The sequence below is a fragment of the Carcharodon carcharias genome, chromosome 23 (assembly GCF_017639515.1).
Source record: "Carcharodon carcharias isolate sCarCar2 chromosome 23, sCarCar2.pri, whole genome shotgun sequence".
Taxonomy (NCBI): domain Eukaryota; kingdom Metazoa; phylum Chordata; class Chondrichthyes; order Lamniformes; family Lamnidae; genus Carcharodon; species Carcharodon carcharias.
The window spans coordinates 37,871,864-37,943,952 of NC_054489.1; the positions used below are offsets into that span (position 1 = coordinate 37,871,864).

Here is a 72,089-nt window from a genome sequence, read left to right on the forward strand (position 1 = left end):
TGTGGCCCATCATCAACGAGCTCAGACGATCGCAAACTGGTTTCATGACGTCACAAAACCTATTTTTGGCCTATTTGCATTATTATCCTCTCATGCCTCCAAGCACGCCTGACACCAGCAGGCATGGGCAATTGCACCCCCTGCCACTATGACATTGGTCCCTGGTAGTTCTTTCCTGTGCAAATGAGTAGAGTTACCCTTTCTCATTTTTGTCTCACCCACAATACACTGTAGAATGTGGGTGAATATGACCGAGCACATTTTGGGATGTAATGGGACGTGCGTGAGGGACTTGGTAAGTTGTGCATAAAATTTGCGTGTGAGTTAATTGCAGTGGAGATGGATTGTGCTTGGCCAGCCTCACTCTCTCAGTCTTGTGCATCTGGATTGGCAAGTCAAGGTGACTGGAGATGTGGTTGACTGCAGTGGATGGTCTGTAGTATCTTCTGCACCAGTGCTGATGAATTTTACAGCTGTCCACATAGATGTGCTGCAATAGTTTCAGTACCAGTAAGGGAATACCATTTCCTCTGCTACATTCATTAAGGCAGCTTTTTTTATGCACTTACAAAAGGATGATTGGAGATAGGTGTTCTCCTTCACATGTGGACACTAGCCTGCTAGCTACCCTCACCTGGCTTGATCTGCAAACTGTTGCAGTTACAGGGATGTGGCTGTTGCCATGCACAAGTACTTTTGTGGAGCCACAGGTGAGAGCTGGATGCGTGTTGAGGATCAGGTGCAGTTATTCATCCAACTATGAATTAGGATGTGACTGACTCCTAGAGAAGGGACTATCTCTGACACAAACTCCACACAACCCTTCAAAGAAATATAGGCAGGTTAAGTGAGTCGGCACCAAGGTGGCAGGTTACATATAATGTGGGCAGATGTGATGTTATTCACTTTGGCAGTAAGAATGGAAAGGCAGAATGCTTTTAAAAGGAATGAAACTTGTAAGTGTTGCTGTTCAGAGAGACATAGCTGTACTCATCCAAGAAACACAAAAGGTTAGCATGCAAGTACAATTAGAAAGGCAAACATCATGTTTACCTTTATTGCAAGGGGATTGTAGTACAAGAATAAGAAAGTCATGATACAATTGTACAGGGCTTTGTTCAGAACACAGCTGGAGTAGTGTGTGCAGTTTTAGTCTCCATATTTAAGAATGGATATATTTGCCTTGGAGGCAACACAGCAAATGTTCTCTAGGTTGGTTGCTGGGATGAGAAGGTTGTCTTACGATGAAAGGCTCAATAATTTGGGCCTATACTTTCTGCATTTTAGAAGAATGATAGGTGCGTTCATTGAAACATACAAGATTCTGAAGGGGCTTGGCAGGGTAAACATTGAGGTTGTTTCCTTCACCTGAGGAATCTAGAGTATGGGGGCACAGTCTCAGGGTAAGTGGCTGATCAATTAAGGCTGAGATGAAGAAAAATTCTTTCTCTCAAAGGGTTGTGAATCTTTTGAATCTCTACCCTAGAAAGTTGCAGGTGCTGCATCACTGAGTACACTTGAGGCTGAAACAGACAGATGTTTTTCTCTAATGGAATCAAGCTATATGGGAAGTGGGTGGGAAAGTGGAGTTGAGGCAGAATATCAGCCACAATTGTATTAAATGGGGAGCCAGGCTCGATGGACCACGTGTCTACTCCTGTCCTTACTTCTTACATTCAGCTCTGATGCTCACCTGCCATTCTCCCAATGAATGAATTGATCAGTGTAAATATTACTCATCGCCCATCCATGCATAAAATCTGCACACTATAAAGGTCATGTTAATCTTTGACATTTAAACTATTGGCGTAAGGCAGCCAGAAACATGATTTTATTAGGAAATAATTAATTTTAATTTCTCTCTGCATCCTGTCTCCTAAAGAAAGTGACAATAACAATCACTTCATTCATTATTTGTATATTTTATATTATTATGTTATGACGTGTCAGGTGATGTGTGCCAGGCAGACCAAATCCACAAGGGAAACTTGGCCATGCTACCACAACACTTTAGCAATTTGTATTTATTACGAGAAGATGTGTGCATGGAATTCAGAAGTAATGAGCCCACTAACACCTTTAGAGATTTTAAAAATGAAATTAAAACATGTATTAACAAAAGAAAAGATTTCAAACACATACATAAGATTACAGTTACTTAATACTATAACAAATCCCAAAATCCGTAATTAACTTGACTTCCAATTACATATCCCTTTAAGACAACAGTCCAAAATAGATTGCAAGCCAGCAAGTTTACCACAGCACACACTCGAGTGGAATTCCAAAGGCTTTCCTCTACCCTTGGTTACTGGACAGAGCAGACTTCTGCTAAAGTGGCTGGTGGCTTGCTTCCCCAAGGCTGTTTTACATGGTCCTTTACATCTTACATGGTCTCACAACGTTACCTTCCTTCCTTATTTATATATGTTTCTCTCTCTTTAATCTGAAAATTCCATTGTTCTATATGCCTTTGGAAATGTACTTTTCTCATAATATAAAAATCTTTCATGTTGCCAATATGGGTCAGTACCTTTTGTTAAAAATGAACATAATAACCTTGCACTATTTATCTTGTTAGTTGTAAACATCCTACCATCCCTTTGAAACCCAAACAACTCTTTCACTTATCTAAAAATGAAAATTTCCTTCATACCCTACATGCTCAGACCTCGTCCATGTTTACACATTAGCATTTCAAATGACTTTTATCCCTAACTTCTTTTGATAATTTCAAGCTTGCAGTCTATCTGACTCTAATTCAACTTAATCATGTGGACAGAATTGTACGAGCCCACACCCATAAACCCATTTTACAATAAACCACGATAAATAATAAAAAAAGTTAGCTTCACGACACCTCCATGCTTATGAAAAATTATCCGTCATAATTTTAAAAGACATCTTCATTTTCTCAACCCATCTTACTTTATTTACTATACTTACCTATATACACAAACTCTTACTTCACCAGGTGTATGCATTAACATAACAATATATACAAATCATTTTTATCAACAGAGGTCATTGCAGTCCAGTGTCCTCTTTTAAATGTCCAGTTTCCTTTGAGTTTTAAACTCTCAACAATGCATCTGCATTTAGATTTTCCCATCCAGCCACACATAACCTGCAAATTAAAAGTTTGCAGTAATGGAAACAAAGCAGCAGGTTAGCATGTAGGGGGGGGGGGGGGTGGATTCAACTTCATGGAAAATTATGTGAAAACTGAAAAGAAAGGAGAGCCCAGGAGAGGCTATTAAATTCCCCAGAACACAAAATAGGACAGAGTGTTGGGAAAGGGCTAGGAATCTACTTCAAGCACATCAGATAAAGGGACATCAATGAGAAAGGGGATGGGAAATACAGGACTGAAGGTGTTGTATCTGAATGCACACAGTATACGAAATAAGATAAATGAGCTTGTGGTGCAGTTTGAAATTGGCAGGAACGATGTGGTGGGCATCATGGAGACATGGCTGCAAGGGGATCTGGACTGGGAGCTAAATATCCAAGGATATAAATCTTATCGAAAAGATAGGCAGGTTGGCAGAGGGGGTGGGGTTGCTTTGTTAGTAAGAAATTAAATTAAATCGATAGCAAGAAATGACATAGGGTCAGATGATGTAGAACCTGTGTGGTAGAGTTGAGGAACCGCAATGGTAAAAAAACCATAATGCGAGTTATGTACAGGCCTTCGCACAGTAGTCAGGATGTGGGGCACAAGATACACCAGGAAATAGAAAAGGCATGTAAGAAAGGCAAGGTTACAGTGATCATGGGGGATTTCAATATGCAGGTAGACTGGGAAAATCAAGTTGGTAGTGGATCCCAAGAAAAGGAATTTGTGGAATGTCTATGAGATGGCTTTTTGGAGCAGCTTGTGGTGGAGCCCACTAGGGAACAGGCAATTCTAGATTTAATGATGTGTAATGAGGCAGATTTGATAAGGTAGCTTAAGCTGAAGGATCCCTTAAGAGGAAGTGACCATAATATGATAGAATTTACCCTGCAGTTTGAGAGGAAAAAGCTGGAAGCTGATGTAACAGTATTACAGTTGAATAAAGGCAACTACAGAGGCATGAGGGTGGAGCTGGCCAGAATTGGCTAGGAGATGAGTCTAGCAGGAAAGACAGTGGAACAGCAATGGCAGGAATATCTGGGAGTAATTTGGGAGATACAGCAAAAATTCTTCCCTAGGAAGAAGAAGCATACTAAAGGGAGGACGAGGCAACCATGGCTGACAAGGGAAGTCAGGGACAGCATAAAAGCTAAAGAGAAAGCATACAATGCAGCGAAGAGCAGTGGGAAACCAGGAGATTGGGAAGCCTACAAAGACCAACAGAGGACAACTAAAAAAGAAATAAGGAGGGAGAAGATTAAATATGAGGGTAAACTAGCCAGTAATATAAAAGAAGATTGCAAAAGTTTTTTTTAGATATATAAAGGGTAAGAGAGAGGCAAAAGTGGACTTTGGGCCACTGGAAAATGACGCTGGAGAAGTAGTAGTGGGGAACAAAGAAATGGGGGAGGAACTGAATAGGTATTTTGCATCAGTCTTCACGGTGGAAGACACGAGTAACATCCCCAAAGTTCAAGAGAGTCGGGGGGCAGAGGTGAGTATGGTGGCCATTACCAAGGAGAAGGTGCTAGGAAAACTGAAAGGTCTGAAGGTGGATAAATCACCTGGACCAGATGGATTACACCCCAGAGTTCTGAAGGAGATAGCTGAAGAGATAGTGGAGGCGTTAGTGGTGATCTTTCAGGAATCACTGGAGTCAGGGAGGGTCCCAGAGGACCGGAAAATCGTTAATGTAACCCCCCTGTTTAAGAAGGGAGTGAGGCAAACAACGGGAAATTACAGTCTGATTAGCCTGACCTCAGTCATTGGTAAGATTTTAGAGTCCATTATTAAGGATGATATTTCAGAATACTTGGAAGTGCATGGTAAAACCAGGCAAAGTCAGCATGGTTTCATCAAGGGGAGGTCATGCCTGACAAATCTGTCAGAATTCTTTGAGGAGGTAACAAGTAGGTTAAACAAAGGAGAGCCAATGGATGTTATCTACTTAGACTTCCAGAAGGCCTTTGACAAGGTGCTGCACAGGAGGCTGCTCAGTAAGATAAGAGCCCACGGTGTTAGAGGCAAGGTACTAGCATGGATAGAAGATTGGCTGTCTGGCGGGAGGCAGAGCGTGGGGATAAGGGGGTCCTTCTCAGGATGGCGGCCGGTGACTAGTGGAGTTCTGCAGGGGTTAGTGTTCGGACCACAACTTTTCACTTTATACATTAATGATCGAGATGAAGGAACTGAGGGCATCCTGGCTAAGTTTGCAGATGATACAAAGATAAGTGGAAGGACAGGTAGTATTAAGGAGGAGGGGACGTTGCAGAAGGATTTGGACAGGTTGGGAGAATGGGCAGAGAAGTGGCAGATGGAATACAACGTGGGGAAGTGTGAGGTCATGCACTTTGGTAGGAAGAATAGAGGCATAGACTATTTTCTAAATGGGGAGAGAATTCAGAATCTGGAGTGCAAAGGGACTTGGGAGTCCTAGTCCAGGATTATCTTAAGGTTAACTTGCAGGTTGACGCGGTAGTTAGGAAGTCAAATGCAATGTTGGCATTTATTTCAAGAGGACTAGAATATAAAAGCAGGAATGTGCTGCTGAAGCTTTATAAGGCTCTGGTCAGACCACATTTAGAATATTGTGAGCAATTCTGAGCCCCGTATCTCAGAAAGGATGTGCTGACCCTGGAGAGGGTCCAGAGGAGGTTCATGAGAATGATCCCAGGAATGAAAGGCTTAACATAAGAGGAACGTTTGTAGAATCTGGATCTATACTCGATGGAGGTTAGAAGGATGAGGGGGGATCTGATTGAAATTTGCAGAATACTGAAAGGCCTATATAGAGTGGACATGGGGAAGATGTTTCCATTAGTAGGAGAGACTAGGACCCGAGGGCACAGCCTCAGAGTAAAGGGAAGACCTTTTAGAACAGAGATGAGGAGAAACTTCTTTAGCCAGGGAGCAGTGAATCTATGGAATTCATTGCCACAGAAGGCTGTGGAGGCCAGGTCATTGAGTGTATTTAAGACCGAGACAGGTAGGTTCTTGATTGGTAAGGCGATCAAAGGTTACAGGGAGTAGGCAGGAGAATGGAGTTGAAAAGCTTATCAGCCATGATTGAATGGCAGAGCAGACTCGATGGGCCGAATGGTCTAATTTCTGCTCCTATGTCTTATGGTCATAATAAACTCCATTTGAACAGCCTGGCACTTGGGTCTCAAAATTTGACCAGAAATTTTAAAGGATTGTAGTCTGTATAAACAACTGTTTCTCAAGGATTGCTTGCAACATAAACCTTGAAATGTTGCAACGCTAACATCAGACCTAGAGTCTCCTTTTTGATGGTTGAATACCTTCTCTGATGTACATTTAGCTTTCATGAAAAATACCCTATCGGTTTTTCAATTCCGATTTCATCTTTCTGTAACAATACAGCACCAATACCCACATCACTTGTGTCAACTGCCAACTTAAACTGCCAGCATAATTAGGTACTGCCAAAACTGGTGTCAGTGTCAATACAGTTTTTAAACTGTCAAATGAATTCTGACATTCCTGTGTCCATTGAAACTTCTTGTTCTTGTTTAATGGTTCAGTTAAAGGAGCAACCACACTGCTAAAATTTGGGACAAATTTCTGGTAAAATCGACTCATGCCCAGAAATCTCAAAACCTCTCATTTTGTTGTAGGCATGAGAAATTAATGTTGGCTTTTAATTTCACTTCTCTCAGATCCACCTTACCATGTCCAGTGCATTGGCCTAGATATGCAACTTGCGCTTTTGTAAATTCACCACCAAAAGTTCACCACCAAATTAGTTTCTTGCAGTTGTTAGGAAATAGAGATAGTCTAAGTAAGTTATATTTGTATTCCTTGAGTGTTAGGAATGAGTTTTAGCTTTAATGTTTATGTTTAATTTGTATTTCTGTATCTGTATGTAAATAAAGTTCAAATTGAGTTTTAGTTTCACTTTAAAAAGGTGCCTGCAATTCTAATGAGATTTTTTATGACTGTAAGCTAAGGTAAACAAACAAGGGTGGAAGAATTAGGCTGTTGCCAGCAACAAGTGTCCAGAGAGGCAGTTCCCTCTCACTGACACACAGAAAAGCTTGAAAAAGCAGTTTGTTTTGGAAGCTGTTGGAATTCAGCTGGTTTGGAAGACAGCTGCCAAAAGGAAACCACCTAGAAGGGGCAGATAGCCAGCTCCAAGCTAAAATTGGTTGAAAGTGGCTGCCAGGAGAGACTGGAGCAAAGGCGACAGATAGCCAGTCCCAAGCTAAAGAAAAGATCCCAAAATCCAGGTGAGACAGAAACAAGAGAAAGTTCCAAACAGACTTTCTAGTCAAAGAAAGGAAAAGATCCTGTTAAGTGAAGTTGAAAGTGAGGGGCAGAGAAAGGCTCCAAGCTTCAAGTTTAAAGCTTCAAGATGCAGAAAGCAGATTTAAAGCAAGAACAGCTTGCAAGAGGCAAGAAAGTTCAAAGATACAACTGAAGATCTGTAACTCTTTGCAATGGGCATGTGACGCATTAGTGTACTGTTAACACTGAGTCAGTGAGAGAGAGTGCATTGAAGACAGCTTGAATGCATATGGCATCCCAGGGGAGAGGAACATCAGAAGAGGTGTTCAAAACTCTGGAGGTGAACCCTTGTGGAAGGCATATAAGAGAAAACATTGGTTTGGGGGAAGATTCCAAGGTGAATTCTTGGAGAATGGAGATTGAAACCGCTTGTGTGAAAGACGGAGTGCAGTGAGACCAGTTGGCTCACAGTGTGACAAGTGTCTAGTGGGGGGAGGGGGGAGTTGAGGAGATATCCTTAGCATCTGTTTGAGGTGGCATCTGCCACTTGGTTTCAGAACGTGGTGTACCTGACCACAGGTTGCCATAGGTTTACATGGACTGTGTATTTATTGTGAAGATTAATGTATAAGATAGCTTTTGTAATTTGTGTAACAAATCTGTATATATCTGTAAAGCTATAATTGTGGGTGAAGGAGTATTGTAATATAATTCATCTTTTCTTGTTGAATAAATGTTTTATTATTTTGTTAAAAGTTCATTAGCTGACTCTGGTGACTCTGTTCAGTAGCTACTCTCCACATATCTAAACAAACAAAGAAAAGTTAGGATCTATCAAGTTGGATTCCACACTGGGATCAGGCTTGTCCATTGGTAGACTCAGCTGGGATCATAATACAGTTGATCAAATAGTACACATGTACCTCATGCGTAGCTAAATTTGTCCTTCCTAGCTTATTCCCAAAAATAGCTTTGTGTGACTGCAATAGCTTTTTCAAACCACTTTGACATTTGCCTGGAAGGTAACTCAATATTACATTTAAATTTTTAAGTACCCCTCATTATCCAATTTGATTAGAAGAAAATCAATTTCAGAATCCTTTATTTCTATCTCTTTCTCTTTATCTGCCCCCCACTAATACCTCCTTTTGGTCATCTTCCCTGTCAAAATACTTTTCAAGCATATTTACATGACACACCCTCTGCTTATTTCTTCTATCTGGAGTTTTTATCAAATAATTTACTTCACTCAGTTTCTTTTCAATCCTGTAAGGTCCACTAAACCTTGCCTTTAATGGTCCACCCAATATTGGTAATAAAACTAACACATATTCTCCAGCAAAAAAACTATGAGATTTGGCTCCCTAATCTGTCTTTACCTTCATCATCTGCTATGATATCTTTAAATGCTCCTTAGCTAACTCACATGCCCTGTTCAATCTTTCTCTGAAGCGTGTCACATAATCCAGGAGAGTGGTTTTCGAATTCTGATCCACTCTCTTGAGTCAACATAAGTGGTCCCCTTACCTCATGACCATAGACTAATTCAAAACAACTAAATTCTGTCGATTCATTAGGAGCATCTCTAGTATCAACTAACAAGAATGTAATACCCCTATCTAAATCTTGCAGATAGCCTTGACTATAAAACCTCATCATGGTTTTTAAAGTTTGATGCCATCTTTCCAAAGAACCTTGTGATTCAGGATGATAGGCTGTTGACTTAAGCTGTTTGACCTCCAAGCTGTTCATTACTCCCTTAAACATCTGTGGCATGAAATTTGAACCCTGATCCGATCGTATTTCTTTTGGCAAGCCATATCTGGTAAAGAATTTAGTCAATTCTTCCGCAATTCTCTTTGTTGTAATATTTCACAAAGGTATCACTTCCGGAAACCTTGTAGACGGATCCAATATTGTCAGCAAGTACTAATTTCTACTTTTAGTCTTAGAGACTAAAAACAGGACCCTAGTAAATTCAAATGCTTGAATCGGAATTAAAGGTGCCGGTTTAATCATTGCTTGAGGTTTTCCTTTCACCTGACATGTGTGACATGTTCTACAGAATTTGACTACATCTCTATGCAATCCAGGCCTATAGAAATGTTTTTGCATTTTTGCCTGAGTCTTCTTAATTCCTAAATGTCCCCCTATTGGAATTTCATGAGGTACTCTCAATATCTAATTTCTGTACCCATATGGTATAACCAACTGATGCACTTCCATCCATTTTTCATTTGCCAAAACATGAGATGGCCTCCACTTCCGCATTAACACCTTCTGGAATACATTCTGCCTTTGTTTCTGAGTAAGCTGTTGATATAACTGCTTTATTAATGGATCCTTCTACTGTAATTCTACCAATTTAACTGAAATAAACACTTCAGCTTCATTCTCCTCCATTCTCTCTCCCTGAGCGATCTTATCAAAGATAGTATCAGCATGACAATTAAGTTTGTCATTTTTCTTTTTCTCACTAGTAACACCAACTTTCAATTGCTGCTGCAAAAGATGACTGGTATATATACCAACATGATAGCAATGAAAAATAAAAACACATCAGTGTAACATCTTTATACAGACAAGATTCCCCATCCACATATTATTGCTTGCTTAAAAATTTGTCAAACATTGATTCGCTACTACTGACTGAAATCAGTGGTTTCTCGGAAGAACTATTTAACTGAAAATAAGATACCAAAAAGAGCCTATGCTAGTCTGAACCTATTGAAGGGGTCTTTTCATTTGTAAAATAAAGACACATTTACATTGCAACTTTGGTGTCTCTAAACTCAATTTGGTCTCTGCCTCTAAATATACCCAATTTTAGTCTTGGTTCAAAGCAAGATCCTTCGGCATGCAGTGTAAGGTTGAATAAATGCAGTGAAAATATCAGCTATAGCTGGAATTGTTGGCCAGAGTTCAGCCGTTAAAACTACATGAAAGCTGGATGCTCATGTAAGGCCAGGATTTGCTTGCTGTCGCTAGTAGTCAGGAGGCCTTTGCTATATACTACAGATTAGGCCTAACCTGATTTGCATGGAAGTGCAGTAACAGCAGAACTCTGCTTTCAGACTTTGATACATGCACAGATCCCATTCTTTCCATTACTAGTCTTTTTAGGTGATTTAGTGGGATCATTTTTTTTCTTAACATATGAATATTGTTTGAACATATAAGTTTTAAAAGTCCTAGAGGTGGAGGTGGAGAGTTGTCTCAAAATAGACACTTCCGAAATGTGCTTTTGTATTAGGTTATAAGAAACTCAGATCAAGATGAGATAGGCTCTTTGTCTGTAAAGTTCTCATGGGTCATACAGCGACCCAACACTCAATTGTACTGTAACTTCTGGTGTTGGCATAAGTTCCAGTACAAATATACATTGAGAATATTTTCATTCTAATATCAGTTCAGAAAATATATGATAAATTTCAAAACAATTTTGATGATAAATGTGCATTTTTGAATCCTTTCCAGACTCAAATATTGTTTTTATCCAAGTTCAAAAGTCTGGAGAGGAAATTACCTCTGTGCACTGAACGTGAGAATGACAACACACAGAGTGGATGCCAAGTGTGGTGCAGTCCTACCAATGCTAGTATGCTTTACTTAATTCCACTCTTTTTCTATTTTAGCGCAGGTGTTATCACTTAACGCTTGGGTTGAAAGAGGGCAAAGAGGAAAATGGTACCAGAAGTTGACTTTCTCTTGAAGGAGTTGATGCAGACAGTCATAAAGAAAAACAGGCTAATAGATTTGACATAGAATAGCTGTGAGAGATAGAGAAGCACTACTTGTCCAAAACTCCATTAAATATTTGCTTTTTAAAATCCTTACGGAGAGGGGGCACTGAGAGGTAACAAGGGTACCGCTTGTACATCTATTTCTGACTGTTATGTACCTTGTGTGGGTGATTAGAAATGTCAAAGTGGCAAGATGTTACTGAAGCTTCATAAACACAACGCCAGCTCAGCTCAGTGGCGATGTCTTATTCATTCCTCACCCTGTGAAATGTATACCACTGACATGTTTACTGATCAGCGTGTGCATTTTTTTTTCCTGGGGTCAAGATGAAACACAGTTGAAACACTGGTCATGTCAAAACACTTAATAAAAACATGCTGCTTCATGTTTTTTTTTCCCCCCGTCACCAGTTCAGGTTCCCGGAACCAAAGTGCAATATTATCACTTATTTAGTGAATGGTAGAGGACATTGTCCTGAGCACACAAACAAATCAGGGGTTGTGTTTCTAATAACATGTTTGGGAAGCAAATAATCCTGTTTTCCATATAAAAAAAACACAGCATGCATTACATTCAAAACATTCTGTTTTTTTCCTTTAAATATCAATTTATGCATGGATTTCAAACTGCTATATATATAATTGTTGAGTTGAAGGCAACATTACAATCCTGTGAACTAACTACCTTGCCTATAGTTTCCTGCATATTGTTCCTTATTTACAGTGGCATTGACATGATGGCTTCAGGTAGTATCTCCTGGTTTATCTTGATGGGGTGTCTGCTTGATTTGTATTTAAATATTTCTATCTGAAAGTGTCTGTTCAATTTTTTTCATCTTCCACATGTTTCTTTTTTATTAACCTTGCCAAGCTTCAGTTTTGTGTGTTGAGTTTCGACCTTTGTTCCCATGCCAGTCATTCCAAACTCTCTGGTTTTTGTTTGAAGATACATCTTCCTTTGAACTAACAGAAATCACATCATTCAATGATAGATTTGTGGACCCATTAATATCTAGAACATTGCTGGAAATTATCCGCAAACTGTTCACTGTTTTAGGCTTACAAGATTGATGTTGTATTTTATTCAATAACTCGCTCCATGCCAAAATGGAAAAACTTTAAAGCCCTGTGAAGTTCACACTCAGTGGAATCCTTGTCCTTCCCTCCTGAGAGTCAGATACAAACCTCTTCCTTCTTGATTTTTGTTGATTTCCCTGGACAATAATCTTAAGTATTGGGTATTCTTTGTCTTGCATCTTCCCATTCCTTTGACTTTGAATAAATTTTTTGTCCTCTTTCCCCATTTTTTTTAACGAGATATATTTTCAGTTTACTTAGGACTGTTCTTTGCTCCCCCCACGCTAGGTTTGTCACTGTGTTCCGTTGTCTTGGCCCTGGTGTGGGTTTCCATGCTGTGCCCCAGAGATCTGGAAGCGTACCCTTTGCTGCCTCTGTCTGATCTTTTCGCCAAGGCTGTGCACAGGGCACAGCACCTGCATCTCGTCGCCGCAGAAACCTGCAAGGATTTCGTACGTAGCGAACTCTAAACGCAAGTTTTATGGAAGATAATAAGCTTGAGCAATTGGTTTGTTGTAGAACCCAAGGAGCAACATGCGTTTAATTTGTATGTGCGTGTTTTTCTCTTCTTCAGGAACGAAAATATATCCCTGAAGAGCAGCGCCATTCTCACAAGAGTTCACCTTCTGCTTTCTGCCAGTCTGAAACCATCCCAGCACCCACTGGCAAGGAGGATGCCCAGCAACGATCGGTAATTAAAAAACACACAGGCACACACAAAAAACATCGAAACCTAAATTCAGCTTTGGACACTAAAGATTGGATATTTGTTAATGGCTTTTGTCACTAAAACAAAGATATAGAGTAAAAGCCTCTGACACAAACCATATCAACTAACTAAATATCTCTAATCGAAGTTTTGTCCTTTCTGGTCAAATTCGTTTCATTAAGATCTAGTTTTCTCTCGCATTAACCCCTGGCCCATCACCGAACGAACAAAAGTTTGTATTACTGACCTTAGCTATATTTATGACTCTTCTGGCTGGTGACGGAGCCCAACTCGGACCCACAGATGATGATTCTAACTGTAACTTCACACATTTAAAGCCATTACTTAATCAGCCCGAAAACAGATCCAGATGGTGACCGAGTTATCAGGAATGAATATTTAGATGGTTCACTGACTTGTTGCATGTTTGAAGTTAGAAAAAGGACCTGTACTATAATTGGAAGTGATTGGAACAAAAAGTTATATTTCGCATTCTCTCATAGGATAGGGAGCTGCTACTGTACTCGCTGCTGCTCATTCAGTCCTGGCTCAATCCCGTTCAGAACAGTAGGGCTTTCAGGACCTCGGACAGGGTCTATGACAAATTGCGTGACCTGGAAGAAGGCATCTATGCTCTGATGAAGGTAAGCATTCACAATACAACTAGCGCTACTATATTCGTAACACGTGTTAAAATTTCGCAACAAGGAGGAAAGTCGACACAACAGACGAAATGTTGACGTGTTCTGTTCAGGCCTTGTTTCAAGCATGGATTCTTCTTACGTTCGTTTAAGTACGTTTTACCAGTTTTAAAATTGCTAGAAAGCATTGTTTTGTCTAGTGATTCATTTGCTAAAGAGAAAACATCACACTGATGATTGGGGAAACGGTCCAGAGCATTTTCGGGGTTTTGGCCCTCATGTGTATATGAATTTAGAAGCAACATGTATTAAGTACCTCACTAATCTGCCGGAATACGTTTTCAGGATGTAACTATTAGTTGAATGGAGTCAAACCTAGATACTCTATGCAGATATCTGATATAGTCCCACATATAAAACTTACAAAAAAGGTTAACAAATAACGCATCTGATGAAAACTGATCAAACAGCAGAACGAAACATTTGATAATAAAGGTGGCTTGGAGCAGTGTCGAGTGGAGTTATTCACACTAGATGAATGATACTGAGGAGGCCAGTTTGACTAATGTAAACGTTGCTGCTGACTTTAAACTACACCTGCATAAAAATAACGACAGCACTTCGAAATTAATTCATTGTAAGTGATGCATTTTGCCATGTAGTAAAGATGGAAAAGGCTGGTAAACACACAAAAGTTGTTACTTTCTTTGGCCAGGCGATGAACATAAAAGGGATTAATAGAATTCAAAGAGTTATGGATCAATTATTTTGATGGGAAAATTAGTGGCAGATGGATTTTAACCCTTCAGTTGTTATCAATAAGAATGCCTAGTCTGTCAAGCCTATCAACAAAATGCCCGATTAGGTGGTCGGTGCGCTCAATACATAATTTGTTTGATCAATTGTTTTAATGACGTAATGTTCAACTGCAATGCAACCAATTCAATAATTGGCAAACCAACCTTTAGATGAAAGCAAAATTCTGCGGATGCTGGAAATCTGAAATAAAAACAGAAAATGCTGGAAAATCTCAGCAGGTCTGGCTACATTACCTTTTCCTGTACAATGTGACTTCTTCGGAGCCTTTAGATTCTGTTGGTAAAAGGAGACTGAAATTCGGCCAAATGGGTCGTTAGGGTGTGGAACAAGGTAAGCACAGCATTTAAACATACAAAGTAACGAATAATATCATTAAAAATAACGTAAATTAAGGTCAAAAGAGAGAGACTGAAGAAAAATAAAGCAGTAAAAGAAAATAAAGGACACGTTGAAGAATCTTTCTTTAGTAAATCAAATGGAATTGATGTAATCCATAAGCAAAGCTGTGCAAGCAACATACTCAATGAACTGGATAACTTCTTTTTTCCCTCCCTATGATAAACCTGGTTCAGAAGTAGAGCTAGTTTCCAAGGCTACCCATGCTCAAAGGATACCCATGAATTTATTGGCCTCATCAAGCTATTTACTTATTCATAATTGCATTACCTGTTGTATAACATTACAGGTAGACAAGAAGATATCAAATGTCAGAACGTTGAGGTAACTTCATAAACCATAATTACAAAATGTAAGCTTTCATTTGAATTCCCAGGATTCTTGTATTCTTTACCAAATTTCCATGTGCTACTCTCATAACATACACAAGTAAGGTTTATGTGGTGGTTTTGGTTGATTTTTGGGATTTATTTTCCAAAAATGGGTAGGATGACAGAAAAAATGGTAGCCTCCATCAATTAATCAATTGGCTTTAGTTTAATAATATGGCACAGGATGAATTGAAGAAACATTGTACCATATGATGTAAACAGTTTGTTTTTGTTTGACTTCATGTTACACAGGCAGAGTCAATATATACCTACACCGAATCTATTCTATATGTTTAATGAATTCCTGGAAAATGCTCCCTTTATAAAGTTGCTTTAAAACTAAATTGCTCTATTATTTCGCAGACTCTGGAAGATGGAGGCTCTTCACAAGGTTTTGCCTGGCTGAAATTTTCCTATGACAGGTTCGATGGAAACTTAAGTGAGGAAGCTTTGATGAAAAACTATGGTCTCCTGGCTTGTTTTAAGAAGGATATGCACAAAGTTGAAACCTACCTGAAAGTTATGAATTGCAAACGTTTTGCAGAGAGTAACTGTACTGTGTAGTGTAAGGTTATAGACAAAATGAGCGAGGAAAACTCGATAAAGACACTCAAAATGTTACACAGAATCTGTCTTAAAGTTGATTATTTTCAAAAAAACAATATGTCTATGTAGTTATATGTGTTATAATAATGTTGGATCTCTGAAATTTAGTTGTAGAAGTACAGGAATTGTGGGAAATATTTTTCTGTAGGTGTATGTTTTTCTGCAATTGTGATCAATATCCAAAATTTCTTAGTAAAACTTAACAAATATTTATCTTGCATTTTGCAATAAATTATTGCATTGAATTGCCAACAAGTCTCTGATTGTTTATTTAAAACTTTTTGGAAAATATTCCTTTCATCAAGAATGGGACACTTTTCATTTTGGGCATGGAGAATCAGCTTCAAACACTTGCAATTAGAAGCAGATTAAAGCATCTTCCTCTACATTGATCCGTAACATGTAAAAAAAGCATCAAGTCTAAGTGTGGCTTTAAACTTACTACCACTGCAAACCTTAATGTATTGTATTAAGAGTTTAATCATCTTTGCTAAACTGTGTCCTTTTTGTACAGACCCATTTCAAAAATCCATGTTTGCTGGGTCCTCAAATCCAAAAAGACAATGGCCGGAATTTTCCACCTCCATTTGCATTGGGTCTCATGGCGGGCATGGGTGGACAATATGGTGAGAAGGCCATAAATCAGTTTTGCGCCATTGTGAAACCAGCTTGTGATCTTCTGCTTCATCGGTCAATGGTGGCCTGCGTTTCCTGCACTGGGTGTCCAGAACATCAATTTAATACATTTGCAGATAATTATAAGCTCTGCTTGCCGGAATCATACCCCCACACTTGATCATCCGGGCACGTTGGCGTGATTGCATGCCAATGTGTTTCACAACTGTACATAAGCGATGTGCACCTGGCGAGCTGCGTGTCACTTAGAATTTCGAGGCTTGTTTGCCTACCTTGCTTCGGGCAGCACTTGCGGTCATTAGTGCCAGCCTTCGCAGGCAGTACCACATCATTTTGTGGGGGGCTCATGGGCAGGTGTCTACCTCCCAGGCCAGCTGTAAGGTGGGGATGGCTTTTCAATGGCTGCAAAGTTAGGGCTTGCTTGGGGAAGGGGGGGAAGTGGCCTCAGACAAGGGAAGAGGTGGCAGGGTGAGGAATGTACTGGGGAAGGGCTTATCCCAGGGTGTGTGTGGAGACACATGTTGATCTGTGCAACTGGCCTCAAAATGGTGAGGACTGAGGAGGCAGTCTCCAGAGGAGATGAGGCCAGATATTCATGTGAGGCCTTGTGTGAGAGGGTGAGTGGTGATGTTCCTTGAGCTGGCAGCGAGTGAGATGCCAGTGAATGTGTGATGGGCTTGTGAGTGTGTGAGTTTAAAGTGATGAGATGGTTGCCTTACCCTGGTGGCACGGATGAGATCATTCATCCATTTTCTGCACTGGATGGCCAACCTCTAGTGTGCAGCATTGGCACTGACCACCTCTGCCACTGCCTCCTAAGCCAGACTGGTGAGACTGATGGGCCTCCTGCGGCCAGAGCGAGGGTAGAGGACATCATGTTGACCTCTACAGTGTCCAGAAAGTGTCCCAGGGATGTAACACTGAATCAGGGGACTGCACTCTTCTTAGCCTTTGGGGCCATGTCTTTACCGGTGCCCACCTGGGCTGCAAGCATTGAGAAGTGTGCGCGCAGTTGCAGTTTAACTATGGCTCCCTGCATAAAGAAGCAGCGAGGCAACGGCATGGCAGTCAAATTGGAGCCCCCCAGCAGCGTTGTGTTTCATGCAGCTGCATAATTAATGAGGTAGGAATGGGACGATATGGCGCGAAAAGCCACCATTGCGGCCGGTGGCTAAAATGTCCTTTTCCCCAACTGCTATTGCACTTAGTGCAGATGTGGGATGATTCTGCTCAATGATAGTTTCTTTCAAATCTAATTAGCATCCCTGAGCAAACTCTAATATTAGCAATGTGCTAACCAATTTAATGTGGACTGAATTATCAAAGTGGTATTGTGAAACGTCTTGAAAGCTGAACAAACGTCCATTGTGAAGGATGAAGCATCAACACCGGCATGGACTGGTTGGGCCAAATGGCCTGTTCCTGTGCATTCCTATGTAACTTTTCAGATCAGTGATCTGAATGCATCAGGCATTTTATGGTACCCGATAGCAAACATACTGTTCACAGAACAGGGTCACTTCCAGTTTGTCCTGCTTGCCTCCTGTCAGTTCACGTTGAACGCCCTGCCTGAGAGAGTGGCGGAGGCAGGTACAGTGGAAGCATTCGAAATTGGGCTGCTACCTGAAAAGGAAGAATGTGCAGCGTTAATGGGAGAAGCACTAGGTGAACTGCTCATCCGGAGAACCGGTGCAGACACGATGGGCCGAATGGACTGCTTCTGCGCTGTAAGAATTCTGTAATAAGGCGTGAGTGATTAAAAACCCCCTTTTTGGCACCAATCATGACCCACTATCTGCACTCCGGCTGAAGGAGGCAGCACTCCAGCCGCTCCAGTCTGAACAGCCTATCAGGAGGCATAACAATCAGAGGGCGGGGCCTATCCTGGGGCCCAATCCAGGATCCGGGAATCCAGCCTTCACCATGGAAACCCGGCTGAGTGACAGGTGGCAGCGCTCGTTGCCCAGGCGGCTGAGCTCGGAGTCGATGGCGGCTGGGGCCTGGGAGCCGCTTGAGGCGGACGTTGTGGATTTCAAAATACCGACCGAAAATAATAAAACCCTGTTTGTTTGTAATATTCTCCCCAGAGAATCCGAGGCAGAAATTTATGTGAGTGCCGGGGCGGGGAAGAATTAACTTTTGGGGGTGGGGAACAGACTCTGCTGGGAGGGAAGGGGGGGGGAACAGACTGTTGGGAGGGAAGGGGTGGGGGGGGGACAGACTCTGCTGGGAGGGGAGGGGGAACAGACCCTGCTGGGAGGGGAGGGGGAACAGACCCTGCTGGGAGGGGAGGGGGAACAGACCCTGCTGGGAGGGGAGGGGGGGAACAGACTGTTGGGAGGGAAGGGGGGGAACAGACTGTTGGGAGGGAAGGGGGGGAACAGACCCTGCTGGGAGGGGAAGGGGAATAGACCCTGCTGGGAGGGGAGGGGGAACAGATCCTGCTGGGAGGGGAGGGGGAACAGACCCTGCTGGGAGGGGAGGGGGAACAGACTCTGCTGGGAGGGAAGGGGGGGAACAGACTGTTGGGAGGGAAGGGGGGGAACAGACCCTGCTGGGAGGGGAAGGGGAATAGACCCTGCTGGGAGGGGAGGGGGAACAGATCCTGCTGGGAGGGGAGGGGGAACAGACTGCTGGGAGGGAAGGGGGGAACAGACCCTGCTGGGAGGGGAAGGGGAATAGACCCTGCTGGGAGGGGAGGGGGAACAGATCCTGCTGGGAGGGGAGGGGGAACAGACTGCTGGGAGGGAAGGGGGGAACAGACTGTTGGGAGGGAAGGGGGGGAACAGACTCTGATGGGAGGGGAAGGGGAACAGACCCTGCTGGGAGGGGAGGGGTGGGGGTGGGGGGACATACCCTGCTGGGAGGGGGTGGGGTAATAGACCCTGCTGGGAGGGGAAGGAAGGAAGGAGGGAACAGACCTTTCTGGGAGGGAAGGTGGGGGGACAGACCCTGCTGAAAGGGAAGGTGGGGGTGCGGAACAAACCTGCCTCGGGAGCGTAACAGACCCTGCTTGCGAGAAGGGGGTGGTGGGGAACAGACCCTGCTTGAGGTGAGGGGAGGCAGGGAACAGACCCTGCTTGAGGAGGGGAACAGACCCTGCTTGCAGAGGGAGGGGGAGGAAAAACAGACCGTGATTGGGAGAGGTGGAGAGAAACAGACCCTGCTTTGGGGTGGGGGTGAGGAACAGCCCCTGGGAAGGAGAGGGAAATGGGGAGCTGTCTAATAATTACAGTTGGTCTTTTCTGTGTCCCTAGGATTGTATTTTCAACGTTTTTTCCGAGTTTGGACTACTCTATTCTGTGAGGGTATGCAGGAATGCTGCTCTAGTTGAACCAGGTTATTACGCCATTGTCAAATTTTATTCAGCTTTGAATGCTAGCAAAGCCCAGAATGCTGCAAATAAGCAGTGTTTATTCCAAAGGATTCCTTTGAAGGTGAGGAATAATTTGAAATTTATAATGTCAATTATTGGATTTTATAAGAATTACATCTTTGTTAACTTTGAACACAGATCTCAAAATCCATCAACCCCGGGATTCCACATTACTCTTCTTTGCCAGACTCCCATTAAGTCTGATTCCATTATTTCATTTAGTTATTTGTTTTTAGTTTAACATCATTCCACGCGGCCTGTTTGAAACCCAATGGCTTTTCAGTGGCTGGTCTGAAATTAACCGGCAATTACGCCATTGTCAAATTTTATTCAGCTTTGAATGCTAGCAAGGCCCAGAATGCTACAAGTAAGCAGTGAAGCAAGACATTCTCATTAATTCATATTTTAAATATTAGAGCCATAAATACATGGCAATTCATTAGTCCAGTGATGTGTGTAATGAAGTGTAAAATTCCAATATGTTCTGATTTACTGTTTTTACAAGTTTTATTTATGTTTTTATTTTTTTCTGTGGAACCAAATCCCATATGTTACAGTGCTGCACACTCAGATTGATTTGTTAATGGAACATGGGAATAAGCCATTTAGCCTATGAAACCAGTTCTGGCATTCAGTGATTAGATCATGGTTAATCTGTATCTCAGTGCTATTTAGCTGCCTTTGCTCCATATCCCTTCATACCCGCACTGAATCAAAAACTATCAGTTTTGAAATTTTCAACTGATCTAGCCTCAACAGATTTTTTGAGAGAATGAGTTTCAGAATTCTATTACCCTTTGTGAAGGAGTGCTTTCTCACATCACTCCTGAAAGACCAACTTTTGGATTTGGTTCCACATTTTAAAAAAAGTATAAACAAAACTAGTGAAAACACTAGATCAGGACATATTGGAATTTTAGAATTCACTACACACAACACTGGACCCGTGAACTACCATGTATTTACGGTCTTTAGTTTTAAGTTGTCTTGTTCTGGATTCTCCCATCAGAAGAAATAATTTTACTTTATCTACCTTATCAAATCCTTTCATTTTCTTAAAACATTTCAATTAGATCACCATTTAATCTTCTATACTCAAGAGAACACAAGCCTAATCCAACTGACCTGTCCCCCATACTTGAACTCTTTTAGCTCCAGTATCATTCTGGTGAATCTGCGCTGCGCTGCACTGCTTCCAAGGTCAATATATCGGCCTGTAATGTCCGTGCTCCCCAGTGTCGGATTGTGTGGGGGTGCCCCAAAGATGTGCTGGGGAACCCACTTCGGAAGTTCACAGATAAGGTTTGCATGGCAATTGCCCAGAAGTGCAAACTTCCCCTGGGCAATTGCCCTGCACTGGAAGTCATTGGAAAATACGATTTAAATCGCAAACTTCAGATAGTTCCAACTGGGTTACACCAATAGTTACCCAGAAAAAGTTATAAGGATTAAAACCGCTTCTAACTTCTAGGTAATTACTGTATAGATCCAGACTGATACCCCCACCCCACACCCCCAAGGGTCTCCCACCACCTCACCCCAGTGGAAATCCCCCCCAACTGCATGGGACTTCTCCCCTGCCTCCCGGCAGGCCACTCCGAGGAAGTTCAGGCCCATCCTTTCTGAATTACAGTGCCCAGAATGAATGCAGTACTCTGGTTAGTGTCTAACTAGAGTTTCTTATAACTTTAGAATAACTTCCAATCCTTTGATTTTTCTGGCCTCTTGAGATAAAGGCCAACAGCTTTTATAGTTTTTAATCTGCCTCAATAGCATTGTGATTTATGTACATGGACCTTTACCTATGCTCTCCACAGTTTCTTAACTTCTTACCATTCAGAAATACTCTGATCTATCTTAGGTGCAAAGTGGATGACTTCATACTTCTCTGCATTGAGCCTCATCTGTCATGTTTAATTTATCAATATTCCAATCGATTAATTATGTGAAAGGAGCAAAGAAACTATGGAAAATTCCCATTATTCAGTGTTGTCCCCACCTCCAATTTATTGTTATTCTGCAGCTGATGGTAAGCTTTTCCAATGCAGCATGGTTGCTGATTGACTCAGTCATTATGACTGCGACTGCTTTCAATTGGCATTTTATGGTATGGCTTGTTAGGGAAGAGAACATGATTTCATTCTGGAGCTAAAGTTTTTTTTGTCTCTGATCAGCTCTTTTTAATAATTTATTTAATATAGAATTGAGTACTCAATACAAAGTACAGTATTCTCTATTTCCTCCTTTAAATAAGCAAGGCAATATCATTATTACATAAACAATGAAAGCATCACATTTTTACTAATTGAATTATGTAATGTTTCTGTCTTTTAAGGATACCTTTGGCATATTTGTATATCTGTAATTAATATATTAAAATGGAATAAGGACAGAGTTGGCTGGAGTGGACTGGGAAAGCAGTTCAGCGGAAAAGACAGTTGGTGAACAATGGCAGACGTTTAAGAAAATAGTTCATGACTCTCAACAAAGATATATCCCAGTGAGGAAGAAGGATTCAAGGAGGGGATAATTTGACCATGGTTAACCATAGAAGTTAAGGACAGTATCAAATTGAAAGAAAAAACATACTATGTGGGGCAAAGATTAGTGGTAAGCGAGAGGATTGGAAAAGTTTTAAAAGCTAATAAAAGATGACCAAAAATAATAAAGAAGGAGAAAATAAACTTTGAGGGTAAACTAGCAAGTAATATAAAAATGGACAGTAAGAGCTGCTTTAAATATATGAAAAGGAAGAGAATGAGGCTGGGGAAATAATAATGGGGAACCAGGAAATGGCAGAGGAGTTGAATAAATGCTTTGCTTCGGTCTTCACGGTAGAAGATACTAAATAATCAAGGGGCAAAAGGCGGGGAGGAAATAAATACAATAACTATCAGTAGAGAAAAAGTACTAGGGAAACTAATGGATTTAAAGGCCGTTAAGTCCCCTGGACCTGATGGGTTGCGCCCTAGGATATTAATGGAAGTAGCTACAGAGATAGTAGATGCACTGGTAGTAATCTTTGAAGAGTACTTAGATTCTGGAAAAGTCCCAGAGGATTGGAGAACACCAATGTAACACATTTATTTCAAAAAGGGAGGGAGACAAATAACGGGTCAGTTAGGCCAGTTAGCTTAACATCTGACATTGGGAAAATGTTGGAATCTATCAAGCAGAGTGAGCATGGCTTCATTGAAGGGGAAATCATGCCTAACAAATTTATTAGAATTCTTTGAGGAGGTAACAAGCAGGATAGATAAAGGGGAACCAGTAGATGTAATATATTTGGATTTCCAAAAGGCATTCGATATGGTACCGCACATAAGGCTACTTAAGAAGACGAGAGCCCATTGGCGATGGGGATAGTATATTAGCATGGATAGAGGATTGGCTAAGTAATAGAAAACAGAGAGTTGGGATAAGGGGGTCATTTTTGGGATGGCAACCTGTACCTAGTGGAGTGCCACAGGGATCAGTGCCAGGGCCTCAATTATTTGCAATATATATATTAATGACTTAAATGAGGGAAGTGAATGTGAATCGCCAAGTTTGCAGATAACACAAAAATAGGTGGGAAGGCAAGTGTTGAGGATGACACAAGGATTCTACAGAGGGATTAAGTGAGTGGGCAAAAGCTTGGCAGATGGAATATAATGTGGGAAAATGTGAGGTAATGCACTTTGACAGGAGGAATAGAGGAGCTGAATATTATTTAAATGGAGAAAGACAGCAGAGGTGCAGCACAGGGATTTGGGAGTCCTTGTGCATGAATCCCAAAAAGCTAATATACAAGTTCAACAGGTAATAGGGAAGGCAAATGGAATGTTGGTCTTTATTTCAAAGGGAATGGAGTATAAAATAGGGAAGTCTTGCTAAAACTTTACAAGGCACTTGTTAGACAGCATCGAGAATACTGTGAACAATTTTGGTCCCCTTATCTAAGGAAAGATATACTGGCATTGGGGGCAGTCCAGAGAAGGTTCACTAGGTTGATCTTGGGTATGGAGGGATTTTCTTATGAGGATAGGTTGAGTAAGGGGCTTGTATTCATTGGAGTTTAGAAGAATGAGAAAAACATATAAGATTCTTAGGGGGCTTGACAGGGTAGATGCAGAGGGGTTGTTTTCCCTTGAGGGCATAATCTCAGAGTAAGGGGGTGCCCATTTAACACAGATGAGGAAGAATTTCTTCTCCCAGAGGGTAGTCAATTTGTGAAATTCTTTACTGCAGTTGGACTGTAGAGGCTGGGTCGTTAAGTATACTCAAGGCTGAGATAGACAGATTTTTGATCAGTAAGGGAATCAAGGGTTATGGGGAAAAGGCAGGAAAGTGGAGTTGAGGGTTATCAGATCAGCCATGATCTCATTGAATGGCAGAGCAGACTTGATGGGCTGAATGGCCTACTTCTCCTACATCTTATGACCTTATGGCCTAACAATCTATTTGGACAAACTATCAATTTTTTCCATGATGAGTTCCTACATGAATGTTAATTACTCTCTTCCTCCTTGTAGAGACACTACAGTTTCATCTGTGGCAGAAGGGTATCATTACATGGTGAAAGTTTACATAGGTATTTGAATATATTGTATAAGTTTAGATAATGGAAACATAAAGGTGAGGGTAGAATATACAATTTTAAAATTTGGACTGAATTGTATGTGGTCCAATTATTCCTCTTTCACCTGAAGGTCAACGTTTGGTTTTGATTCCCATGTGCACCAATTTCCTCTGTAAAGCAAGCACTTTCTGGACACGTTGCCCTTATTTTCTCTCTTTTTTAGTAATACTTTTTATGTGAACATTTATTAGTAAAACTTGATGTCAGCCTGTGGCTGTCATTTTTTTTAAAAGCTGACCTTGTTGGTGTACAGATATCAAGTGGTGCTGTTCAGCCTACACAGCCACGTTTCCCATCACATCTATTTTTACTTTTACACAAACTTAGTATATATTCTAAAACATCCCACTCTTGACTCCGCAATCTGGGACTACTTTGGATGTCTCTATCCAGTGACACTACTATTCACTGCAAGAATGTCGTCCCTGTCAATCTTGCCTGGAGACAATCTTGCTGTCAGTGACTGGGATTTATTTTATGCATATAATTTGTATATAACTATCATCCAGTCACTTCAGTTTGCTGGGGAAATCACCCACTTTTACTGGGAGAAGTTGCTGCAGTTTCAGTCATAAGTTCTGTTTCCTGTATACTCCTTTTAAAAAAATACATTCCATAATAAATTGTTTTATTGTTGCCGAGTAAATAAGTCTGTTTGTTGAAAATACGTTGTTTGCTGTTAGTCCTGCCCCACATCCAACCCATTATCTGACACGGTGGTCAGTCTTTAGACCCCATTTGCCCATCTGAAATTCTGGTTCACTTGAGGTACCAATCTTGTAACAATATTTTATTGTCAGAATTTCTTATTCAAATGTGATGCATCTTCGCAAATTATTTATGTACACATAGAGATGAATTGTAATTTACAGTTTGTTTATTTTTTTATCTAGGTTCAAACGTGCACGAAGTCTATGAAAGTACGCCAAGAGAATCAACATCCTTTAAACAGCATCAAATGCCAGGAATTGGCTAATTACTACCTTGGTTTTAATGGATGGTGTAGTCGCATAATTGCAGTAAGCAGAAAATAGGAATTCTAAACAACGCAGCATAGTAGGCCCGTTTGCATTTAAAGCAATTCTGACTTGATATGTAGATGGAAAACAAGCGCACTCCAGATCTTTACTCATGGGAGAATTAAAACCACAGATTGGGAAAAGCTCAGTTTAATAGATGAGTTAATAATTGGGATCTAACTATGGCAGTCCACTTATATGCTATGTAGTAAAATTCCATTGTAATGGAAAAGCAGAATATTATTTAAATGGAGAGAGCCTGCTAGGAAGGCCCACGTTACAGCTATGCAGTCATCTGCTAAAGAGAAAACCAAACCAGTTACTAGTGTTTGTAAAACTGACACAGATTTATGAATAAGTTTTTAAGATCATGTTCTGGTATTAGAATTTACTTCATCCTGTGTTACATGTACTAGTTGCATTAAACACTGAAATGCTGAGGTCACTTCAGCAATTTGATACAAGTGGATTGCTTCACGGTAAGAGAAAATAAACAAAGGGAAAACTAATGTTTTGACCCATTTGAAGTCTAATAATTCCTCCTGTTTGAAGTGGCCAAGAAACATTTTCATTCACTACAGATCATGAAAAGTGCTAGAATTACATGATTCCCTGTCACAAGAAATTTTCAGACCGTTTTGTTTTCAGCCACTCTCATTCCTACTTCTTAAAACCTTTCACTTTCACCCTGCACCTGCATAAAAATTGCTATCTTCTGATTTCCTCACACGTCAACCACATCCACCCATGTCCCAGAACTAGAGATGACATTGAAATCTTATGTTGATCATCATGACTGTCTCACCTTTTGTTTGTCCGGGATCAAATGGGCTCATTTGTACTTCCCCTTATATAAACAACAATCTCCCTGACTCAAACCCAAGGCTGGGTGAATATTCCAAATATGATTTATGCTCCACTGTTCTCTTATTTACATTACCAATTCCTCCTCCAATGTAAAGTCATCCTGGAGAAAGACACAATTCTCTTTTCCATGGCTGACTGTTTCCTTGGGTCATCTGCCATTGTGCATCCTCCCTGGTCAATTTAGACAACTTTGAAGAGCTCCTGTATGTCTTTGTGTCCAAAATTGTAGACATTTGCTTGGCTGCCTGTTCCTCATGCTCCTTCCAGCTCCTCCCATCTTAACATCCATTAGCTTTTATTCCACAGTTTCAGATCCATCTGCTTTCCTCAAACCCTCTATTCTCTCCATTTATCAACCCTACGACAACCTATCCTGCCTATCTAAAATCCTGGATTGCATTGTGTGCCTCCTGTTTACTCTTCTGTTATTCAACACCTTCTATCCAATTCAGTCTACTGTCCTACCCAGAGCAGCAACTCTCCTGAACAAAGTCCCCATGACATCCTTTCGTAACTGATTGTGGCTCTTTTTTTATCCTCCTCTACTTCTCCACCGTACTTGATTGTACTGAATGCTTTTTCATCCTTAAAATTTTTCTCCATAGTCCATCCTGTGTCATTGACTCCTGTTTTAGCACTACTTTGCCTTGAATGGCATTTCATGTTTTGCTAGCTTAGTTATCTTTGGTATGCTGTGGGAGCTCTTGTCTTGAGGCTCCTTCTGTTTCAGTATTTTCATTCTGTTGTATTCTGACATTCAGAGTTTGGTTTCCAAATGTGTACTGATGATGTTCAATTCCACCCCTTTATTTCCTCCTAAAAGACCGTGTGGGTGTTCTAACCTTATTCATCTGCTTCATCAATAGTAAAACTTGATTTGTCATTTTTTCCAGTTTGGATTGCGCATAGACCACAGCCATCCTTTTCAGCTACCAGTACCACCTCCAGTTGAACCCTGTTATAGAAACTTTGCATTTTGCTCATCTCTGAGCTCATTCCTCTCGTACCAAACCATATCTTCCATCAGTCAATAGGATTGCTTTCTTTCGTGCTTGAAATGCCTGTCTCTGCTCCTTAAAACCACGTTCACACTTTTTTTTATCTTCTCAAGGCTGGATATCTCTTGCTGTTCTTCCTATCTCCATTCTTTATAAACTAGAAGCCATCTAGTACTGTGGCTTATGTCCTCACATGGACTGTGCTGGACACCCATTTACTGATTCTTGCTCAGCTTCACTGGCTATGACCTACAGCATCAACTCCAAGCTCTCATCCTTACTTTAAATCTCTCTGTGCCTTGCTTCTCCTTATTTTCACAATCTCCTCCAGCTATATTTCCATTGTTCTTTCTGCTGCAACACCAGGTTAGTTCCTGACTGCCTCCACCATCAATAGCTGTTGCTTCAGTCACTGTGCTTTCCTTTCTGGAACTTGCTTTTTTGGGTTCATTTGCTCCTCTGTCCCCATCCATTCCTTAATAAGCCTCTTAGAGACATTTTTGGCCTAAACCCCTCACCTTCTCCGCTCAGTGCTAAATCATTATTCATTAACATAAAGCACTTAGGCATCTTTCCATATATGTGAAGTGCTTTATATACACATAGGCTGTCATCTTGCAGTACTTTAGTTTGCTTATCATATAGGTACCAATTGCATGAATGGTAATGTGTCTGCAGATTAGACTGAAACTGCCCACATCAGCTGATGCCTAAGAATGAGGAACTATTTATCACGCTGCAGCTGCAAGTGTTGGAAGTAAACAAGATCTGAATGAAGGTTTTTGAGTACAAGATAGAAAAAGGGACTTTCACACTTGTACCCCTTATGGGAGCACTCAGCAGTTATTTTACCTTGATCATCAGCACAGTACTAAAGTTGCAACATTAATGGAAGAAAATGGTCCTGGTTAGTGCCTTTGGGACAGGCTTTACCATAGCCTCTATTTTTGCCAGTAGAGATGCTGTAAATAACAATGTAAGCCATTGTAGTTTTGATCCAGCTGGCTCAAACGGTCCCAAATTGTTTATAGTCTGTGCATTCACTCATTGCTTGAACATACAAATTACGAGCAGGAGTAGGTCACTCGGCCCCTCAAGCCTGCTCTGCCATTCAATAAGATCATGGCTGACCTGAATGTAACGTGAACCCCACTTTCCTGCCTACTCCTGATAACCTGTCAGCCCTTTGCTAATCAAGAATCTATCTAGCTCTGCCTTAAAAATATTCAAAGACTCTGCTTCCACTGCCATTTGAGGAAGAGAGTTCCAAAGACACTGTACCCTCTGAGAGAAAAAAAATTCTCCTCATCTCTGTCTTAAATGAGCGACCCCTTATTTTTAAACAGTGACCCCTAGTTCTAGATTCTCCCACAAAGGGAAACATCCTTCCCACACCCATTCTGTCAAGACCCGTCAGGTTTCAATTAAGTAGCCTTTTACTCTTTTAAATAGCAGTGGATACAAGCCTAACCTGTTCAGCCTTTCCTCATAAGACAACCCACCCTTTCCTGGTATTAGTCTAGCAAAGCTTCTCTGAACTGTTTCTAACGCATTTACAGCTTTCTTTAAATAAGGAGACCATTACTGTACACAATACTCCAGATATAGTCTCACCAATACCCTGTACAACTGAAGAATAACTTTTCTACTTTTGTAATCAATTCCCCTCACAATAAATGGTAACATTATATTAGTTTTCCTAATTACCTACTGTATCTGCATATTAACCTTTTGTGATTCATGCACTAGGACACTGATCCCTCTGAATCTCAGAACTCTGCAATCTCTCACCATTTAGATTATAAGCTTTTTTTATTCTTCTTGCCAAAATGAACTATTTCACATTATACTCCATTTGCCTGATCTTTACCCACTCACTTAACCTATCTATGTCACTTTGTAGCCTCCTTATGTCCTCTTCACAATTTACTTTCCTACCTTAGTGTCATCAACAAATTTAGCAACCATTCCTTCGGTCCCTTCATCCAAGTCATTTATATAAATTGTAAAAAGTTGAGGCCCCAACACTGATCCCTGTGGCACACCACTTGTCAACCAGAAAAAGACCCATTTATGCCAACTCTCTGCTTCCTGTTAGCTAGCTAATCTTCTGTCCATGCCAATATGTTACCGCCATACCATGAGCTTTTATTTTCGGCAATAACCTTTGATGTGGCACTTTATCAAATGCCTTCTGGAAATCTAAATACAGTACATCTACCAGTTCCCCTATATCCACAGCACATGTGACTCCTTCAAAGAACTTCAGTAAATTAGTTGAACATGATTTCCCTTTTACAAAACCATGTTGACTCTGCCTGATTGCCTTGAATTTTTCTAAGTGCCCTGCCATAACATCTTTAATAATAGCAAATAACATTTTCGCTATGACAGATGTTAGGCTAACTGGTTTCCTGCTTTCTGCCTCCCTCCCTTTTTGAATAAAGGAGTTACATTTGCTATTTTCCAATCTAATATAACCTTCATGAATCTAGGCAATTTTGGAAAATTAAAATCAATGCATCAACTATCTCAATAGCCACTTCTTTCAAGACCTTAAGGTGAAGTTCTTCCAGACCTGGGGATTTGTAAGCCTGCAGCCCCAACAATTTGCTTAATACCACTTGAATGGTGATTGTAATTTTTCCGAGTTCCTCTCTCCCTTCCATTTCCTGATTTACAGCTATTTCTGGGATGTTACCTGTGTCCTCTATAGGGAAGACCAAAGCAAAATATCTATTTAATTCATTTGCCATCTCCCTACTTTCCATTATCATTGATAGAGTCCTCATGTTGTAAGATGAACATTTGATGCTTTTATTTATGAATGTTATAGTGATATAGTGGCAGGCCATTTGATCCCTTGAGCCTGCTACACCATTCAATAAGATCATGGCTGATATTTGACCTTAAAATCCACCTTGCTGCCCAATCCCCATATATCTTGATTTCCCCTAGAGTTCAAAAATCTATCTCAGTCTTGAGTATATTCAATGACTGAGCATCCATACCTCTCTGGGTTTAGAGTATTCCAAAGATTCACAACCCTATGAGTGATAAGATTCCTCCTCATCTTAGGCTTAAAAAAGAATGACCCCTGATCCTGAGACTATGCCCATAGTTCTAGAATCCCCAACCAGGGAAACAACTTCTCAGCACCCACCCTGTAAAACCCCCTCAGAATCTTGAATATTTCAATGAGATTACTTCTCATTCTTCTGAATTTCAGAGTATAGGGCTCAGTTACTCAGCCTATTGTATTAGGACTACCCTTTCATCCCAGGAACCAGTCTAGTAATTGTACTACCTCCAAGGCAAATGTATCCTTCTTAAATAAGGAATCCCAAACTATATACATTACTCCTGGTGTGGTCTCACTAAAGCCCTCTGCAATTGTGGCAATACTTCCTTACTCTTGTATTCCTTGTAATAAAGGCCGACATGCCATTTGCCTTCCTAATTGCTTGTTATACCTACATTTTTATTTTCTGTGTTTCTTGTACTGGGACACCTAAATCTCTCTGAACATCAATATTTACAAGTTTCACACATTTTAAAACAATTCTGCTCTTTTTATTCTTCCCACAAAGGTGAATAACCTCATCTTTATACTTAATCTGTCGCTTTATTGCCCACTTGCTTAACCTGTTGCAGCCTCATTGCACCTTATTGTCCGACCTAGATTTGTATTATCGGCCTTGTATTATTGGCAAACTTAGGTACATTACTCTCAGCATCTTCATCTATGTCGTTAACATTGATTGTAAATAGCTGAGGCCCTAGCACTGATCCTTGCGGCACCCAACTAGTTACAACCTGCCAACTTGAAAATGTCCCATTTATTCCCACTTCCTGTCTGTTAAGCAATCCTCTATCCATGCTAAAATATTACTCCCAACCTCATGAGCCCTTATCTTATGTGATAACCTTTTACGCAGCACCTTATCAAATGCTTTTGGAAATCCAAATATACTACATCCACTGGCTCTGCTTTATATATCCTTTTGGTTACATCCTCAAAAGAATTCCCGGTAAAATTTCTGTTTCATAAAACCATGTGATTCTGCCTAATCTTATTTTGATTTTTTTTAGTGCCTTGTTAACACTTTAATAATTTCAGTATTTTCCAGATAATTGATGTCTGGCCTGTAATTCCATGTTTTTTCTCTTCGTCCTTTCTTTACTAGTATTATAACATTTGCTGACTTCCAGTCCATTGGAAGCATTCCAGAATATAGGAATTTTGGAAGATCACGACCAATGCATCCAACATCTCTGTAGCCTTTTAGAACCCTAGGATGTTGACCATCAGGTCCAGGGGATTTGTTGATTTTTTTTTGGCCCCATTAATTTCTTGAGTAGTTTTCCTCTACTGGCTTTAATAACTTTTAAGTTCCTCACTTTCATTTGACCTTTGATTTCCCCATTATTTTTGGCATACATTTTGGATCTTCTTTTGTGAAGATGAGTACAAAATATTTGGTTAACGTTACTGCCATTTCCTTATTCCCCATTCTAGTTTCTACTCTCTCAGCCTCTAAGGCACCAGGACTTTTGTTATCCTCTTCTGTTTTACTTACTTGGAGAAGCCCTTGAAATCTATTTTTATATTTCTTGCTAGTTTACTCTCATACTAGCCTTTCCCTTTTAAATCAATTTTTGGTCCTCCTGTGCTTGTTTCTAAAATGTTCCCAATCCTCAGGCTCACTACTATACTTTGCAACATTATAAACTTGTCCTTTTAATTTATGAATCACTTTTCCCATGGAGTATTTCTTTCTCAATTGAATATATTTTTGTTGAGAATTCTGAATTTTTAAAAAATGTTTGCTACTGCCTATCGGTGTCTATATACTCTATATAATCTATTTTGTCAATCAAAGTTAGCCTTATACATATATGGAGTACAGTTTTGGTCTCGTTTAAGAAAGGATATAAATGCATTAGAAGCAGTTCAGAGATGGCTCACTTGGCTAATACCTGGGATTGGGGGGGCAGGGGGTGTTATCTTATGAGGAAAGATTGGTCAGGCTGGATCTGTATCCATTGGAGTTTAGAAGAATGAGAGGTGATCTTATTGAAGCATATAAAACCAGGTGGATGCTGTTACGTTTCCCCTCATGGGAGACACTAAAAATAGGGACACAGTTTAAAAATAAGGGGTCTCCCATTTAATGTGGAGATGAGAAATTGTTTCTCGAGGTCATCAGCCTTTGGAACTCTCTTCCCTGGAGATCGGTGGAGGCAGGGTCATTGAATGTTTTTAAGGCAGAGATAGATTTTTAACCTTTGAGTCCTTTGTTAGTCGTCAGGGGTAGACAGGAGTGTGGAGTTGGAGCCACAATCAGATCAGCCATGATGTTATTGAATGGTGGAGCAGGCTCAAGGGACCAAACAGCCTACCCCTGCTCCTAATTCTATTGTTCGTAAGCACCAATTCCTGTGTAAATTGTAGTATTTGCTGAGGGGGGTCTGTCTGTGTTGTGGTTCTCGATTCACTGTCTTACTTGCAGCCCTGTTTTTACAGCTCCAGAATATTTCTGATGCAGGTGGAAGTGAAGAAAATACACAGGAACTAGTACAGCTGGAGAGAAAGAGCATAAAATATATTTGCATTATGGAAGTTAAATTCATAAATTACGGCATGTGTTGCAGAGGTATTGGGGTTTCTGAAGAATTTGACCAAGATACAACAGGTAAGAAATAAATTGAAGCTTCGAATTGCTACATGGTGTCTTAACATTGCTCAAGATGCTTTCAGATTAATTGCAGTTTCAAAGATATTACAAACCGCAAATTAATATGTAAGCACCTGGAAAGATTTTATTGCACTAAAGGCGCTATATAAATGTCTTTTTATGGTGTTGGTTATGAGAGTAATATTGGTCAATACAGCAAGAAAACTTTATGACGTTCTTTGGTACCATTAAATATGTAATATCCATCTATAATAACAACAACTTATGCAATACAGCCCTCCCTCAATACCCTACTAGAGTGTCTGTCTTAAATTTGTGCTTTGGAATAGAATCTGAACTCAATCTCCTGTCTGGGAGAAATGAATGTTACTAACTGAGGAAAATTGGAACTTCTGTTCATATTCAGAAAAAACACAAACTGTTTGCAACTAACCATTGAACACAAATCCTTTATAACATATAGGCACTTAATATAACCATTACAGTATGAAAATAAAGTACATAACCATTATGGGCTCAATCATAAGCAGTCACTTCTTCACACTGCTAAAATATTTAGAAATCAGTTGATATTTACAAGTGATAATGTATAATGAATATTTCTCTTTTTAAATCCGTACTGGAATTTTAAATAGAATAGCAAGCTTTTTTCTACTGCAAGAATATATAAAAATGGCCTCTAAATCCAAATTATATGTCCTAGGGGCCAACTGAAGTTCAACTCACTGTCATGGGTTCTGGTCAAGATTCTGTATTTTGAAACAAAAAAAAAACAGAAAAGATAGGTGGAGGCAAAGGAGAGATTGCCAGCGATGTCATGGACAAAGGGATGTTAATGATAGTGGTATTGGTTAAATGAGGTGCTGATGGTGGCATTAAGGTCAGAAAGCAGAATGTGATAATAGCAGGACAAGGGTAAGTACTCTGGAAAGGACAACATGAAAAAGTGACAGCCCTTGTGGGGGTGGGGTGGAGGGAGGGGACGGTGGTGGGAAAAAAGATTGAGAATAGGATAAAAGATGGGAATAAAACAATGAATAAAAATACGTGGATAAAAAATAGAAATTAAAATATGAAAATGAATATTGAAGAAAAGGGATAAAAAGAGGGTGAGGATGGAGGAGAGTGTTCATGCCCTGAAGTTGTTGAACTCAATGTTAAATCTGGAAGTCCCCGTTTCCGGACTTAACATTGAGTTCAACAACTTCAGACTATGAATTCTCTCCTCCATCCTCAACACCATTTTATCCCCTTTTCAATATTTATTTTCATATTTTAATTTTCTATACACTTATTTTTATTCCCCACCACTGTCCCCTCCCCAACCCCAGCCCCCATAAGGGCTATCTGTCACTTGTTCATGTTTTTCTTTCCAGAGTGTTTACCTTTGTCCTGCTATTATCACATTCTGCTTTCTGACCTTAATGCCACCATCAGCACCTCATTTAGCCAATACCACTATCGTTAACACCCCTTTGTCCATGACATCGCTGGCAATCTTTCCTTTGCCTCCACCTATCACTGGCCTTCTATCCAGCTCCACCCCCCCCACCCACCCCATTTTAAACAGTATATATTTCATTACATTTTTATTTCTCTTTAGCTCTGAAGAAGAATCATAAGGACTCGAAACGTTAACTCTGTATTTTTTTCTCTCTGCAGATGCTGTTAGACCTGCTGAGCTTTTGCAGCATTTTTGTAACCTTCTCTGATGTTCAATTCCATACCAGTAAACATAAACAAAACATTACAGAACAGAAGATCACTCGTGACCAGTCCCTCTTGTGCTCATGGTGCCTTAAACTTATGTTTACGAGTGCTATGTCCTGATGCCTTGCTCTCACTTGCAGCGGCATTGCAAGCAGCCTGCTGACTGTGGTGTCTTGTTGCCCTTGATGACTTTGGCTGTCGTCCTCTGGCCAGTGGAGCCTCTGCCGGCCCTCCCTGGGAGGGAGTTACTAGTGCCATGGCTGGCATCTCCCCAGTCATCACAGCCTCATCAGGTGCCATGGTCACTGGCAGAGGGGCGGAAAAGCTGCTGCCTTCATCCAGAGCGCCCTGAGAGGAGCCCGCGGAAATGACAAGCAACTCTTGCGCCAACGTGAGGTCACTCTGGACCTCCCTGCTCGCCATTGATGGACGGGTATCTAGCTGGGATACTGGGTGCCTCGTCCATCTCCCACACTGGCACTGACCATCTGAGGTCATTGTCTGTGTGAGGGCTTGCAGGCCTGAGCACAACCCCAGGAACACCCGATTCTGTTCCCGGAGCTGCCTCTCCATGAGAGACACCACTCTCTCAATGGAAGAGGCAGTGTGCTCAGCCATGAGGGTCAACACAGTGCTTATGCTCTGCATGGACTCTTCCACAACAAAAACCACAGCAAGCATACCCTCATGGATCTCTCCCACACATCCCACTAGACACCCCAGCATCTGCCGCCTAACAGACGACTCCAGAGGCTCATCTTCTGCCTTTGACCCAGCATCATCCTGGTCTCCAGCAGTCCTTCAACTGCCAGTGCCCTGGGCACTCTCTGCCTCCGCCTGCACCTCAAGCGAGTGTGAAGTGCCCTCACCTCTGTGCACCGATATTCTAGCCAAACATCAACCCCCACCAAGGTGCTGGTATCTGCACTGGTGCCTGGTTCAGAGAGCAGGTGTGATGTAGGTGCATCTGAAGCCTGGCGGTCCTCTGGCATCAGGAGTGGCTCTTTGGGGTCCTGCGAGTGAGTGCCTGCTGGTGAATCTAAGGGAGAACAACGAAATGTCATTAGTATAAGTCATCGCACTGTCACTGTGCATGCCAGGCACCCTGGTGAGACAATGGAGATCTGCATCATGGTACCAATGCCTTTTAGTGATCAATGGGGACTCCAGTTTTGAGGCTCCCATTGATGAAGGGACTGCACAAGAATGTTTGCACCATCCGAAACTCTCACCTCTATGCACTGCACTTGTACCTTCGTCTGACACCCCAGCCTCTCCACAACCGGCTGACCGAGGTGCGTGGAGCCTGTCCAGCTCCAAGGCGTCCTGCTCAAATCTTGTAAGGATTAGGAGGTTTGGGGGGCCTCCATCTGTCTGTGTTGTTACGGGTCGTCTTCTCCTGAAAGGACAGAGGAGCATGGATTAGTCCACTCTCTACCTGCAGCGCCATTGCAGCCTGTCCAACCCCACTTGAGGAACACCTTGAAGGTTGTGCCGCAAGGCATTAAGACCAATCAGCCAGGGCTCCCTCCACCCCTTCGCCAGCTTCGGCATCATTGATAGTTGACACTCAGACCCTAACACCTCTGAGCTCCTTGGGGGAACGGCCAGCCCTTAACACTTGTTCACACTGATCCATGCCAACACGGTACCTACCCTTCCTGGAGCACAGCAGGCCGTTGAACGTTTTGTGGCACTGCACCCATGTGCGCTGCTGACCTGGGCTGCTACATCTTCCCAAACTTTCTTCGTCAGGTGTGGTGGCTTCCTTCTCCCATTGCTGGGGATGAAAGGTGACCCTCCTGGCAGACACCCCCTCCAGGAGGACCATGAGGCACTCGTCCGAAAACCAGGGGGGCTGAGTGCCCATCCAGCCTGCCCTCCCACCTGATGTCTCCAGCCACTTCGGTCTTCAGCACACAGAAGATATGTTCTTCCCTGGCAGCCTTCAATGAGTTGCCTGTGCCCTTTTTAAACTGCCCACAGGGTCACCATTGGACCCAGCGCCTGACAGGCCCCCACCCCAGCCCGGCCCTTCCCAACCATTGGGAAGACGTGTTTCATGCTGGGTGGGCCTTACTTGGCCAGCCAGTGTGAAATCGCGGGCGGGAGCCCCTTTCCCGACTGCTCCTGGACTCGCCGATCACGCGCACCCGCCAAGGATAAAACCCAGGCCCCAGTTCTACTGCTGACCCCCAAAGCTTGACATTGAGTGTGCTTTCTGCCTGCCTTTTTCTTCCTCCACTCCCTGCTTCTGTTACTGCCCTAATACTCCAATCTGTTCAATCTCTCTCTCTCAGCTTGTCTCCCTTATTAACATAGTCTTATGATAAAGAGGAGATTTTTAATTGCAAGTATCTCTGAGGGCAATAACATGAGTTGTGAGCACCACATCTAGCCAAAACCCTGGATATTGACATAATCAGAGGATTAAGCTGGAAAGCCTCAGAAATATAATGCCATAAGATACAGTGGGGAGAATGGTAAAGCAGGAAATACAAGAGGAAAGGTTAAATGGTAAAGCTGAGTGAATGAATGAAGAGCACAAGAACAGGTTCAAATTATCTAAAATAAAGGCAAAGGCAAGAAAAGAGGAAACATTAGTGTAGAGTTGCCCCTAGAATTAGAAGGAGGCAAAAATAGATGGTATGGAACGATTTCAGGTCTGATGCTTTGGGGTATGCAAAGACCATTTCGGGTACGGACATTCATTTAAAAATAAGGTGTATTGATTTCAGCATCTTAATTCATCAATACAGAAATTAAATGTATGTTTAAATATTTAATCTACCTGTTTAATTTTAGCTGTGGCCAGGATGCAGGGAAATATGAATATGGCTTTATCAGTGAAATTTTTTTGGGATGCAAGTTAATTGTTTAGTTATGCAGAAAGACAGTTGACACATCAGAAATAATGCTATAGATGCTAATGACCAACACTAGAACACTGAAAGATAAAAAGGCATGAGCTGTATTAAAATAGTCGATCTTGCATGATTTGGTTGATTTGTGGCAGAGGAGTTGCTATTTTGGTAACATGATTCATTTCCACTTCCATTTTTCTTGCAGTTAATCAGCTGTTGACTGTATCCTGCCCCCTGCTTTAAGCAAATGCATCACTGATGTTGCAGATGAATAATAGACAGATATAAAAACTACAATATTCTGTGAAGTGTTTCAAGAAACATCACTGAACAGTGCCACAGAAATTTAAAACTAGTTTATTCTGATCAATGCGGAGGTCATCAATAAGTCTCTGGAGTTCTCCTTTGTGTTGTAAACAAAACTCTGCTGCCTGTATCCTAACTTTCACCCAGTCCTCTTCACTTATCATCCTTGTGCTTGCTAACGGATATTTGCTCCTGGTTCAGCGTTGCTTTGATTTTAACATTCTCATCCTTATTTTCAAATCCTTTCATGGCCGTTCCCCTACAAGCCATTGAGATCTCTGTGCTCCTTCATTTCTGATCTCTCAAGCATCTGTGCAGTCAACTGCCTCGACCCCAGGCTCTGAAATTCCCTCCCTTAACTTCTATGCCTCTCGATCCAGCTGCTTAAAACCTACTTCTTTGAACAACCTTATGATCACTTGCCCTAATATCTTGTGAGACTGTATCAAAATCCTGTGAAGCACCTCAGGATAATTTATTACATTAAAGATGCTATATAAATGCAAATTGTTACATTTTGCTTTAAGTTCTTTTACTAATTTGGGAGGACCCAAGTAGGTTTAGCAGTGTAAGTACATCTGTGAGGCTTGGAATTGAGGCCAAGGATCGGCGGTTAACAGAAGCTCCTAAACTACAATGACAAGTGCTGACCTGCCTACAGAACAGAAGCCCTGTGCACTCTCAGTCTGCCTGCATGTGACTGTACAAAGTAGTATGAATGCAGTGGAAAATGATACCATTCTTTGGAGCATCCTTCACACACACACACACACACACACACACACACACAATATGAGTAAAGTCTTAGTTGATTTTGGGGAAACCAGGAACTTCCAATATACATGCGTGTGAAAACAAGGATTTGATTGCCAGTGGCAATCTTGTTGATAGTCTCTGATACTATCTCTGTTGGGACCACCAATAAAATTACTTGAAGTGAATATGTTACCTTTGATGCTCACCCTGTATCTGGAAAGCTGTAAAGGGAGGGAATGGGGATTGTGAAATGATTCCTCCAATATGCCAGATAATTGACGTTCCATTGTATAACGGATTCAACTTGTCATATTCAAAGATCAATGAGGGGACAACAGAAAGCTTAATCACACTGTTAGTTTTTTAAACCGGATGACTAAATTGGATAATGTTGCACAATTTGAAGCGCTCTGTCATAACCGCTTGTGCTGTTGCTTTTTCTGATTCTTCTAAATTAAGGTGCAGCTTGCCTAGACTGTAATTCAACTTCAGGCTAATATAGACATATGGCTCAGCAGTTGCAATCTTGCCTCAGAGTCAGAGGATCATGGATACAGCCCCATTGCAGAGTTTTAACACACAATCCTCACTGCCACTAAGTGCAGTGCTGAGGGATTGTTACAATGTTAGGTGTGCCTGCCATCTTTTGGATGAGACCACAGCTTCATCAGTCTGTTCAAATGGGTGTTAAAGATCACATGGTACTTTTCTAAAAGAGTGGGTTTTTTTCCTTAACTGATACCTTATGGGGAGTTTTTCCTTAACTGATACCTTATAAGCAGACTAAAGAGTTACTTGTTTAATTTGCTGTCTATTGGGTCTTACATTTTTTTTCCCAAATAAGTGATTACACTTCAAAAGTAATTAATTGGCTATGCAATGCTTTGAGATGTCAGATCATGAAAAGTATTATTTAACTGAGTTCTTTCAAATGTGCAGCAGAATATTGTTGATAAAATATTTCTGATCAACTGAACACTCAATGAAAATCTCTTATTTTGTTGTAGATCCACTGAATTTTGCCTTGAAACTTGGAAGAGCTCAAAAGGCTGCAACACAGAAAGCTTTATCGGATGCATTCCAGAAGATCCTTCTTGTCGTCCTGGGTAAAGTTGTAATTCCCAAATTTTTAACTTTTCAGGAGTAGCAATATAGAACAGATTTTATTCAAAATGACTGAGTACGCTTGAACAGGAGAAATACTGAATGATATAAATTCTAGCAACTCTGAGGGAAGATTTACTTTGAAACAGCTATTTTGTAAGAGCAAGAATAAAAAAAATAGCTATTCAAGTGCTGCATTTTAAGACCATAAGATGTAAGAGCAGAAGTAGGCCATTCAGCCCATTGAGTCTGCTCTGCCATTTAATGAGATCATGGCTGATCTGATAATCCTCAACTCCACTTTCCTGCCTTTTCCCCATAACCTTTGATTCCCTTACTGATTAAAAATCTATCTCAGCCTTGAATATACTTAATGACTCAGCCTCTATAGCCCTCTACAGTAAAGAGTTCCAGAGATTGACTAGCTTTTGAGAGAAGAAATTCTCCCTCATCTCTGTCTTAAATGGGTGACCCCTTACTCTGAGATTATGCCCTTTGGTCCTAGACTCTCCCACAAGGGGAAACAACCTTTCAACATCTACCCTGCTAAGCCCCCTAAGAATCTTATATGTTTCAATAAAGTCACCTCTCATTCTTCTAAACTCCAATGAGTATAGCCCAACCTACTAAACCTCTCCTCATGAGAAAATCCCTCCATACTCGGGATCAACCTAGTGAACCTTCTCTAGACTTCCTCCATTGCCAGTATATCTTTCCTTAGATAAGGGGACCAAAATTGTTCACAGTATTTTAGGTGTGGTCTAACTTGTGCCTTGTATAGTTTTAGCAAGACTTCCCTATTTTTATACTCCATTCCCTTTGAAATAAAGGCCAACATTCCATTTGCCTTCCCTATTACCTGTTGAACTTGCATTTATTTTGCTTTATGGGATTCCTTCACAAGAACTCCCAAATCCTTCTGCGCTGCAGCCTTCTGCAGTCTTTCTCCACCTGCCAAGTTCATTTTTCATTTCTGAACTTAGATGGTTGAGGCCCTGCCATTTTCTGTGAACTCCAGAGGGCATCACAATTGAACCCAATACCCATTTGTGCACTTTTTCCAAGGCTTGCTGAACACTGATGAAGATTTTCACTTCCTAATCCAAAAACCTGGAGTCAAGTAGTATGCTTGGTGAGTTCTAGTAGCACAGTAAAGACCTTGCATTTAGCCTGGTACCTGCCTGTCTCAACCAACTGAGCCATTGGGAAACCTCTGCAATTCACATGCTTGAGAACCAGGTTACACAGGCTATGCCATTCTTTATTTTATTCATTCACGGGATGCATGTGTTGCTGGCAAGGCCAGCATTTGTTGCCCATTCCTAATTGCTCTTGAGAATGTGGTGGTGACTGTTGTCTTGAAACAACTGACTGGGTTGCCAAGCCATTTCACAGGCAGTTCAGAGTAAACCACATAGTTGTGGGTCTGTAGTCACATATAAACTAGACCAGGTAAGAAAAGATTTCTTTCCCTAAAGGTCATGGGTGACCCAGATGGGTTGTTTATGAAAATCAATAGTCACACATGGTCACTACATTACTCCATGCATTTTGTCTATTAATCCACTAACATAACCTCCATGCTATTGCTCCCTACTAACACCTGTCAAGCAAATTTTAAACAGTCTCCTTTGAGTCAATCTTTTCAATTGCTCCTTTTGGCCTCTACCCTCCTCCCCCAGAAGCATATTTAGAAATTGCTCTCAACCAACTCCAGTGCTGAAAGGGACATAATTCCTAAAGGTCATTTTTGATTTGGCATTCAAGGCAAAGCTTACATATTGCCATCAGGGACCAATGTAAGCTTTACATAGCAACTATTTAAGGAAACTGGAATGACCCTGTTGTAGATAATCTTTTTTTTTAAAGAACAGATTATTTTACTGCACAACTTCTTTATATCTTCTACATGATGGGGTTAGGGGGACTGGATCTCCAAGTCCAAGGCACATGATGCATTCTTCTTTCAATAGTTTTTTAATTGTAATTCTACAAAAAATTTCAGAACCTTATATGATTGGTTGTATTGAAGGCGTGACTCAGAACATAATGGGCTGGAAAGTTTATTACCTTGGTGCCCTGGGGAAAGAACGAAGCAGGTCTTATTACTACAGATGTTTTTACCAGAGCAGTAGATTTGGGCTCAATCTGAACCATTGCTTGAAACTAAGGCTGTGTCCTTTTATGCAATTATTGAAATGCCGCTGAAAGGTGTTGCTTTCAAATAGCAGACAAATGATAGTAGTAGAAAGTTCTACTGAAGCAGTCCATGCTCACGAGCAGCAAGACTTGGGCAACGCTCAGGCTTGGGCTGATCAGTAACATTCATGCTATATAAGTGCCAGGCAATGATCATCTCCAGCAAGAGAGAATTTTATCCATATTCCCTAGATGTTCAACAGAATTGTTATTGTTGAACCCCCACTTTCAACATTCTGGGATTACCACTGACTAGATCAGAAGTTGGGAATTCTCTGGGGAGTAACTTACCTCTTGAATCCTCAAAACTTATCCACCACCAACAAGGCACAAATCAGGAATTGATAGAATACTCTCCACTTGCCTGGATAAGTGCAGCTCCAGCAACACTTGAGAAGCTTAACACCGTTCAAGAGAAAGAAGCTCCCTTGATCGGCACCCCATATTCCACCTTAAACATTCACTCTTTCCACCAGTGCTCAGTGGCAGCATTGTAACATCTACAAACTGCACTGCAGCAACTTGCCAAGCCTCCTATGACAGCACCTTCCAAATCCTGACCTCTTCTGCCTAGAAAGACAAGGGCAGCAGACACCTGGGAATACTGTCATCTACAAGTTCGCCTCCAGGTCACACACCATCCTGACTTGGAACTATCGCCTGAATTTTTCGGTTGTCAGGCACGTGCGATCAGTGGGCTGGGGAGCGAATGGGAAATGGGCCACCAGCCGCGATCGACCCCCGACCGTGATTTCATGCTGGCTGTCCAATTAAAGGCCAGCCAGTGTGAAATGCTCAGCGCTGCCAGGGTGGGGAGGGAAGAGGGCGGGCGCCGACATAACCGAGGGTGTGGGTGGGTGCTTCAAGAGAGCACTCTGAAGGCAGACAGCTGCCCCAGGGAGCTGCAGACCTCCACAGACTGAAGGACACACCAGAAATCCTGCAAAATAAATCCATGCAGCCCAATCAATCACCTGAAAGTATACTGCATAAAAAAAACAGTACCAGATATCTGTTTATTTCCCCACGGAGATTTCATCCCACCCTGGATCAAGGTTTGAGCAAAAATGTGAATGCCACCTGGGAGAATGGCCTGTCCGTCAACCGTAAATGTGGACAGGCCATGTAAAATCGCTGTTGATTGCATCATTAATGGGCTTAATTGCCCACTTAATTGTTGGTGGGCACGTTTCCGACTGCTGTGCGCACCCGCCGAGCAAAATATCACGCGAGTGCGCGATGACTTTGGGACACTCGCCCGACGTCATCTCGTGCTATTTCGTGTCTATTTGGGTCGGGTGCATGCTTGTCGACGGGACGTAAAATTCTGGCCCATATGTGTTCCTTCACTGTGGCTGGGTCAAAATACTAGAACTACTTTCTAAAAGCACTAAGTGTACCTCCACCACATGGACTACCTCACTGTTGAAGAAAGCAGCGCACCGCCACCTTCCCAAGGGCAATTCGGAATGGGCAATAAATGATAGCTTTGCCAGCAATGCTCACATCTCTTAACTGAATGAAACAAAATTCATGTATGATTAATGCAGATTCAATGCAAGCATGTAAAGGGGTGAAGGATAGTTTCCTGTAAGTGGAAATTATCTCAAGCTATAGGAGGTATGTGGAAATTTTGGGGGCTAGTGATGCTAGTCTCTGTGGTCTCCTAAAACAAGTTTGGTTGCCTTTGGGGGTTGGAGAAGTATTTCCAAAAGGTTCCTTTCCCCACATTGTCCTAAGTTATTTCTGATTGCATGACATTGATGGGTAGGAATGAGATTAATAGTGCAACCTTCATAAACCATGTTTCTATGGGATAGGCTTGAATGGAATAGCTAGTTTTGCCCTTAGGATTCATACGAATGCAAGAAAATTATGTTTGCGATGCTATTTATGAGCTGTATGAATGAAGATTTATTTTTTCCTCTCTCTGTTCCTTGTAGGGAATGGGAAGGTATCTCTGCAATGGAGTTCTGAACAGGATGAAACTGATTGTTTCACAGAGGAGGAACTTCAAACACAACTGCAGGTATAATCACTGGGTAGATCAAATGGGAAAGCCTCTATGTGAATTGGAAAAGGTGTTCCTTTTATCCAAATAGGATAAAGTACCTCTGTTATATGCAAAGTTATTTTTGCTTTGATTATTGAGTCTCTACTCTTTCTCTTTTAAAACCATTGCAATCAGTTGTGTATAATATTCTGTTTACATCTAATTATTTTTAGCAATAAACTTGGATGAAACTCTTGGATTTGTTTTTCTTCACAGGTAAATGACATTTCATGGAGTCAGTTTGAACATGAGGGACAAGAAGAAATTCTTTCTGATCTCAGTTTTAATACAGAGACTGTAGAAGGAATTGAAACGTGAAGAAACCAAAGCCCCTAAGTACTTCTGAGGTCATTGGAGGACAAGTGCATTCTAGTGATACTCTGGAATCAACATTGTGTTAATTTTGTGTAAATAGTGATCTAAAATAGAAAAATGCTTTTGAAAAATTGGAAACACTGATTCTCATTAATTATCTGACAATGTATTGTTAGAATTATGCTGAATACATTCATTCTACAAAGAATCTACCAATGAATGGCCAGGTAACCAGTGTTGGGTTGCTGGATTATGCCAGTGGTGTTTAAGGCTTTTACCACAGCAAGTGGTGTATATATATATATATATATATATATATGGGGGTCAGTTGGCTAGATTGCTGGTGTGTGAATCAGATTATCGCCAACAGCACAGGGTTCAGTCCCTGTTCTGGCTGAGGTAGATTCAGGGTCTGCCTCTTCACCCTACCTGTAGTAAAAATCAAGGCACTTTGCTGTGGTTCGGTAAATAATTGCCAAGGACCTGCCTTCAGATAGAGAACTCGAGATTATTTGCAATTTGGATCTCTTGAGTTGGAAAAGTGAAATTTATCTACAAACACATTGAAGAACTTCTCACTGCAGCAAGAATTTGCTTTGTTGGAGCTCAGACTTTCCTGATAACCAGGTTTCATTCCTCTAAAACAGTGCTTTTAGAGGAACCTGTTGAATGGAATTGAAAGTGCAATTTCTGGAAAATAACTTTTATGCTGAAACTGATTCAAGTTTATTGTTCTAGTTGGTGTTTTACCATACCAGGCATTGAAACTCCCATTTCCACCATGTTACTTTTTTTAAAAGGCATCATACTTTTTGATTGGGTTATCATAACAGCTGCAGAAAAATTTAGAACTATCATCCAAGCCTAAATAAACAATTTGTTAACATTTTTAGGTAGCAGGTCTCACTTCACTGACAAATTTTTGAGAGACTTTGCCTTTCCAGAGCTATTTGCTCACCTTGCAAGCTCAGTGTAGAAATAGAGCACATCAAAGTTACCTTGCAAGACAGTGGTTATCATGATCAGATCATTGTTCGCTGCATATTGCACAAACTTGCAAATGGGCCAAAGGCTGCCGCTTCTTTAATTCAGTTACAGGATGTGGGCATCGCTAGCTAGACTAGCATTTATTGCTTATCCCTCATTGCCTTTGAGAAGGTGGTGGTGAACTGCTGCCTTGAATCGCTGCAGACCCTGTGGTGTAGGTACACCCACAGTGCTGTTAGGGAGGGAGCTCCAGGATTTTGACCCAGCAACAGTGAAGGAACGGCGATATATTTCCAAGGATGGTGAGTGGCTTGCAGGGGAACTTCCAGGTAGTGGTGTTCCCATGTATCTGCTGCCCTTGGTAGTATTCATCAACTTGGAAGGTGCTGCCTAGGGAGCCTTGGTGAGTTTATGTATTGCATCTTGTAGATGGTACACACTGCTTCCATTGTTCATCGTGGTGGAGGGAGTGAATGTTTGTGGAAGGGGTGCCAATCAAGCAAGCTGCTTTGTCCTGGATGGTGTCAAGCTTCTTGAGTGTTGTTGAAACTGCACTCATTCAGGCAAGTGGAGAGTATTCCATCACAGTGCTATCAGCAGCACCTGCCCAGCAATAACCTGCTCACTGACACTCAGTTTGGGTTCCACCAGGATCACTCAGCTTCTGGCCTCTTTACAGCCTTGGTTCAAACATGGACAAAAGAGCTGAACTCCAGGGGTGAGGAGTGACTACCCTTAAAAAAAAAATCATAATGTGGCTTGTTTTATTTACTTGTTTGCGGGATGTGGGTGTCGCTGGCTAGGCCATCATTTATTGGCCCTCCCTAATTGCCCCTGAGTAGGTAGTGGTGAGCTGCCATCTTGAATCACCGCAGTCCATGTGCTGTAGGTAAACTCAAAGTGCTGTTAGGTAGGGAGTTCCAGGATTTTGACCCAGCAACAGTGAAGAAACAGCAAAATAGTTCCAAGACAAAATGGGGTGTGGCTTGGAGGGGAACTGTCCCCATGCATCTGCTGCCCTTGCCCTTCTAGGTGGTAAAGGTCATGGGTTTGGAAGCTGCTGTTGAAAAAGCCATGGTGAGTTGCTGCAGTGCATCTTGTAGACGGTACACTGCATCAGTGGTGGAGGAAGTAAATATTTAAGGTGGTGAATGGGGCGCCAATCAAGTGGGCTGCTTTGCCGTGGATGGTGTTGAGTTTCTTGAGTCTTGGAGCTGCACTCATCCAGCAGGTGGAGGGTATTTCAACACACTCCTGACTTGTACCCAATAGATGGTGAACAGGCTTTGGGGAGTCAAGAGGTGAGTTACTCTCCACAGAATTTCCAGCCTCTGACTTGCTCTTGTAGCCACAGTGTAGCTGGTCCAGTTCAGCTACTGGTCAATGGTAACCCCCAGGATGTTGATGGTGGGGGATTCAGCAAGGTAATGTAATTGAATGTCAAGGGAAGATGCATGGATTCTCTTTTGTTGGAGATGGTTATTGTCTGGCACTTGTGTGGTATGAATGTTGTTTACCACTCATCAACCCGAGCCTGAATATTGTCCAGGTCTTGCAGCATATGGATATTAGACTAATTCAGTACCTGAGGAGTCGTGAATGGTGCTGAACATTGTGCAATCATCTGCGGCCATCCCCACCTCTGACCTTATGATGAAGGGAAGATCATTGATGAAGCAGATGAAAATGGTTGTGCCTGGGACTGAGATGATTGACCTCCAACAACCACAACCATCTTCCTTTGTGCTAAGTATGACTCCAACCAGTGGAGAGTTTTCCCCCTGATTCCCATTGACTCCAGTTTTGTTAGGGCTCCTTGATGCCACACTTAGTCAAAGCTGCCTTGATGTCAAGTGCAGTCACACTCACCTCATCATTTACACTTGCTAGAAGCATCATTCATATGTAGGACCCATTCTCTGCAAAAAAAAGAATATGTTCAAGCTTTTTTGAATTATCTGGAAGTATAGGGAGCCTATAGTTTCCTTTTGTTTTGTCCTTGACAACACCTCAGCCAACCAGAGTTGACTTGCCAACTAATTAGCAGCCCTTTTCTCTTGTGTTGTAAGTACTTGTGATTGTTTGAAATCTGGCATTCTTGAGTTTGTCCTGATGAGTGCAAGACAAAAAGCTTTGGTAACATGTCTCTCTTTTCAGCAATACTCTGCATTAAATTGTGTTTCAAAGAGGTTTTCCATGTTCTTTAAAAAAAAACCATTCACCTAGCCAAAGGAAACCCATTTTAACCCTAAACAAAAACAGAATTACCTGGAAAAACTCAGCAGGTCTGGCAGCATCAGCGAAGAAGAAAAGAGTTGATGTTTCAAGTCCTCATGACCCTTTGACAGAACTAGGTGAATCCAAGGAAGGGGTGAAATATAAGCTGGTTTAAGGTGTGTGTGTGGGGAGTGAGTTGGGTGGGGGGAGAGAAGTGGAGGGGGGGCTGTGGTTGTAGGGACAAGCAAGCAGTGATAGAAGCAGATCATCAAAAGATGTCACAGACTCAGACAACAGAACAAAAGAACACATAGGTGTTGAAGTTGGTGATATATATCTAAACGAATGTACTAATTAAGAATGGATGGTAGGGCACTCAAGGTGTAGCTCTAGTGGGGGTGGGGGGAGCATAAAAGCTTTAAAAATATTTAAAAATAATGGAAATAGGTGGGGAAAAAGAAAAATCTATAATTTATTGGAAAAAAACAAAAGGAAGGGGGAAGAAACAGAGAGGGGGTGGGGATGGAGGAGGGAGGTCAAGACCTAAAGTTGTTGAATTCAATATTCGAATTCAACAACTTTAGGTCTTGACCTCCCTACTCCATCCACACCCCCTTTCTGTTTCTTCCCCCATTTGTTTTTTTTTCCAATAAATTATAGATTTTTCTTTTTCCCCACCTATTTCCATCATTTTTAAATATTTTTAAATCTTTTATGCTCTCCCCACCCCCACTAGAGCTACACCTTGAGTGCCCTACCATCCATTCTTAATTAGCACATTCGTTTAGATATATATCACCAACTTCAACACCTGTGTTCTTTTGTTCTGTTGTCTGTGAGTCTGTGACATCTTTTGATGATCTGCTTCTACCACTGCTTGCTTGTCCCTACAACCACACCCCCCCTCCACTTCTCTCCCCCCACCCAACTCACTCCCCACACACACACACCTTAAACCAGCTTATATTTCACCCCTTCCTTGGATTCACCTAGTTCTGTCGAAGGATCATGAGGACTCGAAACGTCAACTCTTCTCCGCTGATGCTGCCAGACCTGAGTTTTTCCAGGTAATTCTGTTTTTGTTTTGGATTTCCAGCATGCACAGTTTTTTGTTTTTATCCCCATTTTAACCCTAGCCTATCTGGTTTTCCAAACTTTAGCAACCACCATACTGGCAAACCACTACAGCAAAGATGTGTCTGCACCATGCACCGGCTGGATTTCTTCAAAAGCTGGGTGTTCACTGAAAATTGCCAAGCTGAGAGAAAAAACTATATCTGTTCTATGGGCAAAAATTAAGTGGAATGAGAGCAATAACTTTTGCCTGCACACTGTTTTTCCCAGAGTCCAAGAGTCACAGACTACAAATTTATGCCACAAAATTAGATCATTCAGCTCCTTGTGTCTATGCCAGCCAACAATGAATTATCCAGCCCAATCCAACTTTGCAGCTGTTGATCCATAACCCTGTATGTCACAACATTCCAAATGCTTATCCCATTAACTTTCAAATGTGATGAAGGTTTCTGCCTCTACCACTCTCTGGGCGAAAAAAATATTCTCCTCAACTCCCCTCTAGTACTTATGCCAATTACTTTAAATCTATTCTCCCTGGTTACAGACCTATCTGCATCAATGCACAAGCAATTGGTGAGCTCAAACAATGCCTCTACTCCCTGAATAGTGCAACTTCAGGAAAGTAGGCTTGTTCTTCATCCACTGACACTGATCTTCCACATGAAAGTATGGAACAAGGATTAGCTTTTCGAGTAAAGAGCGAAAGAGAGCAGAGAGAAGTGGATGATGAAAGCATCTTGGCTTCCAGAGAGTCTAGGGTGAGATAAATGTTAGAAGGACCAAATAGGATTAGGTTTTAAGAAAACCTGAACAACATTTCTTCCAGTATTGTTAGCTGCCATGGCCTCAACTCTGACCCCTGTCTGTGAGCGAATGAGAGGGTTTGCTGAGAGGCTTGATATCTTGAGTTGTATGTGACCTTGTTCTGCAAGAAAAGGGGGAGTATGTTAGTCAGTGTCCAATGTGGTGTTTAAAGAATTTGAGAATAGATTGATGTCAGTATATTAGATGTGGGTTGTCTGTAAGGTAGGGTTGTAATAGGATGTGAGGAGTGAGTGGTTTCATGAAGTGTGGTGCAGTGATTGAATAAGAACAAAGGAATGTGGAGAAGAGGGCTCTTATGATTATGTAAGTGCTGGAGGTGTGAGCTAAGAGTAAGGAAACAGTATTCTTACCATGCTTAATCTAGTAAGACCACTGAACTTCTTACAGCATTGCTGACATGTCCTGGTATGATAGTTCCTGGCATTTTCTTTCTGATATCTTTCCATTGCTGATGTCTGGAGAGTATGCTGCTTACTGTGGGTAAGAGGAGGTCCATCTTCCTGACCACTATCTGTGTCTGGGCTTTCAATGCAGCATCAGAGAACATCTGTGCTCTCTTGTCACATTTTTCAGCTAGATTCTGAACAACTGCTTTTGAATGGTTTTAAGGATAGGGACCAGAGATAAGTGGATGCTAAGTAGATTTTAGAGTTGCTGGGTTGTGAATGTCCTGCCAAGAAAGAAAATTTAGCCTTAATGTGTATGAAATGAACGCAGAACAAAATGGAAAAGAAGGAAAACAGCATTAGGTATGTAAATTCCCAAAAGATTAAGAAAATGGTGGAATTGCTGATATGTTAAGTACACAGGGGATCTCAATAGAATATGTTGTCTTTTTAAAAAAATGTTAGCCTTGTAAATTACTATGGACTATTTATCAAACCTCTGTGAAACAAAATGTTTCATCCATATACCTACAGTTTCTATAACTGGCTGAATGTCCAATTCCATGGTGGCTTCATTCAACTGCTTGAAGAGATAGGCGTGTATGAAATGAAACGGACCATCTCTTGAGTAACGGTGGGGACACATTAAGCCAGCAGCAGGAATCCCCTTCCCTTGCGTTGGGTTAAGGATGGGGCATTAAGGTTCTCCCCCAGCCCATTGCCTGGGATTCAATGCTGCTTGGTTTGTGAGCTCTCCTGCACTGTAAGGTTGACGCAAAGTGGCAAGGCGGAGTTGTCACAATGGGATGGAACGCTCTGCCTAGCAACCGCCATCTGGTGACCAGGTAGACATCAATCGGAGCAGCGCCTGAGAGTGACTCGGGGGGACATGGCATCAATGGTGTTAACGGCATCGGGGCCTACGGGGTTGAAATCCTCCTGCCAGGCCTCGGTGTGAGCGATCAACACGGGTGTCAAGGAGGGGCCGAGCTTCCCAGACACGGACGGGGAGGCCTGGGCTCGCTCACCGAGACTCAGGCCCTCCGATCTCCGAGGCGTCAAGGCTTCCCTCTGTAGTTCCAGGTTGCACTTTCATTGGGCCCAACGTCTCAAGCCTCAGTCAACAGGTGGCTTTACCTGGGCACAGAGGAACCACCACTGGGCTTTAAGACTTGGAAATTCTTTACTGGGTGCCAGATCCAGCACCTTATTTGCGATCAGATTCCAGGCATCCTGTTGTAAGTTCTTCCTTCTACATTCTGGACATCAAATTTCTGGGCATCGGGCACCGACTGGCCCGGTCGCCCAGGTGTGGGTTCACCAGTTAGGGTATAAAATATGGCAGTGGCCCATGTCTTAGTGGTACTGCTGCTTTATAGACATCTTTATATTGGTCTAATGCAAACTGCCACAGAGAACACAGAGTCCCAGAATGCCTCCTGCCCCATTTTGTGCACCTGTACTTCTTGGCTGCTATCCTGCATTGGGGCTGGGAAATGGCACCAGCTGGATAATGTGCCATTCATCAGAGGGTCATCATACATATTCAACACCCTGTAAGTATCAGAACAAGTCAACTGTATGCAGTGACAGTATTCCTGAGAATTATTATTTACATAATTTGTGTGTCCTAGGAATGAGTATTTCTTAGATTTCAAAAAGGTGACTACTAATTTAGCGGCAAGAGCAACTTGAACTAATCAATAGTACTGGTTTGACCACCAGACTAAAATTTACTAATTGTCTGGATCTAAATAATGAAAGAAATTCTATTGAAAAATTGCTGTATTTTGGTGTTCAAACTCAAATCTACCCATAGGATGTCTTAGAACTGCCCATATGGTGAGGTGCCTCACAACACTGAAATCTCACATTTTAGGCTGGGTTTCAGCTTACTCCTTAATTTGGAAACATTAATTTCTACCCGAGCTGAAGAAAAACACAGCTGGCTTGAAAGTAGTGTCAGTACATTTGCCTTGCAGTGCAAATTTTTGTTTCTTTCCTTTTTGCTCACATATTCTGATGAGAATATGGCATTTGTCCCTACAAGTCACACCCTTCTCTCAGTTTCTTGAGATGTTGCAACCATTACCTTATCTAGAGGTCCATCCCAAGTATTGATCACTCTATATGAACAGTTCCTGATGTCATTCCTAGACTTTTCACCTTTTTAAAAATAGTTTCATACATGAATTAGTGGTAACAGTCGTGCCTTTGAATCAGAAATTTTTGGGTTCAGGTCCCATTTCATGATTTGAGCATATAATCTAGACTGGTACTTCAGTGCGTACTGAGAGTGTGGGACTTTCAGATGTATTGTTTTTCAGATATAAAGTCAAGGCCTTGTGTTCCCAGATGCGCATGGCGCTATTTTGAAGAGGAGCTTGTAAGTTGTCCCTGTGTTCTGGCCAGTTATTATCCCTCAACCAGCCTCACTAAAAGCAGATTATCCAGCCATTATCACATTGTTGCCAGTGGACCCCTGCTCTACACATATTGGCTACCACATTTGCTATATTACAATAGTGACTACATTTGAAAAGTACTTTATTGGCTGTAAAGCACTTTGGGATAATGTCCTGTGATCATGAAATGTTCTATATAAATTTGTTTCTTTTCCATTTGTCAGGTTTAACTTCAAGTAATATTTTAGATTAACAGTTTCTACTCATACTATTTGTCTAATTGAATACTTTCGGGAAGCCCATTTAAATAACTATGCATAGACATTCCCTGTCCATTTCTTTACCCTTTACAAATCCATGCTGGCTCTCTCTGATCAGCTGAAAATTTTCAAGGTTCAGTTGCTTAACCATTAGCTATAGACTATAGCAACTTCTCAACAGGCCTTAGGCTAAATGCTCCATAATTCCCTGGTTCCCCTCTGCCACCTTTCTTAAACAACAGAATGATATGGACAATTTTCCAGCCAAAAGAATTTTGACATACTTTCACTCCAGTGGGGTCTGCCTATCCTCATTTACATTATCAACACTTTACAGATTTTTCTTCAAACCTTGCAAACAATGTCAAATTCATTAAGTTTAGATGAGCCCTTTTCTTAATTGAATACAGAAGAAAGAAATTATTTATTATTTTAACTGTTTCCCTACTTTCAACTCCATTTACAACCTTTGTTTTTTATATTTATGGCTGCATGAACTGGCAATGCCAGCATTTGTTGCCCTTGAGAAGGTTGTGGCGAGCCATCTTCTTGAACCACTACAGTTCATGTAGAAGGAAATTCCAGTTTTTGTCCAGTGTTAGTGAACGGCTGGCTATGCAGTTCCTAGTCAGGGTGATGTATGACTTGGAGGGAATTTGCAGTTAATGGTGTCCACATGAGTCTTCGCCCCTAAATCTTCAAGGCGGTAGAGGTTGCAAGTTTGACGGATGCTGTTGATGGAGGCTTGACAAATTGCTGCAGTGCATCCTGTGGATGATACAAACTGATGCCGCTGTGCATCAGTGTTGGAGGGAGGAATTTTATGTTGGTAGATGGGGTGCCGATCAAGCAGGCTGCTTTGTTTTGGATGGTCTTGAGCTTCTTGCTTATTGGAGCTGCACTCATTCAGGCAAGTGTAGAGTATTCTGTCATACTCCTGAGCTGTGCCTTGGAGATTGTGGACAGGTTTTGTGGAGTCAGGAGGTGAGTTACTTGCCACAGAATTCCCAGAGTCTACACTGTCTCTTTAGTCACAGTCTTTATATGGCTGGTCCAGTTAAATTTCTGGTCAATGGTAACTCTCCAGATGTTGATGGCGGGGGATTCAATGACGGTAATGTCATTGAACGTCAAGAGGAGATTCTCCTTTGGTTATTTGTCTGTAGTATTGGAATAATTTGTTACCATTATGTTTGAATTGTACTGTTGTGATCAGTTCCAATTTCCTTTTGGTCATGATTATTTTCTTTTACATTTTTTGAGGTTTTCTATATTCTTTCCCATAGTTTTCTTTATCTTTCCCCTACATGGCTATCCGTATCCGCTCTGACTAAAAGATAGCACTCTTGCCCCCAAGTTGGAAGGTCAAGTCCCACTCCAGAAATTTGAAAATCTAATCTAGGCTGACATTTTAATACAGTGTTGAGCAAGTGTTGCATTATTAGAGGTGCATTTTTTCTATGAAACATTAAGCTGAGGCCTTTTCTATGTTCTTAGATGAAAGGTTTCACTATTTAAAGAGTAGAAGATTTCTCTAGGTGTCCTGGCCAATATTTATGCATCAACTAACACTGCTAAAACAGATTATTTTGTCATATATTTCATTGCTGTTTGTGAGACTTTGCTGCATGCAAATTGGGTGCTTTGTTTCCCTCCCTTAACATTGTGATTATGCTTCAAAGATATTTAATTAGCAGTAAAGTGCTTTGGGATGTTTTGAGTTTTTGAAATGTGCTATAGACATGCAAATTCTTTCTGCATATCTTGATTCTCTTTCTCATTTCATGTATTTTTAAATTAATTCATCAGGGTTCCCTTTATTATTGTATGCTTACTAGCTCTTTATTTACTGTACTTGCTCAGTAGTATACCCTCAATTGAAATTTTCTTGAGCGCTGCCCTGTAGTAGATTTGTTTAAACCCTTTTCTCATTCCTTGAAGTTGGTGCTTTTAAAGTTGTGCTTGAGCACTGGTTTGCATATTGATTTATGCCTGATCAGTACAAATACAATTCCTCCCCATTGATCACACCAAGTTTAATAGTGTAATGAATGCTGTCATATTGTGGTGCTATGATTTCAGTTTCTAAAATGCATTTTGCCATTAGCAATTAAATATGTTAGTCCTCATGTCATCCCTAGCTCAGTGTGTCAGAAGCAGTCAGGGATTATGTTAATAAACTCTGATACTCTGTTGCTTGGGCATTCCATGTTTATACCAGGTTGGTTGAAATTCTTTATTAGTAAGATCTTTTATTTTGCACAAACTTCCTTTATTCTTCATACAGTCATCTGTCATTTTTTAAATTTTGAAACCATAGCATATGGCAAAGCCAGAGTTGTCTTTGTTCCATTCACATGACTTTCAGCTTGTTAAAAACAGATCCTGTATTGGTCTCCTTCTGTCTATCATCCATTGCGCTGTGCTTTTCTCCAACTCACTGCCCAACTCCTTCTCCATATTAAAGGTTTATTTTTTTCAACGTACATTATAAGTTCAGCTAGAGTATTTTGTCTAATCCTGGGCACCACTCTTTAGGCCTTTGAGAAAGTGTAAAAGAGATTTACTGGAATTGTACCAGGGAGGAAGTATTTAAGTTTTGTAAAGAGACATGAAAAACTGGGAGCAAGGAAGGTTATGGGGAGATTTAATGGAGGTGTTCAAAATTATAAGGGATTTTGATAGAGGAGATAAGGGAGAAACTTTTTCCACTGGAAGAATGATCAGTAACCAGAAGACACAAATTTAAGATGATTGGCAAAGGAGCCAGGATGAATATAAAGAGAACAAAAGCAAAATACCAAGATATTAGAAATCTAAAATAAAAAACAGAAAATGATGGAACTACTCAGCAGGTCTGGCAGCATCTGTGGAGAGAGAAACAGAGTTAACATTTCAGGTCAAGGACCTTCTTCAGAACTACAGGCTGTGTTTGAGTGGGAGTGCTTGGAAGTTGGAAGAGTTGGTAAAATTGGCGAAGGTGAGAGGAAGTAATTCTGCATGTGAAGAAAGCCCTGTGCCTCCAAAGGTTCAAGTCAGATCACTGGCTCCCAGCTATGGGTGCTATAGTTGCATTCCCTGTTGGGCTGCAACATGAGACTGAGAGAGAGCAAAGGTAGCAAAGAAGAGGAAAAGCTGCTCATGACCAGAGGACTCACAACAGGAGGCCTTACTCTTTTTGGGTTATACTTTTGGAGCACTTTTCTTACCACAGCCTAAGCCGGGAGCAGTGTGTGCGCTCACTCTGGTTTGTGAAGGAGTTGCTTACAAAACCCTGCCTCACTTCTTGCAGCCAGACCCCCCAGCCTTAGAGCAAAGTGAAGACAGCACTGCCAATGGCTATGAAGGTGAGTGCGGCCTAAATTTCTTTGTGACAGGATCCTTCCAGGCTGGAGAAGGCAATATCGGTAACAGTTCCCAGTTTGCAGTCAGCTGCTGTGTCAGTACCATGACAGCTGTTCTCGATGCCAGGAGAGGTGAGTTCACTGTGTGTTTTGAATAGAGAGAAGCAGATGGAGCATGCACATGGCTTTGCCAGGATAGCAGCCATCCCCATGGTAGGGTGTCATCGATTGCATACACATAGCTTTGTGGGCATCGCATTTCAATGCTGAGATGTACTAAAAACTCTCTGAATATGTGTTTGGTATGTGACCACGCTCAGCCTATCATGCTGGTGAATGTCTGCTATTCTACCCATAGTCATGAAGATTTTGTTTTGCGCCAGTCTGCTGTTCCCTCAGTCTTTCAGCCACCACATTAAACAAGAGGGTTTCTAGTACAGAATTGAGTATTGCTGAAAAAATACATTTTGTCAAAGCTTTTCATCTTGCATTCATCAGGACAATCAGGACAATGTGGTATATGAATTTCAGTGCCAGTGTGATGCTAGATATATAGGCTCTACGTTCCAAAGACTGGCAGATCATATCAAACAGCATGTCCCTTCTGCTGGTTGCAATGGGCAAGATACAGACCATACTCAACCAGCCCGTGCTTGCGAAGCTCAAAACATGGTGTCCAACATTAGATGTGATTCAGCGATTGGGCAACATATGCTAACTAATCCCCAGTGTGCTAAAAATTACACTCACAGCCAAATTAAGGTTGTTAGTCGGACTCACAGTGTGGTGCATTTGCGTGTACTGGAAGCTACATATATTAATATACAGGCCCTGTTCTTTGCAGACAGAAAGAACATATACACACATTGTGCCTATTACAGCTAACAACACAAGTGATAGCCATTCACTGGTTCATTCCTCAGGAAATGCCTTGACCAATCAGAGTCAAGCCGCCTGGTTCAACATTTCAAACAAGGCTTGTCAGTTAACTGTCAGTCACCATTAATTGGTGCATTCTCCATGGCAATGCCTCTACCAATCAGAGTCCACTTGCCAACCATTCAGCACTCTCTTCTCATGTCCTTTCTCAGCAATACTCAAGATGGTTTCTGCTTCGATATAAAAGCTATCTGCTTTAAACCTGGCTCATGACTCTGCTCCTGTCGTCCAATCATGCCATCACACGTACAATCAGAGCTATGCTGTCATGCGAAACATCATGTTGACTTGAAGCAATTATTCTGCTGCCTGGACCACTCTGGAGGAGCCCTGCAGTACTCGTCAAAGCATATGTCCCAACTCTTGGTGCTCTATATCCTTCGGAACCTGGTCATCATGAGGGCAGATCCCTTGCCACCAGGAGGGGGAGAAGGTGGAGGAGCAGGAAGGGAGAAGGCAGCTGACAGATCCTGTTCTGGTCAAGCTGCCCTAAGAGTCTCATTCGACTGTAGTTCCCGTGAACCCAACCCTCAATCCCTATTCTACCAGCAGCCCCTTACCTTAACATCCCTCTGTTACCGTCAGTGTTCTCTTTGCCAAAATATTGAAATAAAAACCATCCTAAAACAAACATTTCATGCCAACTTTCTCCAATAAACTTCCAATAATCCATGCAAAAGTCAACTAACCACCCTTGTGCAATCCATTAGGGTCTGTCATGCAGATGATTGCCTTTTCCTTGCCTAGTGCTCCTGCGCAGTACTACCCAGTGGCTGCAGCATGACTGGTGGAAAGCTTCTGACTTTCAGTGGGGGAGTCCTGGGCCTTAAAGGCAGGGCTTTGGACTACAACACCTCAGCATAGGCAGTAACAGTCAGGGAAATACACAACAGCAGGGCAAGTGTTGCAGTGGTGGGAGCACGAATACTGTCCTCCTGAAAGAGGCCAGCAGACTTGTGCTCCACAGAGCAATTGTTACTCCAGTGAGTGATGTCTCAGCTATCCTTTAATCTGCTGGAGCATCGATTGTTGAACCCTGAAAACCCATTTGGTCACTGGCATCTGCAACCATGATGGCAGCAGTCTGCACCTGCATGGCGTTAAGCTGAAATTTTGTGACCTCAGATCATTTAGGTGACTTCTGCTTGTGCCAGCACTGTCTCCTCCATGGCAGCAACAGTGCAACCGTTCCTTTCTCCCACTGTTTAGGTGTTCCTGCAACTGATTATGGGCCATCCTGTCCTGCAAGAGCAAGGGAATTATGTCAGGGAGTGTGGTGCAGTGTGTTTGGGTGATGTGCCTGCCACAGTTGAATAGATGGAAATTTGTGCAAGCTGTGAGATGTGGATGTGAGGCTGGCATCAGTGCTAAGCATGCTAAGTAAGGTGAGACAACGAATCTTGGACATGAGCCATGCTTGATAGAGACTGTTGCGAGGGAGTAGTGAGTGAGGCTAGAGGTTCATTTTTAAGAATGTGGCATGTGAAGATGCATTTGCTCACTTTCATTAATCAGGTGAGGTTATTGAACATTTTCTAGCAAAGCATTCAGATTTTTGGAGCTACACTGCTGCACACTACTGTCATTTAAATTCACAGACAGCGCAACATTTATGTACTGCCTGCATCTCTGCACCCAATTACCAGCCTAATATAAGTTTTCCCCAGGACCTTTTAAGAACAGGAAAAGTCCACTTTAACAAAGATTTTTTTTTGGTTGAACTCAATCCCATCTTCCTGCAGTGTCGTCATACTATTCAATCCTGTTTTATTCCAGAATCATATTTATGCTACTTGGCACTATGGCAAATTATTTTATAAATATTTATAAATATGTTGTGTAGAATGTTTTGTGTCTGAATTACCTCTTAGGAGAAAGCAACTGGGGATAGTGGGTATGTACTCAAATTGACTGGAAGTGAATAGTGGTGCTCCACAGAGGTCTGTTGTGGGGGCATGGCTTTTCATGTTCTCATAAATGACTTAGATAAAGGAATCGAGAGCCACTATCTGAGTTTGCTGATGATACTAAGTTAGGTGGCACCGTTGTCAATGTATATAAGAGCAGAAACTTGTAAAGGGACATTGATAGATAAGTGAATTGGCAAAACTGTGACAAATGAGGTTCAATGTGGAATAGTGTGAAGTCATCAACTTTTGACTCAAAAGAGATCGATCTGAGTATTTTGCAAATGTGAGAAGCTAGGATTTGTGGTTGAGCAGAAATATTTAGGCATCCCAGTACAGAGATCATTAAAAGATAGAGGACAGGTATCTAATTTAAAGGCTAATAAAATGTTGCCTTTATCTTCAGAGACTGGAATGCAAAGGGGTGAAAATTATGTTATAGCTGTACAGAGTTCTGTTTAAATCCTGCCTGGAGTTTTGCATTCAATTCTGGGCAGCACACCTCAGGAAATATATATTGGCCTTGGAAAGGTACCGTGCAGATTCACCAGAATGATAAAAGCAAAATACTACGGATGCTGGAAATCTGAAGTAAAAGCAGAAAGTTCTGGTAAAACTCAGCAGGTCTGGCAGTGCCTGTAGAAAGAGAAACAGAAGAAAAGTCATATTGGACTTTAAACGTTAACTCTATTTCCCTCTCCACAGATGCCGCCAGACCACCTAGTTTTTCCAGCACTTTGTTTTTATTTTACCAGAATGATACTAGGGCTAAAATGGTTAAATTATGAGGATAGGCTGTATTAGTCTTGCATTCTCTTGAATATAGAGGATTAAGGTGTGATCTAATTGAGGTGTTTAAGATGATTAAATGATTTAATAGGGTCAATAGAAACTATCTCCTATGGTGGGAGAGCCTAGAACAAGAGAGCATCACTTTAAAATTAGCATGGTCGTTCACTCAAGGGCAATGTCAGAAAACATTTTTTCACACAAAGGGTAGTGAGAATCTGGAACTATCTTCTCCCAAAAAGCAGTTGAGGCTAGGTCATTTGAATATAATTATATAAAACATCTTTAACATAGTACAATGTACTAAGGCGTTTAACATTATTATGAGGAAGGAATCAATATAAAGCCAAAGAAGATGTTATGAGAGCTGACCCAAAACTTGGTCAGAGTGGAAATTTAAGGAAGCAGAGAACTGGAGGAAAAAACTGAAATTGGGACCTAGCTGACTGAAGGCATGGCTCTCAATGATGGATAGAAGGAGGGGTTGCATTAGGTACTGGAATTGGAAGCATGGGGAGTTCAGGAGGCTTTATAGAGCTAGAGGAGGGTGTAGAGATTGTCATGGGCAAGTCTATGGACATACTCAAATCCAAAGATAAGAAAATAATGTTTGACACATTGAGGGACTAAAAGCCAATGTTGGTCAGTGAGTATAGGTATGATAAATCAGTGGCACTTGTGCAATTAGACACTTGCACCAGGGTTTTAAGTGTGCTGAGTTATAAAGAGAATGGGGGATTGGAGGCCAACCACGAGAGTATTGGAGTAGTTGATTCTGAAGATGGCAAGCTGTGTATGGTGGTCGACCCCACAGTCATGATTATGTTTTTGTTATACTATTTGGCTCTCTGTATTGTGACCAGTATACTCAAAAGAAGTTTGCCAATGTCTTTTCCCATATCAACTTCATCACATATGATTTGTATCCTGTTTACCTGGTAAAGCAGCCCAGTACTTCATTTCTGAAGAGAGATCTGTACCCAAAACATTGGCCATTTTTAAAATTTTTGTTCATGGATGTAGATATTACTTGCAAAGCCAGCATATATTGCCCATCCCTAATTGTCCTTGAGAAGATGGTGTGTCACCTTCTTGAACTACTGCAGTCCATATGATTTAGGTAGTCCCACGTTCCTGCTAGGGGGGGAGTTCTAGGATTTTGACCCAATGAAAAGGAAGGTCAAGTCAGTCATACGAGTTCCAAGTTGGAATGGTGTGTGGCCTGGAGGGAAACTTACAGCTGGCACATGGGAACACCATCCACCAACTTTAGAGTTCCCTCTCGTGTTGTTTCCAGGCGCCAGCTTTCTTGCCCTTTTAGGTACAGGTCTGGAAGGTGCTTTCATGAGTTGCTGCAGTCCATCTTGTGGTTGGTACACATTGCTGCTGCTAGGCGCCATTGGCGGACAGAATGAATGCTAAAGTTGGTGGATGGTGTCCCCATGCACTAGCTGCTCCTGTCCTTCTAGGTGTGGATTTGGAATGTGCTGCTGAAGGAACATTGGTGACTTGCTGTGCCAATCAAGTTGGCTGCTATGGCTTGGATAGTGTTGAGTTTCTTAAGTGTTGTTAGAGCTGAACTCATTCAGGCAAACGGAGAGTATTTCATTACACTTCTCACTTGTGCCTTGTAGGTGGTGAATAGGCTTTGGGGAGGCAGGAGTTGAGCTTTTCACCACAGAGTTCCCAGCTTCTGTTTAGACATTAATGGGCTTGCTACACATAATTATCATTTTCTGCTTTTAGTCCAATTCCTTCCTTATTTATCTTTTGAGTCTGGGGATTTATTAATGGGAAATAAAGAGATGGCAGATGAATTGAACAGATATTTTGCATTGGGCTCCAGTACAGAGGATACAAGTAACACCCCAGAAAGAGCTGTAAATTAGGAAATGGAAGAGAGGGTAGAACTCAAGAAAATTATAATCACCTGGGAAGTGGTATTAAGTAAATTGTTGGAGCTGTGGGCTGACAAGACCCCAGGACTTCACCCTATGACCTTAAAAGAAGTGGCTAGTGAGATAGTTGATGCGTTCGTTTTAATTTTCAAAAATTCCCTAGATTTGGGGAAAGTAGCGAATGTAACTCCTTTATTCAAAAAGGGAGAGACACAGGAAGCAGGAAACTACAGGCCAGTTAGCTTAACATCTGTCATAGGGAAAATGTTAGAAGCTATTATTAAAGACAATATAGCAGAGCACTTGCAAAAATTCAAGATAATCAGGCAGAGTCAACATTGTTTTGTGAAAGGGAAATCATGTTTAACCAATTTATTGGAATTCTTTGAACCATATAATATCAATGGCGAGTGTTGAAATCCTGAGAAGATTTCTGAATATGTGTTATTTTTCTCAGCATTTCAACACTTGCTATTGTTATTATATAGCTCATTGATTCTATGCATATGCATTCTGGGTGAATAGGCATCGGACCATGGAGGAGCCCATGGGAGGTGGGTGAGGGGGTGTGAGGGGCAAGGGCAAGTGGGCCTAACTGCTTTTAATACAGCTGGGACAAAATCCTAAAGAACCAAGGCAGGCCTTCTAACCAGCCCACCTTGGATCTTGCCTGCCCCCATGGCCACCTACAAACTGGGGTCAGCAAGCATGACTCTATTGAACCGTCTCCCCTGAGGGAATATGGGTTGTAACATGTCTCTTTTCACTGAGGCGGGTCTGCTGAGTCAGGAAAATTCTCGACCTGGGCTCCTTGCCTTGGTAGCAAAAATCCAGCCCATTGTCTTTGCTTTGATGTTAGAATCAAGGTAAATTTTTGTTCTTGATTTCAATACCATCATTCAAATCATTCATTCAACAACTTGCATTTTATATAGCACCTGTAATAGAACAACACTCAAAGACCTCAAACTGCTCAGAAACATATATTAGAAATAGGGGTGCAGCATTTTGGGTTTTGGGTCAGGACCCTGAGCAGCAGAGTGAAATGGAAGTCACAACCCCGCATTGTGTGGGGAACAGTCACCTGGCAGTGATTTTCCCTGAATTGGCCAATTAGTGGCCAGAGGGTGGGCTGGCTGTCCAGTTAAGGATGGGAGGTTGGCTCTCAAAGCTGAAGAGCCAATAGGAGGTCGTGCAGCTCAGAAGAAGCAGCAGACTATATTTTTAGGTTAAGAGAGAAAGCAGATTCCTCAACTCAGGATGGAGGTGACCTCTCTCCAACTTGTTAAAATTTTAAATAAGAATTGCCCTTTGCAGCTGATTCACCATTATGGAGGTGCTGGGAGCTAGGCAGGTGGGAAGGGCCTCAAGGCCATCCTGAATTAGTGCCCCTCCTTTCCCCCAGCCCCCCAACTGTCTGTCAGGAAGCCACCTCTAGTCCATACAGCTGCCTAGTCACTGATGCCTTGGGAGGCCCAGAGGCCAACTGAAAAAATCAAGTTGGCTTCTGACAATAGGAGCATAGGAGCATTGTTTTTATTCTTTCACAGGACGTGGGGCTTGCATTTTTATTGCCATCCCTAATTACCTTTCAGAAGGTGGTGGTGAGCTGCCTTCATGAACTGCTGCTGTTCACGTGGAGTAGATATGCCCATAGTGCTGTTAGGAAGAGAGTTTCAGTATTTTGACCCAGGATCAGTGAAGGAATGGCATATAGTTTAAAGTCAGGATAGTGTGTGGCTTGAAGGGGAACATGCAGGTGGTGGTGCTCCCATGCATCTGCTCCCTTGTCCTTCTAGGTGGTAGAGGTTATAGGTTTGGAAGGTGCTGTTGAAAGAGCCTTAGTGAGTTGCCATATGATCAGGAGTAGGCCATTTGGCTCGTTGAGCCTGCTCTGATTCAATGATTGAGCTTCCACAGGCCTCTGCAGTAGGGAATTTCAAAGATTCACCACCCCCTGAGTGAAGAAATTCCTCCTCATCTCAGCCTTAAATGGCTAGCCCCTTATTCTGAGATTGTGTCCCCTGGTTCTAGACTCACCAACTAGGGAAACATCTTATCTACATCTACCCTGTCACAGCTGTAAGACTTCTGTTAGTTTCAATGAGGTCACCTCTCATTCTTCAAAACTCTAGAGAACACATGCCCAGTTTCCTCATTGCACTCCCTCTGTGGCAAGTATATCCTTCCTTAGATAAGGAGACTAAAACTGTAAACAATGCTCCAGGTGCGGTCTCACCAAGGCTCTATACAATTGTGGCAAAGCATCTTTACTCCTGTATTTCAATCCTCTTGTGATGAAGGCCAACATACCACTTGCCTTCCTAACTACTTGCTGTATCTGACTGCTAAATTTTAGTGACTCATGAACAAGCACACCAATGTCCCTTTGGACATCAACACTTCCTAACCTCTCACCATTTAAAAAATACTCTGCCTTTCTATTTTTTCTACCAAAGTGGATAACTTCACAATTATTCGCATTATATTCCATCTGCCACGTTCTTGCTCATTCACTTAGCCTGCCCACATCATCTTGAACCCTTCTTGCGTCCTCCTCACAACTTACGTTCCCACCTAGTTTTGTGTCATCAGCAAATTTGGAAATATTACGTTTGGTCCCTACATCTAAATCATTTATATAGATTGTGAACAGCTCTAGCCCAGCACTGATCCTTGCGGTACCCCACTCATGACAGCCTGCCATCCGAGAATGACCCGTTTACTCTCGGTTTGCTGTTTGTTAACAAATTCTCAGTCCAAACCAGCATATTATCCTCAATCCCATGTGATCTAATTTTGTTTACTAAACTCCTGTGTGGGATCTTATTAAAAGCTTTCTGAAAATCCAAATACACCTTATCCACTGGTTCTCCTTTATTTATGCTGCAAAGAACATCCTCAAAAAACTCCAATCATGTTTTTCTAACATGAGTTCCCTTTCATAAATCCATGTTGACTCTGTCCAATCGTATCATTATTTTCTAAGTGTCTATTTATCACATCCTTATAGATTCTAACATTTTCCCTACCACTGATGCCAAACTAACAGGTCTGTAGTTTTCCATTTTCTCTCTCCCTCCCTTCTTCAAAATAGTGGGATTACATTTGCTACATTCCAGCCTGCAGGAGCCTTTCCAGAATCTATAGAACTTTAAAAGATAACCAACAATGCACCCACAATCTTTATAGCCACCTCCTTCAATATTCTGGGATGTAGTTCATCAGGTTTAGGGGATTTATCAACCTTCAATCTAATTAATTTTTTGAGTACTACCTCTTTATTAATACTAATTTCTTTCAGCTCCTCATTTTCACAAGACCCTTGGTTCCCTAATATTTTTGGGAGATTTTCGGTATCTTGCTCCGTGAAGACAGACACAAAGTAATTGCTTAGTTTTTCCACCATTTCCCTGTTCTCCATTATAAATTCTCTTGTCTCTGCTTGAATTAAAAAAAAAATTCTTTATGGGATGTGGGCATCACTTGCTAGGCCAGCTTTTATTGCCCATCTATAATTGCCCTTGAGAAGGTGGTGGTGAGCTGCCTTCTTGAACCACTGCAGTCCATGTGTAGGTACACCCACAATGCTGTTAAGGAGGAAGTTCCAGGATTTTGACCCAGCAACAGTGAAGGAACGGCAATATATTTCCAAGTCAGGATTGCAAGTGGCTTGGTTGGGGAACTTCCAGGCAGAGATATTCCCATGTCTCTGCTGCCCTTGTCCTGCTAGATGGTTGTGGTCATGGGTTTGGAAGGTGCTGTCTAAGGAGTCTTGGTGAGTTCCTGCAGTGCATCTTGCAGATGGTACACACTGCTGCCACTGTGTGTTGGTGATAGAGGGCATGAATATTTGTGGATGGTGTACCAGTCAAGCGGGTTGCTTTGTCCTGGTTGGTGTCAAGCTTCTTGAGTGTTGTTGGAGCTGCACTCATCCAGGCAAGTGGAGAGTATTCCATGAAACTCCTGACTTGTGCCTTGTAGATGGTGGACAGGTTTTGGGGAGTTAGGAGCTGAGTTACTCGCCGCAGGATTCCTAGCCTCTGACCTGTTCTTGTAGCCATCTGACATTTGTCCTTGCTAATCTTTTCCTTTTCACATATCCAAAGAAGCTTTTACAATCTGCCTTTATGTTTCTCGCTAGGTTGCATTCATATTCTCACTCCCCTTTATCAGTTTCTTGGTCCTCCTTTACTGGATTCTAAACTGCTCCCAATCCTTGGGTTTAGCACTTTTTCTGGCAGCCTTATAAGCCACTGTTGCTGAGTCAAAATCCTGGAACTCCCTCCCCAACGGCACTGTGGATGTACTGACACCACATGGACTGCAATGGTTCAAGAAGGCAGCTCACCACCACCTTCTCAAGGGCAATAGGGATGGGCAATAAATGTTGGCTTAGCCATTGACACCCACATCCCATGAATGAAAAAAACTTTCTTTGACCTAATGCAGTCTTTAACTTTTTTTGTTAAGCACTGTTGATTTACCATTCCAGTTGGGTTTTTGTGTCTTAGAGGAATGTGTATTTATTTTAGACCATGTGATTAAGTACTTTAAATACTAGCCACTGTCTCTGTCTACCGTCAAATTTTTAGTGTATTTTCCCAATCCACCATAGCCAACTTGCACCTCATACCTTCATAGTTTCCTTTGTTCAGATTTAAGACCCTAGTTTCAGAATGAACAATATCACTTTCAAACTTAATGTAAAATTCTATCATATTATGGTCACTATTTCTTAAAGGTTCCTTTTCAGCAAAGTAATTAATTAGCCCTTTCTCATTACATAATAGTAAATCTAAAATAGCCTGATCCCTTGTTGGTTCTTCAATGTACTGCTCCAGAAACCCATCTTGTACACACCCCAGGAATTCATCCTCCACAGCATTAGCACTTTTACTCAGTGTATATCTAAATTGAAATTGTCCATTATTGTTGTATTACCAATACTACATGCATCCCTAATTTCCTGATTTACTCTGTGCCCAACATTATCACTACAGCATGGTGTCCTATAAACAACTCCCACCAATGTGTGCTGCCCTCTGCTGTTTCTTAGCTTCACCAAAACTGATTCTGCATCTTGATCTTTCAATCTAAGATCCTCTCTCACTAATGTACCTGTCCGTTATTAAAAGTGTTACCTCAGGTCCTTTTCCTTTTTGCCTTTCCTTCCTAAATGACAAATATCCTTGAATATTCAGTTCCTGGTCTCAGTCACCCTGTAACCACATCTCCATAATGGAAATTATATCATACCCATTTACCTTGATTTGTGCCTTCAAATCATCCACTTTGTTGTGAATGCTGCTTGCGTTCAGATAGAGTGCCCTTAACTTAAGTCTTTTTAACCCATTCATCTTGTATAGGTCCCTATTTGAAGTTTGCCTTTGCTTCATTTGCCTCCTAATTCCACTTACGACTTTTCTACTGCCTGATACTAGTTTTGCTTCCCTCCAATCTGAACTCCCTCTCAGGTTCCCATCCTCCTGCCAATCTAGTTTAAACCCTTCCCAACAGCACTAGCAAATCTCCCTGTGAGGATGTTATTCCTGGTCCTGCTAAGGTGCAACCTATTCATCTTGTATAGGTCCCACTTCCCCCAGAACCAGTCCCAATACCTCAGAAATCTGATGCCCTCCCTCCTACACTAATTCTCCAGCCACGTGTTCAATCGCTTGATCCTCCTCATGCTCTCTAGCATGTGGCACTGGGAATAAACTTGGGATTACTGCTTTTGAGATCCTCCTTTTTAATTTCTTTCCTAACTCCCTAAAATCTGCTTTCAGGACCTCATCCCTCTTTCTACCTATGACATTTGTACCAATATGGACCACAACCTCTGGCTATTCACCCTCTCCCAGAATAATGTCTTGCAGCCGCTCTGTGACATCCTTGACCCTGGCACCAGGGAGGCAACACACCACCTTGGAGTCACATCTATGGCCGCAGAAGTGCCTGTCTGTTCCCCTAACTAACAAATCCCCTATCACCTTTGATCTACCACTCTTCTTCCTCCCCTCCTGTGTAGTTGAGCCACCCGTGGTGCCACGGACTTGGATCTTGCATCAGTGGCCATTTAACCCACTTAATTAATTACCCACTGCTTATAGGTGGGTAGTCCTGCCGCCGCACCTTTCACCACCACGCCTTCAGCTAAGGGTTTCAACAGTGTTTAGGGGATTCTTCTTTTCATATTCTTTCATAGAGTGTAGAGATCGCTAGCAAGGCCAGCGTTTGTTGACTACCTAATTTCCATTGAGTGGCATGCTAGGCCATTTCAGAGGGAAGCTAAGAGTCAGCCACATTACTCTGGGTCTGTAGTCACATGTTGGCTCGACAAGGTAAGGACAGCAGATTTCCCTCCCTGAAATATAGTATTGAAACAGGCCTGTTTTTATGACAATCGATGATACTTCCATGGTCACCATTATTAAGACCTGCTTTTAGTTCCAGATTTATTCATTGATTGAATTTAAATACCCCCGGCTATTGCAGTGTGATTTGAACCTGTGTCCCCAATGCTTTAGCCTGGGTTTCTGGATTACTAGTCCAGTGACATTACCACTGCACCACCATCTCCAAAGTTCCTTTTAATGGCTTCTTCACAGAAAGGGCGTTAGAAGGATGGAACTCTGTCTCTCGAAATAATAGTAAATCCTAGCTTCATTAATAATTTTAAATAGAATTTGATCTATTTTTGCCAGCCAAAAGTATTAAGGGTTATGGACCCAAGGTGAATAAATTGAGTTAGGGCACAGATTAACCATGATCTCATTGAGTGCTGGAACAGGATCAAAGGAGGGCTGAATATCTACTACTGCTCCTATGTTCTTGCTTCTGAATCACAATTCCATTTCCAGTATTCCAGGACACTTTATTATAACCATTCATCTCTGCTCCTAGTCTTGTCAGATATTTAAATCATTGTATCTGAAAACTCTAGTAAATTAGTCAAGCACGTCAATAATTAACGTGGCCCAGATTTTGTGGCAGAAATTATTGTGGCATGAAGCCATCCATGTTGACTGTTATTGAGGGGTAAATTGGGCAGCAATGTCCGGCATCTATGCATGCAATCTTGAGGTTGAAAATAATGGGAGAGAAGATAAGAAAATTCAAGTAAGATTGATTAAGTGTTGCTGTGCTTTGGCATTAAGACCTATAAATTATAGAAAGATAAGAAGTCAGGGAGGTAAAGTTCTGAGACCTTGGTAAATAATTAGTTAAACTAAGAGACACTGTGATATGTCACTATTTGGGATAATAAGGATACAGGGAGCATGAACAACTTGTAGGATGGAATATTTGGATTTTAGGAGGAATGAGAGAAAGTTCCGAGGAGCAATCACAATAATAGCATTATTCTAAACAAAGATTGCAATAGCATGATTGGCAGCTGAATGTGAGAAGATGTTGTTGATGATTTGTTCATTGTTATTGATGATGACAACCTAACTTATCTTCAATTAATGCAGTCTCCTATATTTTGTAAAGTCCATTGTTCACAAGAAATGCACGTAGAATATTAGCCTTTATTGCAAATTATAGAACCCTCTTTGATAATGTGATATCAAACTTTTGAATTGTGAGCTGCCTACCTTAGCTGCATCTTTATTATTATACTTCTATGTCTGACAATTGCTTCCTTCAGTACCTCCTCTTGTGCCACCGTCGCATTTTCTTAATCTTCAATGATAGAAGTGGATGAGGTTTCCTGAAAAACGTGAAGGCCACTTGGGCTTTTCACGTGCCCACCAACTTTAAGGTTGGACAGGCAGCATTCTTAACTACTTTAATTACTTCCTTAATGGCCTTAAGAGGCCGTTGACATTTCAGTGGGCGTGCAGCTGACTCCGGCGCGCACCCGCTGAATGAAATAGCAAGATGACATGTGATGATGTCGGGGCGCACGCCCGATGTCATCGTGCATAGTTTTACGCGTCAGTGTGTTGGGCCCGCCCCGCACGTTGACCGGAAGATTCTGCCCATACAGTAAGGATGTTATTTATAACTAGTGCACTCTAGGCAATGGGGTTAAATTTGGCTAAGACCGGAAAATGAGTGTGGGGATCACGGTTTTGTTACAATCCAGCTGATGTTAATTCTAGACAAGTCAGATTCCAGAGTGAAACCTGGCTTGATAGATCCTAACTTTTATGTTTTTCTGAAACAGTGGAGGAAAGTTACTGAACAAATTCACAGGAGTCTGCTGATGAGCTTTTAACACAAAGAGTAAAACATTTATTAAACAAGAAAAATGAACTATATTACACCAGACAAAAAGGTTGTAAAGGTTTTGATACAAACGCAAGAAAAAGATTCAAATATTCACTATTCTTTCACCCCAGCCATATTTTTCAGCCCCATACAAATTCAGAAAGATAAAACAATTTACCATAACTGCCTTATACTCTAATATTCAGGGTACGTATGCAGTACATGTGCATTAACAAGTGAACAGTGGTCAGATACACCACACTGCAAAGTAAATGATAGATGCAACCAAAGCAGATTCCATGGATTTCTCAACACTTCTCAAACTGTAAGCCAACCGATCTCACTGAAAAACTGTCGTTCTCGCGACGGTTTCCAATCTCCACATTTGAAGAACTCACCTTGGAATTCTCTCCAAACATCGCTCTGCCCTGGATCTCCTAGTACACTCAAGCTTCACTTTCCAAGCACATTTTCAGATCTTCGGCTGTGCCAAGCAGAACACCACTACTCCAAAAGGCCTGCAGTAAGGAGTCACCAACCTTGGCTGCCCCCTCAGATCTTCAGAGCTTCTCTCAAGCCCACTTCGCTTCAAGTCTCTCTCTCTCTTTAATTCGGAGCCTATTGTTCTGCTCCTTTCCCTCAACTTTACTTAGCAGGATCTGTTTCTAATCCCTGCCCTTGTCCCTTACCTGGAACTGTTTTCTGGGACTGTTTCTGATCCCTGTCTTTGTCCCTGTCTGGGACATCCTTCTGGGACCTCTCCCTGTCTCCCTCCCTGTGCCTGCTCCCTGGGACATCTTCCTCTGGAATCGTGCTCCAGTTCCAGGTCACCTGACCTGCAATGTTATGTCGTTTCACTTCTTTATTTACTTTTCTTCTGCACATGTGCACAGTGCCGGTTCCCAACCTAAAGACATGAAAATAAACAAACTGCACATGTGCAGCCATTTCCCGGCCAGCACACGTGCAGATGTCTCAAAGAACGTAAAAACACCCGAACTGCACATGTGCAGCCATTTCCCAATCTTACTGAATGGTGGAGTAGATTTGAGGGATGAAAGGCCTGTTCCTGCTCCTATTTCTTATGTTCTTATGTAGTCCCAACAACATGATCTGACTTGAGTTGTCAAGATGCGCAAATTCATTCCTCAAATGGCGTATCCTGCTAACTGCACCACTAGCCTTATTCATTGCTCAATTCAATGCATTCCCATCATCACCTACAAAGAATCTCTATCAATCAGTACTCAATTTTTTAATTCATATGTTTCACCACACCCCCACACACAGGAGTACAGTTGTAAGACTCACTCCCACAACTCACAGCTTACACAAGCTGGCAAGTATTTAATCAAGATGGCTATACCACTCAAACATATCACAGGCTGCTCACCAACACACTTGTCTCTTCACTGCTAGAGAAGCTGATGCATCACAAGAGGTACATCAAAGGACTAGAGGAAGACTTTTTTTATTCCCATGAAAGAGACAGTGCTAGCTATTAGAGGAAGGGTCATCACTGAAACTGTAGCCGCTGGCAGCATTCGTGGTATTAATGATGATGAGGTTTTCTGCACACCTAATCCTTCTTCTATCTTCCCACTTCTCCTTCACCCACAACTCTTCTGACTCATAAGTTGCTGGTGGTGTAAGCATGCACCTCTTATGTTCTCCTGTGTCCTCATCACAATTCAACCGTTGTCTGTTCTTGATTTCAAATACTCAAGAATTGGAAAAAAACAAAATAATGCAGATGCTGGAACTCTGAAATAAAAACAAAAAGTGCTGGAAAAACTCAGCAGGTCTGGCAGCATCTGTAGAGGGAGAAACAGTGTTAATGTTTCAATTGCAATATAACTCTTCAGAACTCTTCAGTTGCAAAGAAGAGTCATACTGGACTTGAAACGTTAACTCTCTTTTTCTTCCTGCAGATGCTGCCAGACCTGCTGAGTTTTTTCATTTCACAAACATTGGGGCATTCCTAATCAGAGGGGGAAGAGACACTGTCACTCCCTCCTATTCTTGCAGCACCAGCTCAGATATGGACACATTAGTACTTTGAGGCTAGGATAGAGCAGGGATCTGGAGGGATCAGTAATCAGTAGGGAGGCGGTGGCATAGTGGTAGTGTCGCTGGGCTAGTATTCCAGAGAATCCCACCACAGCAGGTAGTGAAATTTGAATTCAATAAAAATCTGGAATTAAAAGTTTGATGATTACCATGAAACCATGTCAATTGCCGTAAAAACCCATCTGGTTCACGAGTGCCCTCTGTGAAAGGAAATCTGGCATCCTTACCTGGACGCTGGCCTAGCCAGCAATGCCCACATCCCATGAACAAAGAAAAAAAAATGGTAAGATAAAAAATATGCATAAGTGCACAGGAACCAGGGTGGTGAGAAAGCATAGCACAGGTGACATATTGGTGGAGGATGGTCCAAGCTGTTGAAGAAGACTGATAGGTATACGCAACTAGCTTGGTGCACAGTAAAAAGGAGCTTGGAGGAGTCCAAATCCAGTGTGATGCATGGCTTTGCACAAAGCTTGGAACCCATGCTTTTAGACAGGGAATGAGTGGTCACTTC

The 72,089-nt window shown here is 41.7% G+C and overlaps 2 protein-coding genes across 2 annotated transcripts; both read left to right on the top strand.

The window, feature by feature from the left end:
* The first annotated feature begins 11,846 nt into the window (after nucleotides 1-11,846).
* On the top strand, nucleotides 11,847-15,686 carry gh1 (growth hormone 1). The gene is made up of 5 exons (XM_041173557.1): nucleotides 11,847-11,856; nucleotides 12,475-12,638; nucleotides 12,761-12,877; nucleotides 13,399-13,539; nucleotides 15,486-15,686. The coding sequence occupies exons 1-5, from the start codon at nucleotides 11,847-11,849 to the stop codon at nucleotides 15,684-15,686; spliced, it is 633 nt and encodes a 210-aa protein (XP_041029491.1).
* A 2,623-nt stretch (nucleotides 15,687-18,309) lies between these two features.
* Nucleotides 18,310-44,389, top strand: rdm1 (RAD52 motif containing 1). Its single transcript, XM_041217513.1, has 7 exons — nucleotides 18,310-18,473; nucleotides 19,622-19,801; nucleotides 25,255-25,380; nucleotides 32,773-32,941; nucleotides 39,588-39,686; nucleotides 43,827-43,912; nucleotides 44,153-44,389. The coding sequence occupies exons 1-7, from the start codon at nucleotides 18,351-18,353 to the stop codon at nucleotides 44,252-44,254; spliced, it is 885 nt and encodes a 294-aa protein (XP_041073447.1). The 5' UTR covers nucleotides 18,310-18,350; the 3' UTR covers nucleotides 44,255-44,389.
* The last annotated feature ends 27,700 nt before the right edge of the window (nucleotides 44,390-72,089 follow it).

Coding starts and splice junctions, on each gene's coding strand:
- gh1 (XM_041173557.1), top strand. Junction 12,878..13,398: donor AGGATGCCCAGCAACGATCG/GTAATTAAAAAA, acceptor ATTCTCTCATAG/GATAGGGAGCTGCTACTGTA. Junction 13,540..15,485: donor GCATCTATGCTCTGATGAAG/GTAAGCATTCAC, acceptor ATTATTTCGCAG/ACTCTGGAAGATGGAGGCTC.
- rdm1 (XM_041217513.1), top strand. CDS start 18,351: ATGGCGGCTGGGGCCTGGGAGCCGCTTGAGGCGGACGTTGTGGATTTC. Junction 25,381..32,772: donor GGTGTAGTCGCATAATTGCA/GTAAGCAGAAAA, acceptor CTGTTTTTACAG/CTCCAGAATATTTCTGATGC. Junction 32,942..39,587: donor ATTTGACCAAGATACAACAG/GTAAGAAATAAA, acceptor ATTTTGTTGTAG/ATCCACTGAATTTTGCCTTG.